A 63,124-nucleotide genomic window follows, 5' to 3' on the forward strand; every position below is an offset into this window, starting at 1 on the left:
TTCCCCAAACCTGATGATCATATCCAATTATGATGCTTTTTGTGGAATATACTATAACGTGTTTCATGGCACCTATTGTATTACCCCATACCAGCAATCCCTATGTTCAATTATGTCAAATGAACCTCAAGTTTCCTTTCAAACGCAACAGTCAACAATACTACAAAAACTCTAAAAAGATAGTTCAAACGAACAAATGCAAAGGGTTGCATTTAAGATTGGAGAAAGGCTGCTTACATTTTTTTTCTTTTTTACCCATTAGGCTATTTCATCATCAAAGAACACAGGAAAAAGGAACTATAATTCAGTAATCTAGTCATCCCAAATTAAGCCTAAAACACTACTTTCATAAAGCTTTTATGAAGGCAACTCAATATATATACCATGAAAAACACATTTAGTAGAAATTAGGGATTTGAGTTTTTGGGATTTGGGGATTTTGTTTCAGGAGTTTGTAGCGAGTGAAAAAAACCCGAAATTGATCACATTTCAAAACCACAGTGAGAGAAGATGGGAAACACCGGAACTAATGTTGTTTGGGCTCGAACCCACAACCTGGCGTGAAAAAACCTATAGAATTCAAATGGGAGCCGTTCCGTCAATGTCAGTTTTGCACAAAATCATTTGAACTCTAGATCTTCCCTCAGCAGCCGTTAGATCTTACTCAAAATGATCTGGACCGTCCTTTGTGTGTTATTTTGTCTTGTAGTGGAAAAAAAAAACCTAGTTTATTAGATAGATATATGTTGCTGGTTAGTCATATTTGTAAAGGTAGTTAAAACTAACTGTTGTAATAACTACACTCTGGTAGTCTGACACACACTCTCAAGCTGAAGGGTTAGATGTTGGAACCACTAGCAGGCTTGCTTGATCAAGAAACCTTTGAGATGATAAGCCCTTTCGTACACTGAAGTCCACTTTTCATAGTACCCTTAAGAAAGTGTTGAATTGTTTTACTGCACTTGTAGAGATGAGGCATCCTCGGATCATGCATATATGGACATCCCCGATGGACAGAGAATGCTTTGTCAGGTAGTCCATGCCAAAAACTGTAGGCTGCTCCCACAATCAATCTATATTGTATGATGTCCGAGATGGAACCCCCAGACGTATCAAATTGAGAGTAAATCTGACAAGAAGAGCCCTTGCTTGTGATGTTCTGTGAGAGTGTTGTATAAATAAATGCATTAAAAGAGCTACTTAAAATAAAACATGTCAAATTAAGCTATTCAAAGACGAGGATGAAAGGGGTGTGGTACTGTGGTGGCAGGTCGATCAGTTCATGGATTATGGAGGACTGCAACTTTGCCAAAACTCGCAAGTACAAATTGGCGCAAATATAAAAGTGGGAAAGTGCTGAATGATGGGAGCCAATAAAGTGACACGTACAGTAGATAAACACGTGAAGATCATCGTGCGCTCCAAATCTACTCGTCATCGTACCCAACTAAACAACAACAACTAACAAACAAACAAACCGGTCCCACCTAGTCTAGCCACTTATTTTATTATTTATTATTTTATCTCGAAACTTGTCAGTAATTATTGGAGGGAGCTGAACTAATGGCTCCTGCTCCTGCTTCGTTGATGTTGCTGTTTATCTTCATCTTTGTTACTTCACTCCCTTTCTCATCTTCTCTTCCATTCATCGTACTACATGGTAATAATTCCTTTCTTGTTCCATAGCTTATTGTCATCTTAATAACACATGTGTTTTTTTTTTTACTGCTAAAACTATGATTGAATTAGTTTATATCAAAGCCTCGGCGTTACACTTGTACTCAATAGTGTAACTTTGGTCCTAAATTTATACTGGGATTAATTGCCCTGTTTTTCTTGAAACCGTTTGACTTTCTTTAGGCATCAATGGCTCTATCATAATGATTTACAAGCCATTTGTATTGAAGGTGTGTTTGATTCGTGCAAGTTGTCCCTTGGAAAACACAAGAACCAATTTCACTAATTACCACTCCAACGCTTCTCACACCCTAAATGATAACTTGATTTATGATCATCTCTAGCTCTAATGTATATTTCTTGTCGTAGGCATTGGAGATCAGTGCTCCAATCGAGGAGTTTCACACTTCACAGAGCTTCTAAGCGACTGGTCAGGTTCTCAAGGATATTGCATGTGAGTGTCTTTAAACTTTTCTTGTTGCATCCTATCTAGAACTAACCCTGACGCATAAGTGCTACGCCATTGCTCTCATGAGAAACATTCGTGAGATAAGTGAGCTTACTGAGAATCTTCTGTTACCTACTGAGAAAGTAACGGAAAACATAAGTCTATATATGTGTGTGTGTGTGTCCAGCGTAGTTGTTTCAAATTGGTATTCGGCTCAGTGGAAAAGGCCAGGTGCAAGTTTCAAAGAGCCTAGTCAGTAACTCAGGTACTGTGGTATTTGAGTATTTCTGTTTCAAATAAACGAGTTGTAAGCCTCGGATGAAAGGTCTTGCATATCCTGCATGTTCTGTGGTATTGTGAGCGCTGGGGAGATTATCACAAGATTCTTGCCTCGTGAAAATGTTAACTAGTATCCTGCTGTTAGAATAAAATATTTATCCAAATTCTTTATACAGGGAACATAAACATTTAAAGAGGGATTGTACAACTTAGCCTTTTAACTTCAATTTGGCCTTTTCTAACTATGAAAAGGAATAAGATATTACCATAGTTATCAGATGTGTATGATTGATGAAAATATTTTTTAGAAAATAACCTTCGACTAGCACATGGTGTTATTGAAGTTTTCCAAGAACATTTAGTAAAATTACATTATTGTTAATGGAAAAGAAAGTTCAGAGAGAAAATATTGAAAAAAGAGGATACGGCCTTAGTTAGTTTCGGCCTTGTATCACTTCAATATATATATAAGAAAATAACAGGGTTTTACATAATAGAACCTTCCCAAAAATTTCGGGAGATTTCCATTTTCCTATACACATATTTACCAGGAAAATTTTCCATCAGTCAAAATTACCATTAGCTGTCTCTGTTGAAGAATCCTAATGGTTTCTTTATAGGAAAAACTGGACCACTGTTATTTTTCTTCTTTTCTAATTTTATCTTTAATTTTTATAATATTTTTTTTCTTTGGTTGTAGCGAAATTGGAAGTGGTGCATCTGACTCGTGGTTTATGCCCCTTCAAGAGCAGGTGAGACCTGCAAGATATACACTGTTGGACTATAATATTTGCCTTCTTTGGATGTTGCTTCATATTTTAATTTAAACCATCTTACATGTTTGCAGGCAGAAACTGTTTGTGATAAGGTGATTAAGTTAGCTGACAAAGTTTATGGGTCTCATTTGAAGGTAGACACATGTTCATCACAAGGTTGTTACTGGACTTACAGGTGAAGGAAATGAAAGAACTTAGCAAGGGTTTCAACATAGTTGGACTTTCGCAGGTGAGTAGCGAAGATTCTGCCTTATGCTTAGCTGTTTGGGTGATGTCATTTCCCTTTGTGTATTTATTGGGTTTTATCGTCTATAGCATATCACCAAGTTTGAAAGGTAGCACTTAATTCTAATTCAAGAGTTTGCAGAGTTATGCTCCTTTAGGGAAAAATAACTTTTATAAGCAACCCCTTACGATCCTTTGCATTTGGATAACCAACAAAATGTAACATAAACGATGTAAAACTATTTTCTCTGTGTGCACCCTCTTTTCGTCCATTAAGACCAACTGCAAAAGACCCATTGAAAACTATAAAATAAATTAATAAATTATAGTGCCAAAGTTCCAATTTTTAGGATATTCTATGTGGAAGGGCAATCATGCTATCTTCTATATTAAAGAATTAGGGTTCTTTTTCCCTCGTCAGTCTTCACCATAATTCAAAGTTCTCTGTATAAACCCAATTTTAAAAGTGTAGTAGGATATATTTGATCATATTCGAAGTCACACCTTCTCCATGCAAGTATTATCTTCTATTTGTTATCCTGTGCTTTATCTTGTTGATTGAACTCCTTGTGCTTGAATTTCAGGCAGGCATCAGTTTTAATTCAAACAGATGTCCCTGATGTGGTCCCATTATCTCTCTACCAAATTAGGACTCATAGAGCGGCGTTATGCTGGCATTATCAAAGTGCCCATCACTTATTATTCTGATCAACTAATCCCTTAACCAAGATTAGGAACATAAGTTACCACTTTCCCTCATTATCATCAATATGTTTTTCTTTTTTATCGTTAATAATTGTTCTTGCATTACAATAAATATTCATGGTGTATTATAGTACTGAAATAGTTCACATACTGTTTTATATATATACATTCTAGACTAACTGGTAATATGGCGAGTTGCTCCTGGTACTTACCATCAGCTTCTTTTCAAGTGGTAAAAACTAAAAACAAATAATTACCTTTTATTCTTGAGTGGGAGACTCTTTATTTTTGGGTTCTGTAATTTCTCTCATAACTTGTCATATTTTTTTGGCTATTTTCCATCATCAAGGTTTGGTCAATGCACATTAGAGTATAAAAACGTTAGGAAGGGTTCAGGAGCTCTACTGCCGCTTGTGAACTAGCATTGAAATTTCGAAAGTTTTCATTTTCACTTGCAAATGAATTAGCACTAAAAAAATACCAATCCAAATGTCAAAGCATGCACTAAAAAACACTAATCTTCAGTTGAAATTGAATTCTGCATTGAAAAATGATCATTTTCCTAGTAAGTTTGTAGTGGTAAATTCAATTAGCATTGAGCATGTGTCTGGTAAATTCTAAATAAACTCGGCATTGAAAGAAAAATTCAGATATCAAAGTAGAGAGCAATCTGGTAAATTCAAAAAAAGAGTTCACGAGTCCAATGCGCTAGGTGATTACGCATTCAGGGATGTTAGACATAAACTGCCATTCTAATAAGCATCAGTTTTAGTGTCTAAACACGTACTGAATGTATGCCACTCTTATGTCTAAGCTATAACGTTTGCCGCGTGCATACCGGTATATAACGACATCTCGTAAACCAATGCTGCAGCCGTGTGAAATGATGGTGAAAGAATGTAAATAGTGCCAGAGGCACTTAGCATATTAAGATTGAAATCTGAAATCACATGGACACGGGTCAAAGGCTTGGCAAGTTGGCATGTGCAGTGCCACCTGAGTGGCAGGTTTCCTAGGCCGCTGCCTGGGGCCCCTACAGCATCGACCAATCACAGGTCCCCCACTCAAGTGACCAGTACTAGGCTTGGTTTGTGTTTAATATGTTTGGCACCACAGAATCGAACTTGGGCTGGATCTAAGAAATGTAAGGTCATCACCGCTGGACCATGTACATTTTAATGCTAATAAAGCATGTAAACAAACTATTAGTTGAATTTTTTTTGCATGTATATGCTCTTTTAATTTTGGCTTCTCAAGGGCCTCATTTAAGAGCTGGCGTAGGACCCCCACAATCTCAGGGCTGGCCCTGGGCATGTGTTAAAGTAAGGCAAATTATGTCTAGTATTCATTCTGTGTCAGAGACTTGAGGGGAGTGGCATAGACATGGGTAATCAAGTGTTTGTCTTTGCGTATGACTGACACCTTGCATTATATTAATGTGTTTGACAAATTGCTTTCTGCCTCAAATATTTTTTTAGCGTTCACATACATCTCTTAATTTATTTCTCTAAACACAATCGGGTTGAGTGGTACTTGTAAGCAACTTATTACTATTCTGACTTCAGAAAGTTATGATTCATTGTAATATCTTAATTCATAAGGGCTTCTAATTCTTATATTAAATATTTTGCCAATTTCTAATTCCCATTATTTTTTTTTGAGATCAGGGAAACTTGATAGGTTAGTTCAATACATTTGGCTGTCATTGAGTACTGTGATGGAGTACCTCCTGTAAGAACCTTTTACATGATGTATTCTCTTGTTCTAGGATGTTACTTTGACACCTTGATATTTGTATACTTTGCATATTTTTCCTGTTTTAAAATCTGTTAGTTTGATGTATTTGTATCCAAGTTTTGATTTTCTTTTTTTTTTTTATTATTTAATGGATCAATATTCTCGATTTTCTCGTGTTTTTTGCATCCAGCCTTCCGTTTATTCAATATTATATATATTTTAAAATATTTGTGCATTATTTTTTTTGCTTTTATTTTTTTTTTTAAGATTATTTTATTTCATTTTCTATTATGAAAAGTTTTTAACTATACCAGTTACATCATAGATACTAAAATTGTATGATTTGTAATAGGAAATTAGTTTATACAAATCACAGATTTGATCAAATATAAATTAGTTTTTACTAATCACCTATTTTTTTAGTTTTTTATTTGATCAAATATATAAAAATTGGAACACTAAAAGTGTTTGATTCATTTCTACAAATCACCTATTTTTTTTTAGTAATTTTTTTTTTTATTTGATCAAAAACAAATCATAAGAAATTCTTATAAAAAAAACTGTAGACCACTATATATAGATAGTAGATAACTCACTCCTTTCCATGTCACTATCTGTAACCTCCTAGCACTGGACCATGTGAGTCCCTCACAGTACCACCATCGCCTTACTTGTCCCTTTGTCTTCAGAGTTTGGACAACATTTTTTTCATCATCAACATTGCTTGGGTACAGTAAAATTATGTTTTAACTATTGAATAAGAGAAGGAGGAGAAGAAGATAGAAAAATCTATACGGCCTTAACTAGTTTCAGGCTTCTCTCACACAACTATGCCTAAGAAAATATGTTATATCGGGAAAAAAGACTAGGGTTTACATATCCTAAACTTCCTAAAAAAACTGGGGTGGGGGGTCGAAGAATAACTCTAAGAGGTACCACCACTAATATAATATATGAAGATGCATTGGGGAAGAACATAATCTTGAATCCACTCTCCAATAAAGCTAAATGGCTTGCCCATCATTATTAACGCCTTTGTATGGACACTATGGAATGAAAGAAACCTGATTGGTATGGACACTCGAACACAAGGAAAATAGGGGCTTAAGGTTGTAAAAGGAAGTCCCAGAGTGCCTTTTTGATTGGCCATATGCTAGTCCATTGTGTAGGGGTGTAAAATTTGGGGATTTTATGTGCAATTGGGATGAGCTTGTAAGATGAGGGATTTATTGTAACTTGGGGAGCTTGAGTGTGGTCAAGTAGTTTCTTGCTACTTATAATCTCTACGATTGTAATCTTTTAACTTTTTTTCTATTTTGAATACATAGTGAATTTTACTGATAGAAAAGAAAAAGTAAAGTGCCACCATCGCCTTCTTCGCCACTCCATAAACTTCCATGTTCTTTGAGCTTTACTATACGTGGATCTGGATGCTTTTCGGTTGTACTTAAAAAGTAGTGCTTGGACTTCTTAATGAGTTATGTTTTTTTAAAATAAGAGGTCCTAACATTTTTGTTCTCGTCCTATTTTCTAAATCAGACAACTTTGCTTTAAATTATTTCTTGTCCATTCATATTTCCCTAAATATTAACCGAAGGAATTCCTTGCTAAAGTTGCACTCACACAAAAAGAAAGGTAATAATTAAAATGGTCATGCTCAGTTACTTTACCGAAAAGCATTTGCTTAAATGTGTTTTTGCACTTTCACTAACCACCGTCTTGGCCACAATATTTGATAGGATCTTACGGATCGTAAGAAAAAGGGTGAACTAGTGTTACCCCCCACACACACACACTAGATGAGCCAATTAGGATTTCCCCCCCACTAGATGGGAAATTATGGTCTCCCCCCCAAATACACACAAAAAAAATTCGGTCAACCCAATTTGACCTTTTTTTTGTGTGTATTTAGGGGGGAGACCCTAATTTCCCATCTAGTGGGGGGGAAATCCTAATTGGCTCATCTAGTGGGGGGTTAATATTGGTTAACCCTAAGAAAAATGAATAACTTGAAGAGTGCAACTAGCTTAGGTTGGTATTTGGTAAATTTTGTGTGATCTGTTACTACAGACCTGAGTTCACCTGAACTAGAATAATTTTGGTGTGGAGTGGGTTTCCTTGCGCCACCTGTTTTGGTTCTAGCACAGTGTTTGATGAACCAAGAGCGGCCTTCGTGGCACCACGTGAAACATATTGAGGAGCACCTGTTAGCAACCTTCATCAATGGCACATAGGATTTTATTACATGCTTAGTTGTTGAAAACTCAGTTCTTTTTCTTGTTCATTTAGAATGGGAAATGCTAGAGTTCAGCAGGAGGTCGTTAGGTTGAATTTTGTGATATTTTGATTATAACTGTAAAATTGTTCTTCTTTGTGTTTCACTTTGTAGTTTGTACTAATGTAACTCAGATCTTTTTTCAGTTCTCATTTTCTTATAAAATGTATGTGCAGATTAATAATTTTATCTCGCTCGGAGGTCCTCATGCTGGAACTGCTTCTGTACCACTTTGTGGTGTAAGTTATCTTTGCCCTTGTCCTTGAATTTAAAGAAGGAGAAATAGTGGTCGTTGCTGCAGTAGTGAAGAGGCAACTTAGTACTAGAAATAAGGATTTCTAACATCACAACTCACAATAGTGTTGCTGCTTATGAATGGTGCTAATAGCATACAGTTTTACTTAAACCATAAAATAGGTTTTGAGATTATGTGATAGGCTCTAGTTTTTGGCCCGGGGTGTCTCTTGTGGATTGCCTCATTTGGTTGGTGGATTTGTAATGATAAACTCCATCGATGGTGAAGGAATAAGATTATTTCGAGTTACTTTCATGTAAACCAAAAGTTATTGGTAAGATTGCTAAAACTGAATTCTCTTCTTGCAGTCCGGCATCTTTTGCATTATAGCAGACATGCTAATCAAGTCGGAGATCTACTCCAAATATGTCCAGGTTTCTTTTTTTTTGGATCAAGCTTCCTATATTCAGATAGAGTTTGTACTTGGACTGCTTTTTTATTTATCATTTGTTTCTCATGAGGTTACCATTTCAAATCCTTAGTTTGACTTTACAAAATTGCAGGCTCACTTAGCTCCCAGTGGCTTTCTCAAAATCCCAACTGTAAGTAACTAACTAGCCACTTTTACAAGATTTTCTGACTATCTATGTAAAGTCCTGGAAGCATAAATTCACGGAACAAAAAGGATTAGATGTTTATGGATATTTTACTGTTTTTCGTGAATTACATTAACTCCCTGATGACTTTAAGATGTTACAGTTCCTATTGCATTTGCAATTGCAAAGACGAAAATTCCACGAATTCTCTACCAAAAATCAATTTCAATTCAATTGAATCTAATTTGGCCAAAGGCCTACAACATTCTATATAGTAACACTACTTCTAAACTTTACACAACTTTAATATTCAATTAAAACTCACTAAATTCGAAATGAAATTAACCTTAATATAATCCCCAACTAAACAACCTCAAAATAATAACTAAACCTGATTCTAGTAGCTCCCAGTACTATATAAACACATATGTGACTCAATTTAGGTGTGGAGGGTTCAAACCCTACATCACGTCATACTCCCTCACTTGAAGAACTCGACTCGGACGATTTAAAAATCTTATTGGATCTCCAATCAGTGCTACGGTGAGGTGGCAAATAAGCATTCTTCCCAGCTTTTGCAACCACAATTTGGTGAGACGGCATCCTACACAATGGCTGATTACATAGTGTGATGCTACATCGACCCTGAGGAATACGATAAGTCTACTCCCATGTACAATAAGAAACTTGGACATTGTACTGCCAAGTGGTGCCTAAATCCAGGTCACATGCATTAAGACTAGTCACATGACAAAGAACCCACTGAACTCTCCAAGACGGACACCAACTTGAACTGTCAGCTCTTGAAAATCTTCAACTCTGAAACAATGCACTTTCTTCAGTCCATGGTGTGCCATAGTAGTCACACAAATTATGTCAACCATGGACTCAAAATCAGAGAGATGCTACTACCATTATCCAAAACCACATTAGTGGGGAAGTCTTAGAAACTAGTAGTAGCACTCTGTCGGAAAACATTACCATGTGCAGACTCTGTAGTAGGCGAAACATGTGACATAGGAATAGGGAATCGTTTATCTGTTGGAGTAAGAGTTTCTTCAGATATATCATTTGGGTCTAGACTCATCCTCTTTCCTCTTCTTCTCAAGCTGAGGTGTCTCCTTATCAATAGTCAGAACCGGCTTCTTGGGACAGATAAGCTCTAATAGGAAGGCTTCTTGGGACAGATAAGCTCCAATAGGAAACAAGGCTATTAGAGTTTACCAAGAAAAAGATTGTGCTGACAGCTGCTGACGATGAATAGCAGTTGGTTGGTAGTGTTGATTCCAGATTCTCTTGCTTTATTTTTTATTTTATTTTTTCAACTTGATGATGACGAATTTCGATGAGAGTTGCGGAAGCGATTCTTTTTCTTCTCAATACTAGAGTAGAAGCCTTGAACCTGGGTCTTGATACAAATTGATGCAATCCCAATCGCAAAGACTAAAATTCCACGAGTTCTCTACTAAAAAATTGTTCTCAAATCAATTAAATCTATTTTGGCCAAAGGCCTACAACTTTTTAAATAGTAGAACAATTTCTAAACTTGACACAACTTCTCATTTGATTAAAACTCTCTAAATCCTAGAGTAAAAATAACCCTCAACGAAACAACCTCAAAATAGTAATTAAACCTAATTTTACTAACACCCAATAATATATGAACTAATGTGTGACTCAATTAAGAGTGTGGAACCCTATATCACATCAGTTCCTCTTTTACTAATTTATATTGATATTTTTTGTTGGCCAAATAAGTCTTTGCTGTATTTTGTAGCTTACTTAGTTGGACAAAGAAAACATTCTTTTCATGATAAATAAACTTGGTTCTCAATTTTTAGGACATCCCTGCCTATTTAAATGGATGCAAGTTTCTCCCAAAGCTTAACAACGAACTCCCTGATGAGAAGAACTCAACATATAAGGAGCGTTTCTCTAGCTTGCAAAATTTGGTGCTTATCATGGTAAACATCTTGCAGCATGCTTCATATGCTATAAGATACAGATATCCAGTTGTTGAATAATTAGATACTTTTACTCATTGTTAAAAGTTTTTTTTTCCCAATATTTGGATGTCTCCTTAGTTTGAGCATGACACCGTGTTGATACCCAAAGAAACCGCCTGGTTCGGATACTATCCAGATGGGGCCTTCAATCCAGTTCTGCCTCCTCAAGAGGTATGTTTTCTCTTATTGATGCTAATGTTAAGTTAGATGCTGAAAGTTCTATTATCTTGTTGTTTGAACTTCACCCATTCTTTTCTATTCCTTATTTCCATTATTTCAAGATAGGAAAAGGCTTTCTATTTCTGATTCTTCATTGCTAAGCTGACTATTGCAATCGTGAGAATTTCTGTTCATCAAAGATTTCCTTCTTTTGTCTTGTTATAACTTTTATCAAGATAAATTATAAGCATAGACTTGGTAACCAAGAAAAACACTTTTATGCCACTAGGATCGTACTGGCACGTGCAGGGGAAGGCTGGATATCAAGTTTTCAAATTCTAAAGCATAATAACATGGAAAAGGCACACTTGCGGACTTCCGGTTAAGACCACTATATTATATCTGAGACTAGCACATAATTTCTCCTGAGAAGTCCTTTATTTTATTTTTTATTTTTTTTTCTGTAAATATAATCCATTTTTAGAAAGACAGATTTTGATCATAATTGGTTCGTGCAGACTACATTGTACATTGAAGACTGGATTGGTCTGAGAACTTTGGATGAAACTGGAAAAGTGAAATTTCTTAGTGTATCTGGAAATCATCTTGGAATATCACAAAGTGACATGAAAACGTATGTTGTGCCATACTTGAAGGATCAAACATCAACAAAGACTGAGAGCAGAGAATTGCCAGCTAATAATCGATGGCCTTTGTCTGTCTGGACAGTCATTGCAGAACTGATTGGACTAAATGATAGACCTCTGCTTCTCAAGTGATTGGGTTGTAATACAAGTACAGTATATCTATACGCTCAAGGCATATTTTCCTATTCGCTGCACATTGATTTCTCCAAACCACTCCTTGGAGTTTGTGCAACATTCACAGCCGGGAACTGGGATTGTCTCATCTTATCCCAGAGTTGGTGTCTGCATCATGAAGCGTTGAGCTCATGCATCTAGTCAAGCATATATTTTATTGTTACTCATCGAAATATTGGACTTAGTGGTCCTGTTTCAGATTTTGGATGTTTACAAGAAGTTTATTTCAGCAAAACTGTGCAGTGTATTAATGTGTATTAAGTTCCCAGGAAGGGAAATTATATTGAACTGATCATTCTCTAGTATTGTTCAGGACCAAATTCGTAGGAATCCCGACTTGGCCTTGGTATAGTGCAGAGATTGTTTACTTATTTGTGCACTAGTAAAACTTGGCATTGAGGAGCAGAACTTCATCACTTGCTTCAGACACATAAATAGCAGTTGCAATATTTTTTTTTGCATTTTCTAGTTTAGTTGAATCTTGTTTTGAATATTATTTGTTTAGGGCCTGGTTATTGGTGGATCCTTGTTTCGCTTATTTTTTATTCTGTACTTCTCTTGATCTACCCTTTTCGAGTTTTGGTCAATAAAACCTTCACTGGCACTTGACTCTTTTGGCAATCCATGAGGTTAAAAGTTTATGCCGGATGTTTCTTCATTGTCTAACTGAATTCAAAACAGAAAACTGTAGTTTGCTTTGAACTCTGAAGTCGTCTAATATACCCCCTCAAGTATTTTAGAAACAAGTTCATAAGCCTTTTGTCGAGAATGTCATGTTGATCTTGGCTGCGGACATATTTTATTTGAATTGTAATGTCACTGATGTTATCACACCACAAGAGTGGTTGAGTATAAATAGGAATGTGAAGATCTCTGAATAAGTTTTAAGCCACCGAAAGTTACTGGCTGGTGTGAGCAAAAATCAAAATCCAAATATACTGGGTGAAAACTTTTATAAAAAAATAGCTAAGTTGGTTATGGATGAATTAGCTTGATTGGGAAGATCTCTAGTATGCAGCATAAACCGCTAGAAATGTCCAAGTCTTATGAATTTGATGTGTACCTGAGGGTTCTAAAGAGAATGAGAGGAAGACAAAAATTTGCAGAATGGGCTGAAAAATGTTTTCTCTTAGCACATTGCTAACATCATATCATTTGGAGATAAAACCTCTTATTGTAGCTTTGCTGTGGATGTAATTGAATTTTTGAGGAAGATCTAGATTTTTACTTCTTGCCCCACATTTTGGGAACCAAGGTCCAAGTGAAGCCATATTTTTGTTCTTATTGGCTCATGTTGGAAGTTTCATTAAAGGAGTAGAAGTGACAGTGACTTATTGTTCGTGTCTTATTTACCGCGTTTAAGTTGAATTCAGCCTAAAGGGGAAAGGAATTTACACTGAAAGTGAACATTTGCGTTGGCTGACACAGACACAATGACATATGATTTTTTTTTCCAGTTGAAACCAGTCATTATGTTCTAACTGAATTTTTCTATAAAAAACAATATTAAACTTTTGGTCATGCCAGGCGAATAGTCGTTGGATATGACCCACAGATCATGGACTTCAAAAACATTGCTTGTAAACTCACCACCATTGTCTGATCTAAATTTTTTGATTTTGGTGTTTAAGAGATTTTCAACTTGAAGTTTGAAAATTTGAAATACTTTACAGAAATCAGATTTGACACATAGTGGAAAAATCCAACAGTAATTTGAGAAATCATCTATTATTGATGCATAGTATTTGAATCCTTTTACAGAGAGTACAGGTGAAGGACCCCATAGGTCTACATGTAAAAGCTGTAAAGGTTTATTACACTTGGAAGTAGACAAAACAAAAGGAAGCTGAGAACTTTTGCCAAATTGACATGAAGTGCAGAAAGTATGCTTGCTAGCTGTGTTCAAGGGCAAGTCATACTGATGAACAACTTTATGCAGAATAGAACTAGCTGGATGTCCTAATCTTTGGTGCCAAGTACTGGAACTTGATCTTTCACCAATGAATGCTGTATGCAAATGTGAGTCTTGACCAGTGGATGATAATGAAATGGGATAGAGGCCATGCTTAGTTTGTCCCTGAAAACGGATCTTCTGTGTTTTGTTGTCCTTGACAAAGAAATGAGATGATGTAAATATAATAGTGCAGTCATTGTCACTAGTAAATTTGTGTACAGAGAGAAGGTTTTGTGAAATCTTAGGAATATGTAAGATGTTGTTTAACTGGAAAGTAGATTGAGTAGGAGTTTTTAGAAGTGCTTTACCAGTGTTTGCAATGTTAAGATTGAGACCATCTCCAACCTGAACTTGATCTCCACCACAGTAAGGTTGATGATAATTCAGATTTCCAACATCAGAAGTCATGTGGTTGGTTGCACCACTATCCATATACCAGCTTGAACTTGCAGTAGGATCATATTGTCCATCATGTTGAGAACTGTATTGAGTGTTTCCATAACCTGATGTTGATGTTTCATTGCTCCTGTGGGCTACCATAGCCTTTAAAGTTTTTGGTGGAATCTTACCTTGAAAGGCAAAATTCATACGGTCATAACAATCAATAAGTAATGTCCAAAAATCAAAATCCAAATATACTGGGTGAAAACTTTTATAAAAAAATAGCTAAGTTGGTTATGGATGAATTAGCTATTGGGAAGATCTCTAGTATGCAGCATAAACCGCTAGAAATCCAAGTCTTAAGGGATGTGTACCTGAGGGTTCTAAGAGAATGAGAGGAAGACAAAAAGCAGAATGGGCTGAAAAAGTTTAGCACACTACTCATATCATTTGGAGATAAAAGCTACTTCTGTGGATGTAATTGAATTGAGGAAGAGATTTCTTCTGCCCCACATTTTGGAGTGAAGCCATATTTTTGTTCTTATTGGCTCAGTTTCATTACAGTAGAAGTGACAGCGACTTATTGTTCGTGTCTTATTTACCGCGTTTAAGTTGAATTCAGCCTAAGGGGGGAAAGGAATTTACACTGAAAGTGAACATTTGCGTTGGCTGACACAGACACAATGACATATGATTTTTTTCCAGTCATTATGTTCTAACTGAATTTTTCTATAACTAACAATATTCTTTTGGTCATGCCAGGCGAATAGTCGTTGGATATGACCCACAGATTGCTTGTGCAGCGCTTGGAGACATAAAGGAAATAAAAGTTGCCAATAAGTCCCTATACAGTATCTATACAAAATTTGGTGTGGTAAGAGAACAAATACAAGTACTCGTATGTTTAGTAGTAATTGTTGTTCTCTAGAGTCTAGAGAGCCCTTTAATTTGATTATAATGAGCGACTTCTTCCTATTTTACAGAATGCCTACATGAGTAAACAGGCTTGCGCCAACCATTACATCCGCAAGGGTAGCATTAGTCACGTTGGGAATCTGGGACCGGCAGACAAACCTTTTGAAAAGGGAAGTGTCATAGTAACTAGGTGAGTATACCTACTGTCACTGCAACTAGAATTATCTTCTCAGACAAAAAATCGTAGACTGAGCTCTTACAATGTGTCCCTTGCCCCAGAGAAATGCACAACGGGTTTTTCCTGCATAGAATCGGCCTTCTAGAGATTGTAAGTATCATTTATCATTCTTTTATTGGTAGGATTATCATTATTAAAACTCAGACTAAAGTACATATATCTAAGTTCACGCATCTTCTAAAATGGCAGGTATCCTACTTCAATTCATTAATTCTGCAAGTGTAGTAGTGTCGAGGTCTATACTACAACAACGGGGTAAAGAGTTCATGTAATCAGTGAATCAGTGATTTCCATATATAGAAGCCAGTTCTGCTAAAATATTATTTGTTTTCATTTTCTTCAATATCTGTGGCGTTGTCCCTTCATTTACTGCTATCTCATTTTTTATGGTTGTACATTTGTACTTTGTAGGATTCACAGTTCCTTTAGTCTATCAAGATATGATGATTCACTCTTAAATCTGTGATGATATTTTTGACACTCAGATGTTGAGGTTGGTCTCATTTTTAAGTCTTGGCAAGATAACTCTGAGGGCTCTGAGGGTATGTGAAGTGAGGGTTTATATGCCTTACTCTTCACAGGCAACAGTTGTTGCAGCCATGACTAAGATCTTTCTTTTGTCTGAAATGGAGAGAAAATCTGAGCCTCATTATTCTCATGCTTTATTCTACATTTCTACTTGTTATAGTTTGTTGCGAGTTTTAAGCAGTTTGGTAGTAAATATTGGTTTTGGTATTTATGGTGAACAGAAAGTGCCGAGGCGGGGTTTTAGGATTTGGTATAAAATGTAGTTTAAGTATTTATTTGTAAAACATTTTGCTTTTGTAGCATGGGGATATAGTTGTATGGTCTTAATCTTGAGCATTATAGAGGATTAGTTTCACGTTTTGTAGCAAGTCATTTGTAAGCCGGGGTCTCTGTATTAATAAAAAAGAAATGGAGTATTATTTGTGTTCTTAAGGATTGGGACAGATTTATGAACATGGAAAGTTTTCAATCATACAAGTACTGAGTGATGGCCAATACCTTGGTGATGCATCTTATTTTCAATGCTTGTCAATTTTTGTCATGGACCTCATTCAGCTAATTAGTTGCAACTGGATTAATTGGTATAGGATTTCCATGAGTCATCACTGATTGCATTTCTCTTTATAGGCAGTGATGATTCATTATCAGATATCTAAGTCAGATTTTGAGATTGATCTCATTTCTGGTCTTGGCAAGGCAACTCTGAGTGCATGTTAAGTGTGGTTTCATTTGCCTTATTCACAGGATCACAATTCACAAGCAACTTTTGTTGCAGGCTTGCAGCCATGACTGAGATCTCTCTTTTGTCTGAGATGGTCAAATGGAGTGAGAAGCCATTTTCACACTTCACCCTATTACATTTAATCATCTGTTGAGGCTATGAAATTTCAGACTTTTATACTGTGTTTGTTAACTACTGGCAAATCCCAGTTTAGGCGGGTTTGCATTAAAGGTAAATATCTTTACATTTCCAGTTGTCCATATTGCATAGGTTGGGCATTTGGTCTAGTGGTATGATTCTTGCTTTGGGTGCAAGAGGTCCCGAGTTCGATTCTCGGAATGCCCCTTTATTGTAAGTGATTTTTGTTTCTTAATTAATGGCCCTTCGAAGTCTGAAGAAAGTTCATGAGAAATCGTCTGTTGAATGTGTGATTTTATCCATTTATTTATATTATTTTAGACTTAACCTTCCCGAAATAAGTCTAAAAGCCTTACTTGGTGAATGTTTTACACTTTGAATCAAACAATGAAAAATAAATAAATTATAAACCAAGAAGGCAAGAAGAACGTCCAAAAGAATAAGTTGTCAATAATGTGGGTTATGAATACCCTGTTTTCTCAGAATGGATTTACATAGTGAAAACTATCAAAGTGTAGAAAATCCTTTGCAACTTGAAGCAAAGGATTAAGCATCAGTCTAAAAATGCATGGGAAAATTTTAGGGGTTAGCTCTTTCAGGGGTAGGCAGAACCAAAAAATCCTGAGTTCTGTATCCTTGTATAAGGAGTCAAAATCACCTTGCCTACAAAACTCTTGTTTGTGCTTCATGGATGGTGGATGCAACTATGCAAGTTCATAATGTCCATATCATCCGAGATATCTAACCCTAAACTTTTCATATAATATTAACAATTCAACATTTGAACGCCATGTATGTCGCTATATAGATGGACATGGTCACATGGTCATGCCGTCACTGCCGTTGTGAAATTAGCGGAAGTATTGTGCTTTTCATTCTTGATTACTATGCTCGTCCATCTTGAAGATATTAATCTGCACTAAGCTTCTGCCCAGGATCTTAGTTACCAAGTTTTCTTAGTATCCTGTAAAACACTTCAGTGTTGAACAGAATAATAAGACCATTTGTGCAGGTCGTCTGCTTGAATCCAAAGGTTATATCAACCAAATATATCCCCATACACACACGTTTAAAACTTCGAAGACAAGTGTTGAGCTCAATTGAATAAATATCTGTCGTGACGTAAAGCTTGTGTTCAGATAGACAATAATAGTTTGATCAGTTTGTTAAACGTAGCGGTCATAAATTATCGTGATTATGATAATCAATCAGTTTGTTGAATACTTGAATGTAATCATGATAAACATATACATGAGTTACTGTTGCATTATGTAGAGAAAAAACGAGTTTTTCTCTGTTTTTCACATTCAGAGTGCGCCCGCCCTCAGGTCATTTTTTTTTGTGGGCTTTCACGATAAGAATCAAGATTTTTTGGTTTTGGTATAAAACAAAATCAGTTTTTGAAAAACCTAACTTTTTCCAAAACCAAGAAAAGAGAGAGATTATAAGAGAGCAATTCTTTGTGAGTTGAATGTTCATTCTTTGTGAGTGAATTGAGAGACTTGTGTCTGTTACTTTCGGGACATCCAAAGTAAAGCTTGGAACTCGCTTGATGTGGAAGTAGGCAAATTCGCCGAACCACGATATATCTCGCCTTGTGGTTTGTTCTTCCTTTATATTAATTGTTTTACTTTATATGCTTGTTATTTGATATTGGAAGTGTTGGGATATTGCTTGGAGGGTGTTGAAATCTTGTCTAGTGTGAAGGATCGATCTTTGTGTAGGATTGATCCGCTTTGTTGTTGGTAACGTTGTTTTTCGACTTATATATTCACAACAATTTGTATCGAGCTTAGGTATCTGACTGGGATTTTGAGTTTAGTGCTCAAAATTTGTGTAGACAAAGTGTTCGATTAAATTCGAGGTGAAAAACCGCTTTTGGGTTATTGTGTGTAACTTGAAAGATGGCTCCCAAGATGTCAAACGCAAGGTTTGAAGTAGAGAAGTTTAATGGGAAGAATAACTTTGGGATTTGGCAAGTCCAAGTAAAGGACATCCTCATCCAACAAGGTTTGCATAAGGCTTTAAAGGGGATTAAATCTAAGGTGGCGAGTATGAGTAATGATGATTGGGAAGAGTTCGATCTTCAAGCTTGTTCATCAATCCGGTTATGTATTGCTAATGAGGTTATGTATAGTGTGATGGGAGAAAATACCGCTGCCGGTATTTGGCTCAAACTAGAGTCTATGTATATGACCAAGAGCATGATAAACAAGATGTACCTTAAGAAGCGTCTTTATCGGTACATGATGGTTGATGGTTCAACGATGCAAAACACGTTAGTGAGTTCCGTCGACGCGTCTAGCGGATTATTTGAATGTTGGTATGAAGATGGATGATGAGGATCAAGCGGCATGTTTAATATTCTCCTTGCTAGAAAGCTATGAGCATCTAATGACTACATTCATGAACAGAGAAGTCGTCGATCTTGACGAAGTTCAAAGTGCACTTCTTTCTTATGAGTTGATGAAGAAGACACGTGTAGAGAATAGCATTGATGCAGGTCAGGGGCTAGTGGCAAGAGGAAATTGGTATGAACAGAATTATTTAAGTAATGAGAATTCTAGGTCCAAGTCAAAGAAGCCTTTAAAATATGTATGCGATTATACAATTGCAATGAAAAGGGACATTATGCAAGTAATTGTCCTCACCAAGAAAGAGAACAAGAGAGATAGTCGGGAAGAAAGGTAAGGCAAAAAAAATGAGGCAAATTATGCTTCAGGCTCTGAAGAGGATGAGTTCAGTCTCTGTGTGTCCACACAAGACTATATGACCGAAAAGTGGATTCTTGATTCCGGATGTTCCTATCATATGTGCCCGAATAGAAAGTGGTTTACTTCTTATGAGAGCATTGATGGTGGTTCCGTTTTAATGGGTAATGACGTTGCTTGTAAGACGGTAGGAATTGGAACTATACGGGTCAAGATGTATGATGGTGTAGTGAGGACTTTAACCGATGTGAGACATGTTCCTGAGCTAAAGAAAAGTCTTATTTCTCTTGGTACCTTGGATTCCAAAGGCCACAAGTTTGTAGGCGAAGGTGGAGTCCTAAATATTGTTAATGGCTCTTTAGTTGTTATGAAGGGTCAAAAATATGGAACCTTGTATACTCTGAAAGGTAGTACGGTGATAGGCGATGTAGCAGTGGGTGCATGTAGAAATGATTCTGAGTGCACTAAGATATGGCATATCGTTTAAGGCATATGAGTGAAAAGGGTTTGTCTAAGTTGTTACAAGCGAGGTTCTTGAAGAACTTGAAGAAGCCAAGTATGGGGTTCCGTGAGCATTAGCGTCTATGGGAAGCGATCTGCAGAGTCAAGTTCAAGTCAAGCAAGCACCACGACAACGGGCATCCTTGATTATGTGCATACGGATGTTTGGGGACCTTCGGTGGTGGCTTCCAAGGGAGGTAACCGCTATTATGTCTCATTCATTGATGATCATACTCGCTATGTGTGGGTGTATATGATGAAATCGAAAAGATGAAGTGTTTGAGACATTTAAGAAGTGGAAGGCAAGGGGTTGAGAATCGCACGGATAGGAAGGTAAAAGACATTACGATCCGAATGATGGTACTGAGTATACCTATGGACCTTTCCAAGAGTTAAATGTATGAAATGGGAATTGCCGCATTAATGGATGATCGAGGGAGCACACCAATGAGAATGGAATGGCGAGAGAGGATGAATAGAACTTTGCTTGAAAGAGCAAGATGTTTATTATCTAATGTCGGTCCCCAGGCAAAGAGTATTGGGCGATGCAAAGTGTCCATGATGTGTTACCCGTCTAATAGGTCACCATTGCTCGGCTATAGATTGCGGGGACACCTTATGAGGTGTGGTCGGGTAACCCAGTGATTATAGTATTTTTGCGAATGTTTGGATCGATAGCTTACTACCATGTGAGGGACAGCAAGCTAGACCCTAGAGCTAAGAAGGCCATATTCTTAGGCTTTGCAAATGGGGTAAAGGGATATCGATTGTGGTGTCTATAAGACCACAAGTTCCTGGTCAGCAGAGATGTTACCTTTGATGAGACTTACGTGTTATCTTTTAGTAAGCGGAAGTAGCCGGGCGTAATGGTGAGTCTATAGAAGTTCAAGCTAATGAGCTTGAGTTATGCGATCGGATGGTTGGTTAGATCATGATGAGGTACCAAATCATGGAACCACACAGAAACAGGAAGAAGAGCAAGAGCATCCGCGAACTTGTAGTGGTGACCACAGGCCACGAGACAAGTTAAAGAAGTGCACAAGTATGGGCACGAGAAGTCGATGAAATACTATGGTCGGTGGATTTAGTGGCATATGCACTGAATTTCGAAGATGATGAGCGGATAGCTTCAAGGAAGCCGCTTAGAGATGCTCATTCTGAGAGATTGGTTGGTAGCTATGCAAGCGAGAGATGGAATCTCTTGATAAAAATCACACATGGGACCTAGTTTTATTGCCAAAGGGCAAAAGGACTATCGGCGAATAAATGGGTGTTCGAAAAGAAAGAGGTCCTTCCCCGAACCGACAATCTTGGGTACAAGGCAAGAGTGGTAGCAAAGGGTTTTCCACGAAAAAAAGAGTTGACTACAATGAGGTATTTTCCCGGTGGTCAAACATACGTCCATTAAGTGTGTTATTAAGTTTAGTTGCTCACTTGACTTGGAGTTAGAAAGCAACTTGATGTAAACTTGCTTTCTTGCATGGGGACTTGGAAGAAGATATCTATATGAGACAACCCGAAAGGGTTTGTCGTTCTTGAAAAGAAGATTATGTATGCAAATTGAATCGGGTCATGCGGGTTAAAGCAATCGCCTGCAATGGTACAAGCGCTTTGACACATTCATGATGCAACATGAGTACACCGAAGTAAGTATGATTCTTGTGTCTACTTTAGAAGGCTTCGTGGTAATGACTTCATCTATCTCTCCCCGCTTTATGTGGATGACATGCTTATTGCTTCCAAAAGCATGGTGGAGATAGACAAGTTGAAATCTCAACTTAGCTCGAGTTTGAGATGAAAGACTTAGGTGGAGCCAAGAAGATCTTGGGCATGGAGATTGACAGAGAGATAGGAAGAAGCGGCGGATAGTTGTATCTCGGAAAAATACATTCAAAAGTAATTTCTCGATTTGGTATGGAGAATGCAAAGTCGGTTTCTACACCTTTAAATTGGGCATTTTAGACTTTCGGCTAAGTTCTCTCCCTAGTTCGATGGAGGAACAAAAGCATATGACAAATGTTCCTTATGCAAGTGGCGTGGGCGGTTTGATGTATGCTATGGTGTGCATGCGCCCGACATTTCCGCAGCGATTAGTGTTGTCGGCCGGGGTATATGGCAAATCACGGGAAGCGGCATTGGGAGGCGATGAAATGGGTACTAAGGTACTTGAAGGGTAATTTGGATGTGGGATTAGCTTATGGTGGAGGCACTTGTTATGTCGATGGGTTTGTGGATTCGATTATGCGGGTGATCTAGATAGACGACGATCGACTCACTTGGTTATGTGTTTATGATGCATGGTGCACCGGTTAGTTGGAGGTCTATGCTCACAAAGCTCTGATTGCTCTATCTACTCTTGAGGCGAGTATATGGCGATGGCGAGGTAGTGAAAGAGGCACTATGGCTTCGGGTCTTCTAGATGATTTGGGTATTGAAAGCGAAACGGTGTTCTTTGTGTATTGTGATAGTCGAAAGTGCTATTCATTTGGCGAAGAACCAAGTTCATCATGGTCGGACCAAGCATATTGATGTCCGTTATCACTTTATCACGGGATGTCGTTGAGGATGGTGATGTAGCACTTGAGAAAGTAGACACCCATGACAACCCTATTTGATATCTTGTGAAAGTTGTCACCGGAGTTAAGTTCCAACACTTGTTTGGACTTGCTCCAAATCCTACATGTTTGAAAAGAGCCACGTGTGGGCATAGCCCCCGGGGTAGTTGTTCGCGAAGTCTTTCTTCTTTGGAGGTGTTCTTCTTGGATGTGATCTTCTTTGGATGTGTTTGGCTTGGTTTTATGTGTTAAAACCTCACCGAGGTGGAGAATGTAGAAAAAAACGAGTTTTCTCTTTTTCACATTCTCGCGCGCAAGACTTCGAGTGGGGTGCGACCAGCTCATATCCGGTCCAAGAGCTTTATACCCCGCTCACCCTTCAGTCATTTTTTGTGGGCTTCACTGATAACCCGCGATTTTGGTTTTGGTATAAAAACAAAATCGGTTTTTGAAAACCTAACTTTTTCCAAAACCAAGAAAGAGAGAGATTATAAGAGAGCAATTCTTTGTGAGTTGAGTGTTCATTCTTTGTGAGTGAATTGAGAGACTTGTAATCATTTATTCGGGACATCCAAGAAAGCTTGGAACTCACGGTGTGGAAGTAGGCAAATTGCGAACCACGATATATCTCGTCTTGTGGTTTGTTCTTCCTTTACATTAATTGTTTTACTTTATATGCTTGTTATTTGATATTGAGAAGTGTTGGGATATTGCTTGGAGGGTGTTGAAGTCTTGTCTAGTGTGAAGGATCGATCTTTGTGTAGGATTGATCCGTTTGTTGTGGGTAACGTTGTTTCCGCACTTATATATTCACAACACATTATATATATATAATGAGATTATTTTTGATAGTCAGTGGATGAAAATAAGGAATCACACCACTACAACCATTCTAATTTCACAACCGGGTTATAACTTCACTATTTTACAAACTCAAATGAGGTAGCGAATAAGCTTTAAAAGGTATATGTAGGCAGTGCCAATCGAATCAATAAACCCCAATGATATGACTGCAGTCCATATGAATCAATGGTAATAACACAGAGAAAGCAAACTAAAGATCATCGTCAAGACTAGAGACAGGCCTAAATTGGCAGTATTTGCTGGCTGACCATTTTGGGCAGGTGCTTTAGCAGGCTCTGTAACAGCTGAATTAGCTGTAGTTTGTAATACTGCGGGTAGGGGTGGATCAGTGACATCTGATGGTTTAAGTGTTGGTGCGGGGGCTTCAGCAGGAGGTTCCACTTCAGCCGCCGCGAGCAAGGCTCGAGGTTCGGCCGGTAAGATGTTGTAAGGGGCATTTTGAGAACGAGTATCGGTGCATGGGCTTCCTGTGGTCAAATCAACAAAATGGTTATAGTACTAAGCAATTTACTATCGTGTCAAGTATTTTATCCATAAGTTAAACACTTATATTGGTATGCTGATTCCATGTTCCAGTAATATATACAAAGTTGCATCAGTGCACGTCGGAGATAGTCTCACTTTGTGAGTTCAATGGTGCACAGGCAGAACTGTCAAGGGAATTGATATATTGTTGCACTTTTGCTATTTTGGATAATGCTTTAGACTTTTCTACCTACATATATGCTATGAGGATAATATAATAACTTTGGAAACTTACTCTTGTATGAAGTTGCAGTGGCAGGGAATTCAGTTACGATCCCGTCGACTTCAAGTCTTTGGACATAAGTAGCTATCTCGATGATTGGATCCGAGAAGAAGTCAAAAGCAATAACTGTGTATTCATTTCTGAGGACTGCCACAAATACGGATATATTGGCAGAATGCATCTTCTGTACGACTTTAGTAAAATTAAGGATAAATCCATCATCAGTACTTTGGATGAGGGAGGGTCTGCGAAGCTCAACAGTGTCAGCGAACTTCTTGATTTCATCCAATGATTGCTTGGGTACATCACCGATTTCCTCTCTGATGGTGAGGATCTTTTTGTAACTACTGACATTTTTGAAGCTGGAAAGCACTGAAGTATCATCTGACTGAATGTACACTTGCTGAGTGACTATTACATCATATGAGGCATTGGCCAATGCTTTGGAAACGGCATCAACTACGCTAAGGCCCTTCTTGGATGCAAGGTAGGGGGCATTCTGAGAAAGAAGATTAATAATCGTTACTGATACTGCACTAGTTCATAGTTACAAAATGAGTGTGTGTATCTCCTCTGTGAAACCTTGGAACTTTGATATTAAGAAATCAACTATTGGCGGTTTTCAGTCTGAAGATCTCCCAGGCGTCATGCAAGCTTCATAGAAGACTGTAGAACTACATGCGCCTCTAAAGTATTTATTTGTTTTTCCGGGTTACTCACTGTACCAGTTATAATTGAACGATGTTTATAGTAGACACCTGAAAAAATAGATAGAAGGAACGCACCTCTATATTGATAAGAATTCCAACTGACTTGGAGGCTTTTGCAAGGTCCAGGAACTCAGCGAGTGTAAGGAGTTTGCCATTGTTCTTGTTAGCTGGGTTTCTTGGCAAGAGAGTTTCTTCCGGGACTGCTATTTGTGCTGGAAAAGCAAATACCGAAGTGTGAGATCATCCTTCCTTAAACATATTAATGGCAAGAGGAGTTCGTGAAGGGACGATCATATATTATATTATGTGTATTTGGTTAGTTATAATCTTTCTCATTTTAGTTACATACACAGGCGCGTGATATGTTTAGGTTGAATCTTTGAAGTACTATTTAACTGAAGCTCTTAATGATTTTCAGATTGGGAAAAAGACAAGTCATTACTTTTCCATCAGCATCAACTTTTCGTTCATTGGCGATATTTTTTTCAAGCACAAGTAATTACGTTTTGGAATCTATAAACATCGAACACAAGTTTGGATGAGATATGAATATATGCATTTAAATACAAAATACCATTGATGAGGATGAACTTACGCTTTAAACTTTGAATTTCGCTTGCTGTTAGGTCAAATGAAAATATTCCAGTCTTTGATTGGATTTCAGGGACCAAAGAACCTCGGGCCATAAAAGTAGTCACCGCAGTTGTGTCACCCGAGAGATCTACTGAAGCCAAACAGAAAGGAATTCCATCTTTTGACATTTGGACTGAGCAATCTATTGCATCAGCACCATCTCGGATTGCTTGCTGATAAGCAAGATCGCTGGAAGCTGCATAGACTCCACTTGCTCCATTGTGGGATATGACCAAGGGGCCTACAAAATCATATAAACATAAGAGTGAGCTCCCTTATCCACTCAATTAGTTTCCTCTAAAAGAGCTGAAAATAAGTATGTCACCTCTTACAGCCAACATTTTCTGGTTATGTGCCAAGCAAGCTGAAAGACAGGAAACATTGTAAACATCCGATGAGATGATATGAGTAACAGTACTTCTAAAAGCTTGTACCGAGTATTTCTGCAGGAAATATAAAGAACAAAACGATAAAAGAGTTTAATAGACAAAACTCACCAATAGCCTCAGATGCCGTCGGAGGGAAGTCTGTAAGCACTCCATCAACAGCAAACTCTGAATTATCGACGAACTGCAAGTACTCTTTCGTGGGGTCATAGCTGTAGTTGAAGCTTCCAGGCATATCATTTGCAAACCCTGCGGCAAATACTTCCAGCCCTAGTTTATGAGCATCAGATACAAGACTAGTAGGAGCCTCTAAATATTTATCGGCATTTGTGGGCCAGATGTATTCTTTGGGGACAAGTATTCCAGAAGCGAATGTCTTGATTGAAGCCAGATCCTTTAGTATTGCACTGTATTCTTGTTTAGTCGTTGGTTCAACTGCATCCCCTTTGAGAAACTGGAAGATGAGCTTTGTCTTGATTTTGTTTATCTTACCACCAATGCTTTTCAGGAAGGCAATCTCAGGCGAGGAGAGGTAGTTTATGATCACTGACTTGGATGTTTCCAGGACAAACTTTTCAGCGTTCACGTTGTGTAGTTTATAGAACATGTTATACTGACAGGGGAAAAAAAAGGAACATTAGCGTCCTGAAAAACTGGCACTCACTCAAGGTAGATACAGTTGATGACCCCCATACACTCACCGGGACACTCAACCAGAAGGAAGGGGGTTTAAGTCCTCGTATATCTTGAACAGTACTAAATGGCAAGACATTATCAAAAATATCTGGACGTGATAGAATTGGCTGAACCACTGTAGGAGAAATGTAAGAGAAACAAATTCAGTTCGAAATACACAAAGCAGAAACACTTGGAATAAAAGCAGAAATACCAAGTAATGATCATAATAAATTTAGTTTTGAAAATTAAGTAAAGTTCATTGTTCCAAACAATCTATGCAAAGCTCATGCACTGGGTTGGGATTAGGTTCGAGCCTAAGCATAACAAAGCTTGCAATAACTAATTTATGTTGAAGAGTCGCAAAACTGGAGAAACTGCATGTAAACAACTTACACGATACTTCGCTTTGAAATAATTCTTTCTCTGTGAAGTCTACTGCAAACCATCCACGGACTTGTTGCCCATTTACGTCGTAGGTTTTCTCCCGTTTGGGATAAACCGTTGCTATATTCGTGGAGTTGTCGAGCCTTATATCAGTTTTACATAAACCTTGACTGTCTTTTGTTAACTGTAACTCACAGTACAAAACTACATCAGGCAAGGCTGTTGTTACAGCAAGATTATATGCAGGCTGGCTTGAATCTGGAAAAAGTCCTGAAAATCCACCACGCGCTACAACCAGAGGTCTATTACCTGCAATAACATATGCAATATGTCTTAATAGAAGTTTATGTTAAATAATTAAATGTCCTAATCTTCAATTCAATTCTAGAAAAGATTTGTCGTATGTGTTAAATGTGTACAATGTTAAGTGACTGTTTGATTTTTAGTGCCAGATTAAATCACTGTTTTTATTTTGTGGAGTACTATTAACCCAAAAAGCGCGCAAGAATACAATGCCGCTTCAAGATGCCATATATAATAGGTGGTTATAAGTTTAAGATTTACGATTCATATTGTAAATTATTTTTACCATAGATGTAAAGAAATGCAAGATTATATACATAAAAGAATAAAATATTTGAAAAGGATATGGACTATAGAGGCACGGCTCCACTGTCTCGTTAAATGGTTCGTTTAGATCTAAGGAAAAATGTATAAGGAAAACTTACAAAAAAGTGGCAACAAAACTATTACCGAAAACATTTACTGAGAAGGAATTAAATGAAACAGAATTAAGAAATGAAAAGAAATATTACCACGAAGCGTAAGCCACTTCGGTACCGAAGGATCATCTGGAGGAGTTAAAACCTGTTGGTGCTTAGCTGCTAGTGCGGAATGAATGAACAAGAATACCAATAACAAGTATCTAGCCATTACTATCTGAAACACACAAAAAATCAATCACTTTTGCTGACATTAAAAATGAAAAGATGTATAGGATTATATTTTATTGACATAATGCAAATTGCATCCCGACTCCCTGACCTCAAATTAATGCTTTGTTATTATTGTTATTGATTGAAAAAAAATGTCATTATTGTTCACATTCTTTCCGTTTGTTTTTTCTTTAAACAAAAATTAGCAATGCCTTAGTTGAATTTATTTTTTCCTTATAAAAAATTTAAACAAATATTTTTCAATGATCTTGATCTGGAACAAAAACTACACAATGTCATTTGATTGTAGAGATGAAATAAAAACTATAAAATGAAGAAAACTTACTTAAAATTCCTGGAGGTGGTGGATGAAGAGGAGTTGCATTCCACAAAAAAAAAAAAAAAAAGAAACAGAAACTCCCAAGGGAAAGGAGTTTCAAAAAATTGATGTAAAACTTAATTAACTCCTAAACAAATTTCCTCATTAATTTCTGGTCATAATTAACTCATATGACTCCGTAATAATTGGGTAAGCATTTGTTTTCTCGGGCAGCTGTCCAACCAATAATCAATAATCAAAGACTGTTAATATTGAACAGTGGAAAAAAGTTTCCCCCCTAAATATTCGGAGAGGTTTAAGGGTACACTGGGCTTTTGAACAAGAAAGTCCAATTCTTCAAACAGAATCTCTCTGTTACAAAACAACTCCCATTTTTCAGGTGTGTTCCATTCGCGATTAGGACATATGTCTCTGGATTTGTAATTGATTGTGTGTGAACCAGTTTTTCCTAAGCACCAAAATAGAGTAGAATCGCCACTTGAGTAGAATCGCAACTTGAGTTTCACACATCCCACTTGAGTAGAATCGCCACTTGGGTCTCTTCGATGACCAAAGAATGTACTTCAAGTTCGGATTGTATAAAGTTTGTCCTTAGGTGGTCTTTTGTATGCAACTCACATATTAATTGTTTAGTAGAATTATTTGACACGGGAAAGACAGTGGGCAATGAATATTTATTTAAGATCTTAATACAGGCAAGGGTCTGCCAAACCCTATTAATTAACTTGTTTCAAAAAAAAAAAAAAAAAAAAAACTTTTCCTGTGCCAATTTTCGTTCTGATACAGTAGATGACTCGTGAGTGTTTATTTACTGCACTCATTTATCGGGTTGCTTATGTTTACACACTTTTCATTGAATGGAATTTTGTGATCAACTACACAATGTGGGAAGAATGATCCTGAACTCAACAATGAGATGGAAAAATAGTTGCTGGATCGTTTGACAGAGGAGTTGAAGCTGCCAGAAGGCCGTTGCTGAAGAACACACCAGGCACATGAACGTGACTTCCAATAGCAGCAAGGAGGCTGGGCTCCCAGTACCAAAGAGAGGCTGAGAAATGCAATGCTGCTACAGAGACATGTGAGGAGGCCAGAGAGCAGGTTGAAGCCTTGTTGATCAAGGAAAGGAAAGTGACGTCAGTCTGGGAGCGACTAGCACGACACTTGGGCTGGGAAGCATCATAGATCAGTTGTACACATTTCTTTTAAGTATATTTCGTTGCCGCGTCGTCAAGTTTATATGTGTAAGCTAATAAGTAGCCAGAAATATGCTTAGAATGAAGTATCTGTATAGCACCTTTATTTCTATAACATTCTGAATCTTTCTCCTGCAATTGGAACTGAAAGATGGCACTTTTAGCATTTTAGGTAATAATTCAACATTTAACTTTTCTGAAAACAAATGGTTCCAAACAGATTCTTGTCGTCCACATTATGTTTTCAGGACTCCTAATCAGAGGATGTGCGATCGCAGCTTGTGATATACAGATCCGTTTCAGTGGTTAAATTGTAGGCGTCACAAAGTTTTGATAATTATTGGGCATTACACTTGTGTGATGATTTTTCTTAATCTAGAAACACAAGTATTTTGTTGATGATCAAAGAACAATGAGAAGTATTGGATCAAAAAGAAGAAAAGATGTAGAAGATGATGAGTTGAACCACATTCTTTAATAGTTGTCTACGTATCCTGTCAATAGGAATCAAACTCAAAACATAGTTCAACTATTCTATTTATAAGAATAGATGAGGTTTCCAAATTAGTGTTTAACTAGGAGACCGTCTCTTGTTAAGTCTCATCTTGACTCTTCTAGAAGTCTCATGTTTCCCAAGTCAAATAAGTCTTCTTTATTGACTTAAACAACAGAAAAATATGTTTAGGTTCGGAATAGTAGTTAGAGCTCCGAGCCTAGTAGTTGAGCTCCGGATTTGGAGTTCATAGTTAAAAATTGGTTATATAAACCTACTACTCCAACTAATTCCAAAGCCCACAAATCTCCTCTTATTGTCTCCCTTCCGAACCTAGGAAGTGAGAGGATTTGGACTTCAAGTGTGTTCTGAAATTTTCTACCCACACCAAGACCATATCCGAGCCTTAAGAAGATGTTGTCACGTGTTATATATCTATTTGCTAAAATATGCACACACAGAGATGCCCCCCTTTTTTATTCATGGGTTGTGAATCAAACCCTTAAAGAAAAAGGCAGGGTAAAAATATATGCGACGTCTTATGCCTCGATTTTCTTTGTGGAATGTATTAGAAAATTTTTGCATTACTTCAGTGCAAGGAACTGTAAATTCGGACCTGCCATGACCATGCCCTGAACCTTGTATATTAGGGCGAACTTGGTGAAAACCGATACTGCCATGCCTTGTGATGATCCGGACTTGGTCAGATCAATCCGACCCATGTTTCACAAAGATCCGGACTTGGGATTACATTCCGGAACTAAACTTCATGAAAGCGGGACCTGTCATGCCTCACGTTTACCCGGACCTAGAATACTAGCTCATATAAGAGACCGAACATGGTCACATGGCCCGGACTTAGGTAGATTTTACTAAGTTACCTTGACTCGAAAGTGTAACCCAGAACTGGGCCTTGCGAAACTGGAACTTGACCCAGAGTTGAGAAATCACTCAAAGCCCAGCACATGTCTTGCTAATCCATCCAAACTTGGTCTTATTTCCTTTTCCTTATACCCTTCGACTTCTTTTATATTTACACCCAATGTTATTCATCCGGAGTTGAATTCACTCCATCAGGAACTAAACTTTTTGAAACCTGGACTTCACAAGTCTCGCCATGAATCGGACTTGGAGTCTTGGACAAATCAGCCCATGTCAAGCCCCGAATCACTCATCTGGAGTTGAGTTATCCATGGACTGCCGACCTTGGAACCGACGAAGGTCCCTTGATATTCCTTGGACTACTAAAAGCTGGACTCCGACTCCCCTTGCCTTCGTTAATGGCAAATGCCCTCGAGTACTTCCAAGTCTCTATCAACAAAGTAATGCCTTGGTTTGTTCGCAACGTCACATACATGCACATATTGGGCCGAAAGCATAATATATTGGTGACTTGAGGAAATTGAAGTTTTGGTAGCCAATAACCACGTTAAGAACTTAAACAATCAGTTCCACTGTTGGTCAGTACTCAGTATCGGCTTTGCTAGTGAACCAGCACGTCCATATTGATCAAGTTAGTACCGCTGCTATCATTGCGTATTCCCAAATCCAATGTCTCACTAATCAATATCGGGATCTTCAATCTACAAATTTTAGTTATGAATCCAGTACTAGGCAATGCTATTGTCGAGGCAGTTCCGGATATGTCAAGTTACAATGTAATTCGGATAGGTCGGGTACTATAGTTAACAATGTAGCTTCGGATTCTTCCATCCACAAAACAATTTTGGGTTTGTTACTCGAGAGAACAGTACCAAACTTGAACTTTCTGTGTTCCTTATTGGCTAGGAAGTGGAGTTCTGAACTTAGACAAGTTTCGAACGTGGAGTTCCAGGCAAGCTAGGAAGTGGTGTTCCGAACTTGGACAAGTTCCGAACGTGGAGTTCCAGACTAGCTAGGAAGTGGAGTTCCAAACGTGGAGTTCCTAACTAGCTAGGAAGTTGAGTTCCGAACTTGGACAAGTTCCGAACGTGGAGTTCCTGACTAGCTAAGAAGTGGAGTTCCGAACTTGGACAAGTTCCGAACGTGGAGTTCCTGACTATCTAGGAAGTGAAATTCCAAACTTGGACAAGTTCCGAACGTGGAGTTCCAGACTAGCTAGGAAGTAGAGTTTCGAATGTGGAGTTCCTAACTAGCTAGGAAGTGGAGTTTCGAACTTGGACAAGTTCCGAACGTGAAGTTCCAGACTAGCGAGGAAGTAATGTTCTTTTCTCCTTATTTGTATAAATATGTATACACAGATGCCTCACTTTTCTCTTAGATGATGGCTGCACATTCGACTGTTGAAGGAAAATGACAAAAGTGTCGAATTATATTTTATACAAATTCGTATTCTGAATCTTAGAAAAACAAGGTTTTGTAGGAAAATAGGGTTTGCCCCTGTGTCAATTCCTATAAATACATTTAGTTTTGTTAAAAAATAAGACTTTATAGGAACGTAGGGTGTGCCCCTGTATTATTTCCTGTAAAGTCCTTAAATGATCTAATATCTAATGCATAAACCGACACTTATAAGCATAAGGCATTAGAATTGCTCTTAGGAGGATAAAACCCAAGCTAAGTTAAACTTTCTCCATCACACGGGGAACAACACATGAGATCTTTCACTCATCATCTCGAGAAAGCTTTCTAAAGGTTCTGATACAACTTTGGCCAATATATGGGATCTTTCACCCAACATCCAAAAAGTATCCCGACAGAAAATTATAAAAGAAACAATGCTCTGAAAAGAGAAATATAACCTTTATTGAGAATTGATTGGCATAGATCATGCCCCCAGTATAGTGGAAGCATATCCAAATTTGTGAAAATTTTGTCTCTTAGAAGCTAAAAGTAGTGTAACATTACTTGGAAACAGTACATGTTAGCATCGAGATTCACCGCTGGAGGATCTTTCATGAACATCTTGTTCGTGGTTAACTTCAAAGATGTCCTCATAAGGATAAGTTAAAGTGGTAAAGTCCCTATCCTGTGGGGATAATTGCTCACTTCCTGACATGTCACCAATCTTCTGCCTCTTGGACTTATCTTTATAGGAATTCCTGTCGGCTGACTTGTGCTCCAACTGTGATTCCTCGGACTTCCTATCATCATAATGACTAGCAGAGCTCCTACCAACAGGAGTGGAGGTGACACTTGTTATCACTCTTTTATGAGAAGATTTCCTATCCAATTGGTCTTCTTCCAGTTCCGCATACTTATCGATCCGAGCCTGCAACTTTGTCATGTTCATATGCTTCTTTTTCTTCAAATACATGTATAGACCAGAAGTGGGATCTAATCCCTTTCTAAAGACCACAATGGCGAGGGTCTCATCGACGTTGTCAACATGCAATTGAACCTCGTTAAATCTTTTGGTGAAATCCATGATATGCTCGTCTTTTCGGATTTTCATGTCAAACAGTGCATCATCAGTTTTAATGTAGGGTCGGTTACAACTGAATTTTGCAATGAAATTAATGGATAGCACCTTAAACTCGTGAATGCTGCCCCTAGGTAGCTTCGTGTACCAGATGAGTGACGAGTCTGTCAAACTTGAAGCAAAATACCGACACAAATAATGATCTTTCTTAGAAAGACCCACCATTGCTTGACGATAACCGAGCACATGAGAGATCGGATCTCCTTTGCCATTAAATTTAGAGAACTTTGGTGGTTTATAATCATGGAGGATGTATCCACTCATAACATGTCGTGAAAAAGGAGTTCCAATGTCTCCCTCGATTGTTGACTAAACAACTGACTCATCCATCTTGGTTGGTTTCGAACCTCGCAGTTCCTCCAGTATTTGCGCCTTGAGCTTTGTGAGAGTAGTCGGTTCATGAATTGGAGTTCTCTCGTTGTTGTACCTCGGACCTGGACTCTCATAGTTCTCATCTCGATGATAATGTGGTTCCGGTTCCCAAGATCGAGTGGAGGAGTTTGCAAAACTGGATCGGGGAACTGAGGGATTCCGAGGCAACAAAGGTTCCCTTGGAACTAAAAGTCTTCTTCGTACCGAGGGTGACCTTAATAGTTGTGGATTCCGGGTAAACACATTCGAACGTCCATCCCTCGTACCTCAAGAACTTGAATACCAAGAGAAGTCAGTTCCGTGTGAACTCGAGTGTCGGGTTGGATCCAATTCCGAATTATAATCCGAATCTGGTTGGTCGCTATGATACCCAACGAAGTAAGGGATATAAGGCGTAGGGACGTAACCCTCGCCATGGTCGAGACTTGGTGGCCGGAACTGCCCGCTCGAGTTTCCATCAGTAGGCAACACTCTTGGAGGTGAACGACCCTCATTCGTGCAGTAGTAGTCTTGGAAAAAACGCAAACGAGCTTCTTGTCGACCACGTTTGGCCATCACAGCATCCATGATGGCTTGGTTGGTTATGGCAGATTGGGGAGTATAATTGTGAGGCTCATCTTCTTCACGCCCCTGTCCAAAACGACGATCTCTTCTACGTTCAGATTGTCTTTGAGAAGTAACATGTGGATTATTGATCTCTTCATTCCCTTCATTACTTTGATTCGTGTTGGCTCTTGTAGTAACCATGATTTTGAATCAAAGTTTATATATATATATATATATATATATATGTTTCGACCCCCACCTACGTGGCAAACATCCATTGGTAGGAGTCTCCACTTTATTCGTTTAATCGACAGGGCTAAAGCCCAATTCGCAATATCATGGATCAATGTACAGGCCCATTAACTCATGTGAACCTTAGCCACATGGCTTGCCACTAATGTACATTGATTTATATCCAGATTCGTTTCTTATCAAAGAGATAATTATCAGTTGAAAGTTATAGTATATCACAATTACTCAAGCTACAAGATTACTTAAGCTACAAGGACTCTTTACTCTACCTATATAAATACCAAACTATTTTTCATTCAGAACTACGTTCTTGAGACTTGATCTCACTGATAATTTGGGTACGTAGGCAACCGCAAGGTACAGTCTCATCATTCCCCCGATCACCATCATTTTTCTAATTACTTTTCTACGTTCTTCGTCTTTTTCCATCAACACTTGGTGTTTTGATCATATTTGGTCAAAAAACATAATTGGCGCCGTCTGGGTTCTTATACTACACCCCTCGATCACGCTCTGCGAAAGTTATGACGATACCGAAGAGCTCAAGGTCCCGATATGTGATTATCGACAATCATCACGAACATGATGGTCAAGGACAACTTGGCGGACAAAAGATAATACCTTCAAATACCGTCGTTCCACCAATCGCCAAATTATTCAATGAGGTTATTGCTTCCGACGATTCTCCAAATTTCGATGGATAATGTAAGTCATATGTCTCGAGAAGCACTTCTTTAAAAGTTAAAGACCGTCCCGCGAAAACGAATAATTACTACAGACGCATCTTAAACGACGCCACCCACTCGTAGATGATGTTGTATCTGTCACACCACAACGCCACACACGCCAACGACATAATAGTGTGTGGGATCGCTTAAGTGGTGAGGATGAGATTCGCGATATTCGCAACAGCCATCAACGAAGTTAAGAGTAATGGGCTTACGAATTCCCGACCTCCGCCGAGAAATCTCCACCCACTTGGTCACGCTCTCTCGGTAGGCAAGGTACTATTAATAATCGTCCGACCGCACCCCACGATCCTACAAATTATCGGCAAAGTCCCGAGGAATTCGAAAGGGCGAATGTAATAATGATCGCACTCATGATCGGAACCATCGGATGGTGAAACACTTCAAAGAACGCCGTTCTTATCATTCAACATTATCGCATCGAAAAGCCCAACGTACCATCCACAATCATCTCGACACGGAAACGATGAATCTTCGCCGTTTTCTTCTCGCTCGTTCGCCCCATAGGCGCCATCTTGACTATGATCACGATCCAACAGATACGGATCTAATGACTCCTCAACGGTCGAGAAATGATTAAAAAGCTCTTTCGACAAATGATCCTTTTGAATCGACACTAGAAAATCTGGCAGTTGAAGATGGTATTTTGGACAAATTTTCTCTCGCCGTCCAAAGGGCTACTCATAACAAAGACTTCAAACAACCAGAGTTTGATCAATATGATGATGTCGAGGGTTGCCCTATGCTTCATGTGATTAATTTCACAAAAACAAACCGGTTTTATCGAGGTGATGATGCTTTAAAATGCAAACTTTTCCCTTCTACATTAAAAGGGGAAGCGTTGGTATGGTTTAGCGAATTACCTCCGCGCTCTATTCGTCGATTCAAGGACTTAACTGAAAAGTTTTCAAGACGTTTTCATCATAATCTCAAACGTCCAAATGGAGTCCGAGTTCTTTTCAACATCAAGCAACAACGCGTGAGGAAACTCTCCGTAGTTTTATCGCTGCGTTCCGCCAAGTAGCTGAGAGATTTCGAAAGCAATCCGATCTAATGGTGGTTTATGCTTTTAAAGAAGCTATCTTGTTTGATAAAGATGAGTTATACAACTCTCTTGTTTGGGATATTCCATCTTCCCGACGTGCGTTATACCAACGCGTTAAACAATTTATCAATGTTGAAGACGACACGGCTGCTCGAACTTCTCGTGACAAAGATAATAAAGGAAAGGATTTCAATGATCAGCGAAATAAACAGAAAGAATCCGACTTTTGATCAACAAAGAACCCAATAAGCCTCCATATATAAGAAAGAAGACTCCACGACCGGGACCGAAAGCCTTTTACGATTTTGAATTAACTCCGCTTAATACCAAATATCGCGGTAGTTTACTTACAAAATCAAGGATAAGAGTCCGCTCACTCCGCCCGTTTCCCTTAGCGCGCGACACTAAAACAACTCGCGATAAATCGTTATGGTACAAATTTCATAATGATTATGGTCATGAGACGAGGAGAATTGTCGGTCTTTTTGGGGGAAGAATTGAAAAGCTTGTGCGAAATGGAAACTTGATCAATATGTGCGTAAGAAAGTAACAACTCAAGCTTTAACTATCACCGATCATAATGTCATTAAGGTTGGACATGCCATCATTGATTCATTGTCCAATACTCACCGAAAAACCGCTTTCGCCGCTCTAAAGTCAAATATCCGCCTAATTTGTACGGTTAACGGGATCAATTTCGTGGAAGGTTTTCGCGACCGAGACTATTGAAGATGAACCATTATGTTTCACTGACCAAGATCTAATGGGCGCATGTTCCTCATTATGATGTTTGTCGTGATAACTGCGCAGATATCACCGTATCGTGTCACAACGATAATGATTGACACCGGTAGTTCAGCTTAGCGTCATGTTTTCGGGTGTTATCGCAAAGATTCCTTTTATTGATAACTTGGTCACCCCGAAAATGCCTATCGTTGGTTTTGATGGTACCGCTACTCATTCGCGTTGGAAAGGTGTCTCTCCCGGTCACTCTTATGCGAGAAGAAGTCAATATTGATTTCTTATTGATGGATTGTAAATCCCCTTTACAATGTCATCCTTGGTAGAGATTGATTCATTATATGGAAGTCATCCGCCTCAACATATCATCAAGCCATCAAGTTCCCATTCAATAAAAAGTATGTAAGGTCGCAATGATCAACCGGCATCTCTAATTTGCCACGACAATGTTCTCGATGATTATAAGAAGTCCGAAGTTGTTGGATCTAACTATTCGAGTTCCAACGCCGTCAAATAGCAATTACAACATCCGGGACCTTCGGTTTACTCCGCCAATAGAAATGTTGAAGGACCCCGACGGTCGATCCACTTTTAGAAGTTCAAATTGGCCAACTCCCCTCAAGAGACTACTTTTATTTCAAAGAACTTCCGTAAGAGAAGAGACAAGAGCTTATTTTGTTATTGCGGAAGAATAATCATGTGTTTGCTTGGCGAATAAAGCAAATGCCTGGTATAGATCCTTCGGTGGCTTGTCATAAACTCGACATTGATCCTAATGCAAAACCAGTTTGACAAAAGCCCCGAAGGATGGCCCCCGATAGAAAGATGAAAGTGAAAGACGAAATCGACCGTCTCTTGTCTGTTAACTTTATAAGGCCTGTGACTTATCCAACATGGATGTCAAATGTTGTCGCAGTGCCTAAAAAGAACGGAAAATTACGTGTTTGTATCGATTTCACAAATCTCAATAAGGCTTGTCCGGTTCATCCATATCCATTGCCTCGTTATATCCGAAAATGGTCGATGCAACATCCGGTTTTCGGCGTTTGTCTTTTTGGATGCTTATTCGGTTTATCATCGATTCCGCTTATTCATTGAGGACCAAGAGTTCATCAGATTCATTACGCACCAAGGCATTTCATCGCTACCGGTAATGCCTTTCGGTCCGAAAAATGCCGGAGCCACATATCAAAAGCTAGTCAACACTATTTTTTTCGACATACTTGGAAAGACGAATAACCATACATCGACGACATGGTTGTCAAATCTACGTAAGCACCGATCATCTTATCGATTTGCAAGCTGTTTTTGACGACTCTCCAATTTCAACATCGTTTGAATCCGCTAAGTGTTCTTTCGGTTTATCATCCGTAAATTCTTAGGATACATGATGACTAGACGCTGAATTGAAGCAAATCCGATCAGATTCGAAAGCTATCCTTGAAATGCCTTCTCCGGCGTCAAAGAAAGAAATTCAACGACTTACGGACGCTTTGGCGCCCTAAATCGCTTTATCTCTCGGTATTCGATCGATGTCGTCCTTTTTCCAAACATTGAAAGATGCATCAATTTGATCGGAGGATCGCGAACTTGCATTTCGCCATTTGAAAGCATACTTAGTCCAACCTCCGGTTCTTGCCCCAGCCCAAAACGGCGGGCAGCCTATAGGTTCAGATTTAGCCGCCAATCGATCATGCCGTAAAGTGCGAGCCGCCTTATTTGTCAACGGTGGTGATGGTCGCCCCATATTCTTTGTTAGCAAGACTCTTACAACTTCTGAAACAAGATATTCTCGAGTGGAGAAAATTGCATTGGCTTTGGTTCATGCCGCCCGACGCCTTAAACCTTATTTCCGTGGACGAAGTCGTCAAAGTTTATATCGAATATCCATCTGCGAAAGCTTTTCGCAATGCCCGTGAATCAAGTCGCCTCGCAGAATGGGAAAGTTACCTTAGCGCTTTATAGCATTGTGTTTGAAACTTCGCATACCGAGAAAGGACAAGCTTTTGGCTTCGCTAATGGCTGATTTTCCAATTTAGGATATTCTTATGTCCGACGATTACTAGACGAAGAGAATGTCGCCGACAACACGCCATTACCTCTCGTGGACGATGATTTTGCCAAACTTATCGATGTATCTGGCGATTGTTGGATTGTTTACACCGATGGTTCGCATAATAAGTATGGCTCCGTATTGGGTGTGTAATCTTGCAACCCGAATGGAGAAAAATTGAGAAGTCGGTCGTTTGGGTTTTGACGCTTCAAATAATGAGGCCGAAAAGCACGAAGGTTGTCATTTGGCGGCTTCAGCATCGCTTCTTCACTTGGGGCTTACTAAACTACAATTATTCACGATTCTAAGTTAGTCGCTAGCCAGTTTGGTGGATCGTGATGCAGCTTCGTGGACGATAGAATGGCAGCTTTATGTGGACTTAATTCATCGGATTGCTCGAAATTTTGATTCTATCAAGATTGCGCGGCGTTCGCGTCATGGCGACGCGACATCGGGATCTCTTGCTTATTTATCCGCCGCGTTAAGTCGATAAGCCTCGCCCGGATAACCATTGAATTTCAAAAGGAACCGAGTATCGACCGTCCATCGAGGATGTGCGCGATATGTACATCACTCAGAGTTGTTTTTTTCATCAAGACATTTTCTGAGGAATCACGTTATGCCAATTTGATATCTCCTGTGCTGACTCGGAAGCGCAAGCGTGATCTTGATAATCAAGCTATCATTGCAGAGAAAACGCTTGATCCACAACTTATGCTATCAGATGACCACAATGATCCTGTCAATGATATTGTCTCGGTCCATACCGACGACGATCATGAAGCTGACAATGCTCCAGAGGTTCCTGATATAGAGCTAAGTTTTCCACTTACACCTTGTGACGAAGATGATTGGCGTCTTCCTTATATCACATATTTACATGATCACATCTTGCCTCCCGATCATAAAGTGGGTGATCGTGTCAAACGCGATGCTTGGAAATATTGTCTCATATCGACTTCGAACGGTCTGTTGCAACTTTATCGCAAAGGCACAAGTCTTAACCCTATGCTCGTTGTCTCCGCAGAGTGAAGGTTTGCTCGTCTCCCGGCGGAAATTCATTCAGGCCTATGTGGGAACCACTCCCGGAGAAGTCTCGCTCATAGAGCAATGACACAAGGATACTGGTGGCAGTACATGCAAAAGGATGCTAAGCGTTTGTCTGAGAAGTGCGTTCCTTGTCAGAAATATGCTAACATGGGAAATCTTCCAGCATCGGAACTTCATCCAATCTTGAGCCCTTGGCCGCTTTGCAAAGTGGGGTCTTGACATCGCCGGTCCTCTTCCGGAAGCTCCCGGCGGTGTTTGTTTCTTACTCGTCGCGAATCGATTATTTTACCAAGTGGGTCAAGCTATGCCCTTAGCCCGCATCCATGCTTCGATGTTAAAAATTCTTATGGCGAGACATTGTTTGTCGCTTCGGTATTCCAACATCATTGACTTCCGACAATGGCAAACAATTTGATCTTTCAAGAAATTCGACAATTTTTGTTCTCGACTTAAAAGATTAATCACAATTTCTCGGCACCATACCATCCTCAAGCTAATGGACAAACTAAAGCTACTAACAAATCCATTCTTGCAATGCTCAAGCGACGACTTCAACAGGCCAAAGGAAATTGGGTTAAGGAACTTCCTGCGGTTATGTGGGCTTATCGAACCACACCTAAGCATTCAACTGGATTTTCTCCGTTTAATCTTGCTTACGGTATGGAAGCGGTCTTGCCTACAGAGTTGATGACACCAACCACACGAACTTCTAACGTGGAATTGGAGTCGAATGATCAAGCACTTGCTCAAGCCAAAGCCTTGATAGATGAGACAAGAGATGTTGGTCTTCAACAGTTAATTCGTTATCAAGCTGATATGAAACGAAAATATGATAAGAAAGTTCGACTTAAAGTATTTGAGAAAGATGACTGGGTACTCTGTCGAAAGACGAGGTTGATAGATTCCAATAAATTTGAGAAAAACCGACAGTCCATACATCATAGATCGCCCTGCCACCAAAGGATCTTATTTTCTCCGAGATTTAGATGGGAATGTTCTCGATAAGCCGTGGAATGCGTTTCATCTGCACAAGTTCTATAAGTAGATTTTAGTTGTGTTTTTCCGTTATCCCGAGAAAATAAAATAATACAATATTTAGTTTGTTTCCGCCTCGGGCATGTATTTTCCGTTGTTATCTTTGCATTTTTAAGACTCGGTAATCAATAAAGAAGCGCTTATTTCACTTCGCCTCAATGGTATGATTTTGGTTTTAGCGAACCTTATAATCGCTACAACAAAATCTGTGAAATTACCACGCTTAATTTCGTCGATCTAAGGTGAACGCTTTTACGCCGCTTTAGTCGTTACTATATCGCTATAACAAAATCGGCGAAATTACCACGTTTAATTTCGTCGATCTAAGTTGAACGCTTTTACGCCGCTTAGTCGTTACTATCACTACAACATAATCCGCGAAATTACCACGCTTTAATTTCGCCTAAGTTGAACGCTTTTACGCCGCTTAGTCATTACTATCACTACAACATAATCCGCGAAAATTACCACGTTTAATTTCGGTCCTCTAAGTTGAACGCTTTTACGCCGCTTAGTCGCTACTATCGCTATAACAAAAATCCGAAATTACCCACGTTTAATTTAAATGGATCTAAGATGAATGCTTTTACGCCGCTTTTTAGTCGCTTACTATCGCTACAACAAAATCCGGAGAAATTACCACGCTTAATTTCGTCAATCCAAGTTGAACGCTTTTACGCCGCTTTTAGTCGTATTATCGCTACAACAAACTCGCGAAATTACCACGCTTAATTTCGTGGGGTCTAAGTCGAACGCTTTTACGCTTAGCTGTCGTTAATATCGCCCGACAAAATATGGCTAAATTACCACGTTTAATTTCGTCAATCTAAATTGAACGATTTTTTACGCCGCTTAGTCGGTTATCACGCTATGTCATCATCATCGATGACGCTACCCGCTTTTAAATTCACGTTCTGCGTCGGAGCATTTTTTAGCTCAATCTAATTTTGCAAGCTTAAAGTTAGCATTGGGGGCGTTTCATTCTATTTCGTGTCATCTATATAATTCAACAATATTGTCGGTTTCCCACAAATAATTTTTCCAATTATTTCTTTTCGCATCGACACTTCGTTATACATTCCGCTCATTTTTTTTCTTCTTTGCCATATGAACTTTGTTCGCATGCCAAAGAGGGGCGATTTTCGACCCCACCTACGTGGCAAACATCCATTGGTAGGAGTCTCCACTTTATTCATTTACCGACAATTATAAAGCCCATTCGCAATATCATGGATCAATGGGCCCATTAACTCATGTGACTAAGGTATGAAACCTTAGCCACATGGCTTGCCACTAATATACGTTGATTTATGTCCGATTCGCTTCTTATCAAATAGATAATTATCGGTTGAAAGTTATAGTATATCACAATTACTCAAGCTACAAGATTACTTGAGCTACAAGGACTCTCTACTCTACCTATATAAATACCAAACTATTTTTCATTCAAACTACGTTCTTGAGACTTGATCTCACCGATAATTTGGGTAATGAGGCAACCGCAAGGTATCATTCCCGATCACCATCATCATTCCCCGATCACCATCATTTTTCTAATTACTTTTCTATATATATATATATATATATATATATATATATATATAATTTTCACGTTCTTCGCCTTTTTTCCATCAACACTTGGTGTTTTGATCATATTTGGTCGAAACAATATATATATATATATATATATATATATATATATATATATCCTATATTAAAGAACAACAAACCCAAGAAAAATTGGTGGTTAGGAGAACTTAGAACCAAAAAAAATTCGACCAAGAAATCAAATCAATTATGTATGGTTTCGTTCTCCACAAACCGCGCCAGTTGTGTGATGATTTTTCCTAATCTAGAAACACAAATATTTTGTTGATGATCAAAGAACAATGAGAAGTATTGGATCAAGAAGAAGAAGAGATGTAGAAGATGATGAGTTGAATCACGTTCTTTAATGGCTGCCTATGTATCCTGTCAATAGGAATCAAACTCAAAGCGTAGTTCAACTATTATATTTATAAGAATAGATAAGGTTTCCAAATTATTGTTTAACTAGGAGACCGTCTCTTGTTAAGTCTCATCTTAACTTTTCTAGAAGCCCCATGTTTCCCAAGTCAAATAGGTCTCCTTTATTGATTTAAACAACAGAAAAACATGTTAAAAGTTAGAGCTCCGAGCCTAGTAGTTGAGCTCCGGATTTGGAGTTCATAGTTAAAAGTTGGTTATACGAACCTACTATACAAACTAATTCCAAAGCACACGAACATCTTCTTCTTATCTCACTTTCGAACCTAGGAAGTGAGAGGATTTGGACTTGAAATGTGTTCTTGTATTTTCTACCCACACCAAAACCATATCCAAGCCTTAAGAAGATGCTGCCATGTATTACATATCTATTTGCTAAAATATGCACACACAACACTTATACCTATACTAAAGAGCTGAAGATATCTACTGTACTAGATTGAGTCATTTACTGGAGATGGTCTCGAATCCTTGATACTTGTTATGAATCATATTCAAGTGTCATATCCAACACGTATCTGGTTGGCCTTTACGAGTCAGATATGGATACCAAAAGGTTATGATCCTCATTTGTAGAACAGCTCCCAAATTGCTCCGTCAGTACAGATCAAAATATTGAGGGCCGAATCATGGAGGGAAAGTTTGTTTTCAGCAGTTACAAGTGCACTTCCACTTGTTTTGCGTGTTTCTTTCTCAGCTATGCAGTTGCGTACGCCGTACCCACGTTACTCTTCAACTTCAGACGGAAAGTTATCTTCGTATCAAGAATTGTTTGAGAGTTAGAAGGGCTGAGTTATACTAAAATTCTGCATAACCATTGTTTAATTTTTTTTCATTATTTTAGGACAAAGAAACCCATTTAAACCCGTTCCACGAGTCCAGTTACACTAATATATCCACCAATCTCAAGAGAGAAACTGGTGCTTCAGTTGCTTCTAAATCAATCAAATTTGCTATGTTGTCTATAAATAGTTGCTCTTTTATTCCCGGGTTTTCCTTATCTCTTCTCTCCTTTTCCATGGAATATGGATTCAGTGTCCACACACAGCAATAATGAAATTTGAAAATTATAAGAGGGTTAAAAGTACCAAGAAGATTTTATATCCGTGCTGAGGAGCCTACACATGGCAAAATGTACCTCACATGGTTATCCTGATCAAATGATAATTTACTCGACGGGGCAAGAAGATCCATTTTAGAAGATATATATACTTTGAAGATCAGCGGAAATAGATGACATCAAAGCTTTTGGTTTGATACATAAAAGTGCACTGATAAAACAAAGTGCACTATTTACAGGTCAAATAATAAATAATCAACAAAATTTTCTCTTGAAAATTCTTCTTCTCCGGTGCAGCCAGCTAAAAATGTAGCTTCAACGGTTTTGAGGTGAAACCATACAGAGCAACTTGGAGAAAGTAGTAACATCTGATCGATCTCAACATCTTTGAAAACATTTTTAGGCAAGGAAATGGTCAATAATGTGTCCAATTACATCTGCACCTTCTGAGTGCACGAAGTGATCTTTGACCTGTACAAAGATTTTGCACCATCAAATTAAGGCAGAAAAGCACTATGCGAGGAATGTCAACCAGAAGAACGACTACACCATTTTAATCTTCAAAACAACGAAACAAGTTCCATCCATACAAAATAAAAAGAAAGGTAAATAGAAACAGTGATAGATCAATTTCAAGGGCTAATCCAAAACAATGTGTGGGAGTGTGAACAGAACTAATATGTCTACCACTCTATTAGAAGAATGAAAGATGCATATGAGCTCATTTATTAATATTTTCTTTTTTGGCTACATCATACATTGATACTGGTCATGCGACAATTTTTTAGTTATATGAGAGAGAGAGAGTAACCAACCTGAATGACACTATGTGCAGCAAATCTCTGCCGGCTGGTGTGAAAGCTAACATCTACCTTCTCCCATGTCACACGAGAGAGTCCTGCCATCATCTCCTCTGCAAACAAAAACATATGAATATACTATTTGAAACTTAATATTACTGTTATTATTATTGATAGTATTATTCTTTACAAGGAAATTAACAGGATCATAGTGCATAGACCAACAGACAGACATAAAAGGTATCAAACGGATTTTAATTACTTCAAAGGCTAATGAAATTCAATTAAAAACTTTGATCCTACCAATACAATGTGTAAGTATCTAATGTTTTCAGTTATTCCAGTTCCATGAACAAAAGAAGTAATAATTCTAGTTTGACTCCAAGGTTAAACTCACAAATCATCCACATGCGCCATCTTTTGTTCATTTTCTTTATTACTTCTATTATTCTATTTTCTTCACACTCCCATCTAACCCTACAATCAGTAAGTGTTCTTCAGTTATTCCAGTTTCATGAACAAACAAAGTAATCATAGCTGGATTCTGATATTAAAATCCTTCCAGTCACTAAATCTGTTTTCCCATTTCTGCAAGTTGTTCTTTTGACAATGTTAGAAATGAGTTCTTTAATGGTGGATAGATGCTCTTCACCGAAAATAGAACTTGATCCTTTTGTAGGATAACCGGTTGGCCATGTGCGAACCATGTCTACACTTGGTCCGTCTCTAATGGTCTAGTAATACCTACGAAAATTTTCTGACAAATTCAAACAAACTTAGTTAAGTGGAAAAAATGGTGAAAATTTATCGAGTCACTGAAAAGGAAAAGTTATATCCTCAACTATTACAATTCTTTTTTTTTTTTTTTTTTGCTCGGTATAGAGATATTACAATTCTTCTTTTATGTTACAACTCTGTATAAACAAACCAAAATTTTCTTCATATTGTGTTTTAGTAGTATATCATGGACTGTCCAGACTCCAGACTGTAATCTTGACATCAATTGTAACCTGGCGGGGTTCGAACCCCAGACCTCTGGTATCATCACCCAAAGGTTACCAACTAAGCTAGCTGGCACTTGCATTTTTGATACCATGATAATTAAATTTTTAGTGGTATTTGACCTTGAAATCAAAAAACCATTTTGACACGACACATATTGGACGTCACCATACAAACAAGAAAAAGTAATCACAACCATCTTGTCTTAGTTTTATATGACGCGACACGCGAGAATCATACTGCTTAGTAGATTTATCCCCTGTAAACCAAAATTCGAGATGCAGAAAAAGAAATTAACATATTATGGAGCTACACTTTATTTAATCAGTTAAAAACTAGGTTACATGGACACGCCATATTTTGAAAAAAATCTGTTTCGGATACGTATCCACGTGTTCGTGTTCGTGTTCGTGTCCGTATCCGTGCCGGACACACACGGACACATACTGTGTTTAATTTATCTCGAATTTCTGATTTACCATCTAATTTAATAAATTTATAATTATTAAAAAATTAATTAATTATTCCTATTCATGTCTCCATGTCGATCTTCAACTGCTCGCCGTATCCGACACCCCGTATCCGTGTCGGACACCGACACGCGTGCCCGTGTCAATGTAACCTAGGTTAAAAACTATGGAACTCAAAAATCAAAATAGTATACTATTTTAGAAAAGGAAAGGTATCGCTCAGATGTTATATTAGAACTGTAAGAGTTCTAAAGGACATTTCTGAGGGGGCACGTTGCATCTATGATGTCTGAGAGGACTAGAGTAGGAATAATATAATTTTACTAGAACCATATTTAAAAGAGTCATGTAGTTGATTGAGAAAAGTACATACCTTCTAAAGCTTCAAAGCTTCCTTTTTCTGCTGAGATGGGCACGCAATTCTCGTCATTAAGTGCCTTGCATCGTTCTTCATATACAATATGAGGATACTTCTCGCTAACAGAATCCTCCCACTAGTAAAAAGAAGACAAGTATAAGGTATTGTCAGAAGAGTACTAAAGCAATTGTGGATGGAGCATGCAAGCATAGCTAGGTTACATGGACACGCCATATTTTGAAAAAAATCCGTGTCGGATACGTATCCACGTGTCCGTGTTGGACACATATTGTGTGTAATTTACCTCGAATTTTGATATTTTGCCGTGTCCGACAATTCGTATCCGTGTCCGATACGGACACACCTACCCGTGTCAATGTAACCTAGAAGCATAGTAGTTCGTGGATGTTTGCCTGTGCGTGAGAAAAAAAGAGACGGAAACAACAGGAAAGACAGAAGAAAGAATTTACCTTTGGAAGTTCACTATCACGTCGAATTGATGCTGTTCTCCAGCCTACAATATCTTAATTTTATTTAATTAAGAAAAACAAAAACAAGCAAAGGATTTTCATGACACGCTGAATTCCTGGGAAGGTACACGTAAATACATAATTGAACAATGGAAGTATGAAAGGATACGATCATAGCCAACATTTGAATATGTAACGCGGCGTCTGAATGCTCTTAAAGCGGACCTACATAGCCGCAATTCAGAATCATGAACAAAAAATTCAATAGCTGAATATTGCATCTGAGAAAATCCCATAACCACCAAAAAAAAAACTAGAAAAACAATCAACTCTCACATACATGAAGTGTAGGTCACCATGATCATCTACCATACGTCTAAGCAGTGGAGGCTCCCCTTTCTCTGCATCTGTTAGAAAAAGATGCCGGCCAGTTCTTCTAAATATCCAATGAATAACACTCGTTGCAGCTTTTTCAAATACAGTTACCCCAAAAAGGAAGGGAACCTGAAAACCACAAACAGGTCCTACACTTATTGAATTAAGAAAAATAATATAAAGAACAAAAACCATAGCAGCTAATGGCGGAAAGATGGCTTCTTATAAGCTTATTAATATTAACAAAGCCGAACTCTTAAATCTACTCAAAAGTCAAAACTAATAACTTTTACCACCTACTGATCACTGCTACAGTTCTAAGGTATAATACAATGAGTAAATTAATAAAGATTCAAGTATTCAACAATGACCATTGAGTCATATATTGATTACAGGAAACGTTTTGTGAAAAGGAAGAGTGTGAGAAAAGATTTTGCACTACATCCCACAAAACAAAGTAGATCGAACAGCTGAAGAAACTTGCAATCTTCCACCCAAAGAAAAGCTCATCAAATTTCAAGTCCCTTACAGTCATATCCATGAAGACAAAATCCCAGACGGACGATATGACCAGTTCCATAGTTGCATTGGTGGGTAAAAAGATTCTGCAGTTCACTTATTTGATTGGTTGTAGACTTGCATCAGTTAAGACTTCCTCAAATCGTCCAATAACACCAACAGAAATGGAATTCTATAACTAGTCATAAATAATTCTCCATGGCTATATGGAAGGGGCAGTCGACAAGAAGATGAGTAGCTATTTTCATTTGCCCTCCACACATGATGCATCTACTAATCATTGTTTTGGCCCTTATCCAAAGGTCGTATGGGGTGGAGTAACCCCCAAGCTCACTATCCCTAGGAGGAACTTATCTTATAAGACACTTTTTAATACATCCCTTTGAAGTTAAACATTTGATTCCCTAATTAAAGATCAGAAATTTGCTTAGAATCAAACATAATATAATTCTGTGACAGCTATGTAAACCACATCTATCCGTCGCTGTCCAGAAGAAGTACAAAGCTTCCGATACTGACCAAAAAATGTAATAGACAAGGACTTTCAAATGTGTCTGAAACACCCCGTACGACATGGTATCAAACATCCCGCAAGTTCCTAAATAATAAAGTGTCCTTGCAACATAAAGATTAGTCTGAATAGCGTTTGCATATACACATTGAGGTCGCAACAGGTAGACGACGGATTGTAAGTGTTTGTATTTTGTACACTTGAATAGCCAGCTAGAGAAAAAAATGGATTCCAAGGCAAGACAACTTCTAATCCTCCGCCCCACTTTGGCATACAATCATGAGAATAACCTTGCAAAGGCTAATCTCATTTTTGAAACTCCACGGCCATTTTCTCAAGCGCAATCTAGTTTCATTAATTCTCCATGTCTAACGCCTCAATCTTCTTAGCAGGCTATTGACTAAAATTAATAAATAGAAAATTAAAATAGAGCTGCTGAATCACCAATATTCCTCCAGTCTCATCAAGCTTTAAAAGAATGTCTATGTATGATTGTCTAGGAACAGTTATCATCCTAATCCTTTAGGCTGAGCACAGAGTTTATGGGTGGAGGTTTAGAAAGGCATTATGAGAGAGGTTTTTAACTCTAGGAGTGACTTTTCCTCCAAGGTCAGAGAGGGGATAAGATTAGGTTTTGGAGAATGTCTATACTGGGATAAAACACTTTATGCAGACTTTGAACACACTTGGACTGTATGTCGGCCAGGATTTGTTTCCAAGGGGAATAGGTACCCATCAGTTAATTGCTAAGTTACATTGACACGGACACGGACACGTATCCGACACGGATTATTTTTGAAATGTGGTGTGTCCATGTAACATAGGTTAATTGAAATGATATCTCATACAGTTGACGGTCTAGTCAACAAAGTAATAAACTCAAACTCACAACCAAATAAAGTATGAAGACTGGACCCCAGTAATAGTCAATCACACATCACAATAACAACAATAAAAATTAGTTTCAAGTTCTAGCAAGCTATAAATAAAAAAAAACACAATGCAAAACCTGCAAAAAAAAAGAAGGAAAGGGGGTTGGGAGGGAGAACATCAGGATTACTCCTGTTAATGACTGATCAAAGAGAAGAAGAATAGCTAAACAGGACGAGTGAGGAAGTGTCATCCGGGTCGTGGGCTCCCTTAATCCCTAGAACCCAGAGTTTTTTTGAGGTTTTTCATACTGTAAACGAGACAATTTTCCTATATAAGAAGTGTGATAGAAGGCCGAAACTAATTAAACCGTACTCTCTTCTCTCTCTAAACATTCTTCTTCATCAGCAATAATATAAATTTACTTGCCAAAAAGTATCCCATTAAAACAAAAAAGAAAATGTATTTATAATAGGTCCAGGTGTATGAACTAATACATGTATTTCCAAGCAAGATACATGATAATTAGAATAAGATGTTGATGAGTAGCAATAGAAAAAAATAAACCTGATTGTTACCCCTGGAACCGAGGTGAGGAGTAGCAACAGTGACAAAATTGAGTGGGTCCAGGCCACATATTGTAACTTGGGAATCTCCATCAGTAGTAGGTGGTCTATACAGTTTCCCAATTGCATATCTTGCTACTAGCCCTCCCATTGAATGTGCAACAAAAGAAATTTTCCGTACGCCAGGTTTTCCTTGTATTACTTCAACCACCTCCTCAGCCAATCGCTCACCCATAACATCTATACCATCTAGAGTCAGCTTCGATACATTGCGCTCACTACCTGTCATCAAAATATCCATTAATTCAATTATAATAATAAATAACATTATTCTTATAGTATAAAACTCACAGTGAACAATAACTTTATCACCCAATGATTTCACAAATTGGTCAGCACCAAACTTCCAGTCTGAAGAACTGCCCAGAATACCATTAACCATAATAACGAGATGGTCAGCTGAATAATCTTTACAATCCATTTCTCAGAGAGAGAGAAAAAAATAACTTAACTGAATTTTTTTTTTTTTTGACAGAGTTAGTTGGGAATTGTGATGAGACAGGGACAGATATATTTAAACACGTGGCTTTAATTATTGGTTTTTTTTTTTTTTAAGTTTGGAGGCGTCGGTTACTCCGTTATAGAGACGGTGATTTAACTAGTCAAGTGGGGACCTCATTTGTTTGGCACGTGGCGACTTGGCGTAGTTTCTGTCGACCTTCGTTGCTAAAAACTTTATCCACTCTCCACAATTCTTTTTGCCATGTCATTTTTAAGCATGGATTCCAATTGAGCTACCCAGATTTTTTAGGGTACTCGCTATTTTGTGTTGGGCAGAACTCAAAAAAAAAAAATTAATTTACAAATTTACAATTTACACAAAAAATTGTAATTTGTGTTGGGCACCCCTCCAACTAAATACAAGTAACCTGAAAACCTGTTTAGTTTTTTTTTTTCTTTTTCTTCCTCATTTCTAATCCCTAATTCCTAAACTATACTAGTGGAGGAACTTCGAAACAGTAAAATGGAAGACCATAACTTTTTAGAACACGAAAATAAACAATTTAATGAACACATGAGAGAAAATAAAGAAGAGAGAGAAATGGAAGATGACCAAATGAAAGAAAATATTCAAACTGAAGAAGTTTGCAATGGGAAGTGAAACCGAAGATGATACGGAGATGGGAAGAAATCCTCAAGGATACAAAGTAAACCTAGCTAGTTTTTTAGAATCTACGCACTAGTTTTTTTTAGAAATTCTCGAGTCCCCAACGACCCAACCACATCGAAATTGGGTATCTCAAACGACTCAGTCACATCGATAGCTATGAGTTCCAAACAACCCAGCTACATCGATTAACTTCAGTCTAAAAGATATGACCACATCAAATTGGGTAGTCCCAAACGACCTAGTCACATCGAATGAGAAAAAATTATTAAAATGAAATGAAATTTCACCAAATCGATGAAGTACGTAATTACAATTCTAATAAAATTGTATCAAAAACCATTTGTATAATATATCACTTAACAATTGTTCTTCATGCAGGATCCTATGTGGGATTCCGAGAACTCTAAAAACTCAAATGACGTAGATGATGTTCAACCGCTTTCAATTGATACAACATAAATATTTACTACATATGAGATAGAGATTAGGCATTAATTTTATTTGTTTTTATTTTCTAAATGAAATTATATTAGTGTATTGATTGTTGTTTTCTTTCATATCTTTAGGTATTTCATACACGTAATGAGGTAATTGGTTGGGCAACTGCTCAGGGAAAACAATGTAATGTGGTTGTTGTAATTGGGAAGTCGCATTATGCTAACGGGAATCTAGTACCAAGGCTGGATTTAACTTGTGAGAGTTCGGGTATATTTCGTTCACACAAAAAGGTGGGTCAAGATAAGGCTACTAAGAAAAATACGAGAACAGTAAAATGTGGATGTCCATTTAAGTTAAGATGTTGTTTCCAACGCGACACTGTGGATAGTTGGAAAATTGTTGTTGTTAATGGTATTCACAACCATCCACTGGCGAATACCCTCGAAGGACATGCATTTGCTACTCGGCTGACCGTTCCACAATTCGAGTACTTGTCATAGATGACTCAAAATTCAGTTAAGCCTAAAGAAGTTTTGAAGTCCATCAGAAATAGGTATCCTGAAAACCTATCTAGCATAAATCAAGTCTATAATGCAAGGCACAAGGTGAGGACGTTGGATATGAACGGTCGCACGCAAATGCAAAGATTGCATGAGATGTTAGCAAAAAACCATTATTTCGAGGAGGTGAGAAAGGATACGAATACAGATGAGATAACGAGGTTGTTATGGGCCAATCTAGAGGGTGTTAAGCTGGCTCGGACTTTTCCAAAAATTATCATCATAGACGCCACCTACAAAACCAATAGGTATCGATGGCCTTTTGTACAGTTTGTGGGGGTGACTTCAACATGGAAGTCTTTCACGGTCTATCAAGTGTTGCTTCGGTCTAAAACAACGGTAGACTATGAGTGGGCTTTGCATCAGTTTAACGGCTAGTTGGGTGACGAAAGGCCATCTGTGATCGTGTCTGATAGTGAGTTGGCCTTGATGTGTGTCGTTGATATTGTGTTCCCTGATGCACACAAGCATCTCTGTAGATGGCATATCGCTATGTGTGTCCTTCAGAAATGTCTTGATTTTTTTCCAACCACAGAACTTGTAGAGAAAGGCCAGTTCTCGTGGAACACTGTAGTCAAATCGAAGACAGAGGTTATTTTCCAGTGTAGATGGGATGGTTTGGAAAAATATTACAGGGTTAAGTACTCCAATTTTGTTAGTTATTTGCGAGAGACTTGGTTGTCTTACAAAGATCGATTCGTATGTTGTTGGACAGACCAACACATTCACTTTGGGAGTACAACGACCAATAGAGTCGAAGGGTCTCATGCTCAGGTGAAAAGGGTTTTAGGAAACACAAACAGATATGATTTTCTAGGTATGTATTACTTGATTCACCCGATTTTAGAGATTCAGATGTCCGAGATTAGAGGGACTTTTAAGAGGAGTCTGATTCTAACTCAGCACCGCCACAAAATTCTATTAAACATAGACAAATACGAAGACGTCCGTTTCGAACTTAAAAATACATCAATTCTCATAATACATTAAACACCGAATACATGCCAACACAACCAATTTTCTATCTAAGATGTATCAATCAGCGCGATATCGTCCACCAAAGAACTTGTACTGGGTCAAATTATATGCATTCATGAACTCGTCCCGTGCTTCCTCTGGAATCACAGTCCCACTCAATTGCAAGCCTCTCTGGAGCAAGCGAGTAGTTTCATCGATAATGGGGTGCTGCCAAAATTAAAATGTAAAACTACATTAGTATATACATTTCCAAAAGATCAAAAGAAAAAAAAAAAACTAAACTAAAGTTCGAATATTAACTCACCAGATTATGATATGGACGACTCTGTAGAGAGAAATGAATAGGAAGATCACGGTTAATCATTCGAATATGAGTTTTCTTTTCGTACCAATACATGTACCTATTCTCACACTCCCATGAATAAGTAGCAGTAGGTCCTTGGTTTTGGGGTTGTATCATGTGATTTTGCCATCTACCCCAGTAGGCATGCACAATACTATATTTCATGTCATAGCCGCGTCCAGAAAGGGTTCTCGTCGAGGTCTTTGGTCTTGGGGATCTGAGGGTACAAACTAAACATGTCCCAACTAACGCATAACCCTAGAAATATTGTAATGCTCCATAACATCAAGAAAACATATAAATCCCTCGAAAAAAGTTATTTCATCCACCAGGCGTGTGGCTCGGACATTATCATAGGGATACCATTCAACCTGTCAAATAACATATGATTGAGAAAATCAATCACTAACCAGTTACTCCAATAATCAATTAATAAATATAATTATTTACAAACCCAAATACTTACATCGGAATAAGTCAAATCATCAAGTATCGCTCGAGTATAGTTCAATGCTTCTGTTGTGTTAGCATAACTCAACTGAGTAACTGAGTGCCTATGAGTACGCGACATGCTCAAGTTATAGACACCCAGTTAACATTCTAATAGATAAATAAAATTAACATTGAAAAGAAAAACGAAAATACTCATACATGTAGGAGAGTTAAATAGCCTGAAACACCCTTCACCTTAGCACTTGTCGCAGTCCCAAGACCCCTGTACAAGTATGCCAGTAAGGCTGCACCCCACGCGTAGTCTCTGATCTCGTTAAATTTCAATAGCAGCTTCAGATAACAAATGGGAACTGCAGTTCCAGACGTGTCGGTGAATGCGGTACATCCAAAGAAAAATAAGAGATAAGCTCTCACTGCAAACTACAACTCTTTTTGGGTTGGCGCCTTCTTCACAACAACCCCATTTTCATCTCCTAAATCTTCATCCGCCACTTTCCCAGCAAATGTCTTCAACAAGAAGTCCATCCTAACTTTGGAAGTGAACTTATTGGCTTTCATCTCTATATTTATCTTGTCCATGGGTATGTCAAGACCTTTATGGAGGAGTTTCTTTGTCTGTTTCAGACTCAAATCAGTGTCCCCAGTCACTACTTTGCCTCTGATCGAAACTCCAAGTAGTTGGGAAACATCGTCCAACGTGATTGTCATCTCGCCCCACAACATATGAAAGGTGTTGGTCTTTGGATGCCACCTGTCTACAAACGCAGAGACCAACACAGGATCCTGATGCCTGTATACACCGAATATTAGAGCACATAAGCCTGTCCTTTGAAGCTCCTCATGAAAATGTGAGCAGTCTGAACACTCTCCGACGATATCCCATTGTACCAACTTGGATAAGTGCCCATTGCATTTCAACGCTCCTCGATCCGCCTAAAACAACAAAAACTCAGTATTAATGTATGCACAAGATTTCATAATAAAAAATTTAAATACTAATAGATACTATATGATATTACCTGTCCCTCCCAAAGATCGCGAGCCACGTGCACCGTATAGTCATACAAAAGATTTGTCCCATAAGGGCCACCTCCATAATTTCTTCTCTAGAACTCCAAGTCATTCTTAGACTTTCTCACAATAGCCTGTGGAGGTACAGGGGCTACCTCAACATTGTCCTCCTCCTCCTCTTCATCCTCACCCTCCTCTTCATCCTCACTCTCCTCTTCTCCATCATCAACCATTTCTTTGTCATCTTCTTCACCGTCATCTTCTTCACTATCCTCTTCTTCACCACCACCACCACCATCATCATCATCTACAACTACACTCTTCCCACAATCTATATTTACATCTTCTAAATCTACATATTCATCTAAATCTACATCTTCATCACTATCCGTATCACTATCGCTTACATCACTCGGAACACTTTTCTTTCTTCTCTTTTTCTTTTCTAACTCTACACCACTTACAACTACATTACTGGGATCATCCGCTTTTCGATCCCCTCTACGGACTGATACCGAGGTGTTATCTCCCCTTTCTCTCTTTTTCTCAGGTGCCTCATCGCGACCTAAAGTACTACTCCTCCAACCTAACAACTTTTTAGCACCCATGTAGTTCTTACTCTACATGAAGCATTGCTCTTACTCTATTTGTAGTTCTAAACTTTTATGTTATTGAGGCCATCTACGAATATAGAGACCAATTATGTAAAACACCTGTGTAAACAATACTGTACACTATGTCCCATTTGTAACCAACAGCTTTGGGGCCGGGGGAGCCTTAATTCTTAAAAGAGTTCATGTGCTTAAATTTGCAAACAGACTGCCTCTTTGAGATCAAAGTCAGGGATCCGAACACTAAGTGTCCAACATGGTTATCACATATAGATCCATCCCTCAATAACAAAGCATTTCACCATAGAAGTTAATAATCAAGTAAGGTTGTTCAAAAGAATCAACTAACAGTTAAAGTGCTAGCACAAATATACTGCAAATTATATTAATTAACCACCATCTATCATTCCTAGTTCTTAATCAAATCTTTTAAGTCAACCTTAAGCCCTTTATTCAACGCAGTCAGTAACAAGTCCAAGCAAGTAGGATAAAGTTCATATTTATCAATCTAAAAGTTGCTTCTTTGAATCAACTAAGATTCAACTACTCAAAAAAAAAGTAAAAATAAACAATCTTTCCAATCTAGACTACACTAAAAAAGATTTCAAAACATGCCCAAAAACACTAAAGCTAACAACAAAGCAATACATTGTCGTCAATGACAAGCCAACTGTCACACCCCGAATTTCGACAGAATTCGAAAAAACAATATTTGTTCCCGACTCTTCGATCTTCGAGGTGTGACGCACTCTCAACTCCCAAAAACCCATAAACAGTTTAAATATGCGGATAATTAAAAACCAATAAGAATTTTAATTTAAACAAAAGTCTTCTTCATTACAAAAATTTACAAATAAGATTAGGTTACAAATCTTTTTTCAATAACTCTTTATTTAAATTTACAAATGAAAATACTAATAACATTGTCTCAACTGAAAATTTATATCACCTCAAAGGAAAACAAAGCCTATCTTGAAATGCGACGCTAACGCAAACCACAAACAGCAACCAACCTTCTTCAACACTAAACATGTCAAGACTTATCAACTATGTTTATTTAATGAACACACCCGATAAGCAAACATGCAAATCGGGTCAGCATTATAAAATGCTTGGTGTGAGTAGCTCTAGAATACAACATATACTTATACATATACATACACAATCCATAAGGCGCTTAGTTCCTCCACCGGTAGCTTAACTCCCAACAACTAATACGACATTCTTAACTACAATAAGTAAGGCAGGTAGTTCCTCCACTGAGGCGCCTTAACTTCCTACTAACCACATAACAAACCATACGCATAATAAAAAGGCATTTAGTGCAACGCCCTGATTTTCCAAACAATTGAATATTCAGATAAAAGAGCTTGATCCAAATATTCAACCGTCTAATAAACCAAGACGTGAGCAGGTTTGACTCACACGAGTCCAAACTAGAACTAAAGTATAAAACCCCCCTTTGAACATCGCGTTCAAAGAAATTTCGACAGAGTTTCCTCTGTATTTCTAACATTTCATAAATTTACAACCTGTCCTAGCATGAAAATCAAATAATACACTTCCATTTATCATATTAAAACCTCAACCGTAAACCCAACTATTAAAGATATTGATTCGCGGCACCGGCTACTTAACCATCTCGACAAATGCCAGTTAAATCAAAGTAGTCTGCAAAAGCCCAAACAAATCTCATACCCCGGATCGGTCTTTCACAAGTGAACGCTAATCTATGTCATAGTTTCTAACTAATGGATGCCTCCTAATATGGATTCATTATTTAAGACAATAAATAAATACTAAATTATTACAAAACAACTTAAATGACTAAATTTAGGAATAAGAACAACTAAAAGAACCGTCTTAGCTGATCAGAGTACGCTTCACGTTCAATTTTTCCTTAGTGACCACATACGCCATTTTCCTGTTTTCTGGGAGCCTGTTTGTCCCTGTGAAGATACTCCAACGCTCAACATTGGATACATAGTCAATATATAATAATACACTTGAAATAAAATTGAAAACAAAAGACAAGGTTACACATACCTTTAGCTGCTTATTACCACTTACTGTTTCCTTATTAAATCCTCGTAAGTGCATCGATTAACATACTCTCAAGAAAAACGTTAGCATTCAATATAATTCCATATATCCATGCATAACACGTCCAATATAATTTAGCCATAATTTATCAATAATAAAACAGATTAAACACTCGACTTCTTTGTACAAGGGGTAGGGTTTTCCTATGGAAGCCGGCGAGCCGGTGGCTGCCATTACCACTTTTAAGGGATCAAGTCAATCGTAGTTTTCCTAATGAGGTGTAAGGTTCTATGGGAATGGATTAAGCCATTTCCGATGAGGAAGGCGGTATGGGTTCCTCACTCATGTTCTAATTAGGTAACGTCCCCTAATTAACCGATTCTCAACCTTGAATCAGTATTCTACAGGGTATGTCCCTTCACTTCTACTCATTCAAGTTTTTCCCAAACCCTCAGTTACCCGAACAAAATCTCAATACCAATAAAAGAATATTAATCCATACTATCCTAACTAAATATAGTTACGTGAGTAAATCAAACAATACATTATGCGTGGCCTAGCCTTGGCCCTAGCGATATAGCATATAAGGGACTTGGATGCTGCCTAAAACGGACTAACACGGCCTGGTGATGGCCTAGTGCTGCTCGGTGATATGGCTCGACGCGATCTTGTTTGCGCCTTGTTATGCGGTCCGACAACGGCACCGGCACGGCGACAGGTTTGTTCGATCTTAATAACTTATATATCTAAACTATATAAAATCTTAATCTGCTACAAACACCGGATACCGCAAGTGTCGTGCTACTTATCGAACTTCACATAAACTCGAAATTTAGACAAAATAATGAATCGTGCCTCAAACTACCAACCCCCAGTTTCAAGGTTTGGACAAACAATCTTTCCAAATAAATTTCAGTAATAAAAGATGAATCCACTCACTTAGTTTACTATTAAACAATGACTTCCATTGCTAAAACGATTTAAATGAATCCACATCACATTCTCATAATTGATCTGAATAGTAGTAATCTAACAGCCTAAGAATCGACAATTCAGTAATAATTTTCCAGATCAAAACACGAAATTCTACTGAATAGAATCAGCTCTACCTCAATCACATTGAGATCGATCTCATGACAACTAATCAAATCAAAGATCAATCTAAACACAATTCAAATAAACAGATCTAAATTATAGTTTTAAAACATCGAACTTGAGTTGAAGAAATGAGAAAATTGAATCGATGAAGAAGAAGTTTGCTTCCTTCACTTAGTTTATCAAAAAACTCGACGCCTCACAGAATTCCCAAGTTGCCGCCGTTAGCACCTCCAGATCCTCATCTTTTTTTTCTTCTTTTAGCCTTTCTCCCCCTTTTTCTAGAAGCCATACGTGGCTTACTTATCCAACAGACCCCTCCCCTCACACTTATAAAAAGAGGCCCCAAAAAAAATAAAAAGCAACTCCAACTTGGTTTAATAGAACAAGCCCAAATAATATAACAGACCCGATATATAACAACATTTAAGAAGTGGCCCAATAAATAAAAGGTGCAACAAGCCCAATATAATAGAAAAGGCCAAAAAAAAAAAAAAAAAAAAAAAAAAAAATCAATGAACAGCCCATAATCCTCCAAGTCCGTGAATAATATACGTTATTACCCCACCAATGATAAACTTAACCCCACCAATGACCTAGTAATTAACCGGTTCCATTTTAACGGTAACAACCAATAAATTTGCATTAACTTTGAAATTTACCGCGTCAAACACCCATACCAAAAATTGTAATTACTAGAATATTTAAATAAAACAGATACCAACACTCATCACCCATATCAGTCTACACCAATTATTCTATAGTAGCACTGAACTAACACGTGAAATGATCAGATTGTCCTTAGGTAAAATTCCGGGTCATTACATTTAGTTCCTCCATGAGGCGCCTTAGGTTCTAACTAAACTAATAACCAGCCAAGCATATTCTATACTTACCGCATTTTATGCTCAATTACAGAGTGGGTTGTCTCTGCACAAGTAATTAGTTTGACCCACCCTTCTGCAAAACCATATACGATAATCTATTTAAAGATATATCATTAAACAACATATTACCATAATTATATTAATTAAGGCTTTCTTTGTGTGTCCCTAAAATCACGTCGTATCTATGTCTTACCTAGTTTCCCTGGCTACCACAATCGCTTTCCAACGCCGAACATGTACATCCACATGCCTCCCCTTACATAATGAACCACTCCGTGCGTAACTACCCTAAGCGAGATGTCGCACACCAGGTAACCCTCACACGAAAGTCATTATGTGAGTACTGTCATTATAAGGCATAAAATATCGCGCATCTCGTTCTAATTTTGCGAACGGAATAATCAAGCCACTATTCGGCTACGCCAGAAGGGCCATTCAGATTCACTGAAATGCCAGAATGGCCAATCATATCACATACGCCCATCACTAAGGCAAATCTCATGAGTTGTGGTAGCTAGGTTCTAGGATTTTCGTTACATAATTTATTCAGGTGTCATACCTTTATATCTCATAATAATTCTTATTCTATCTCATACCAGTATATTTAATTGTACTGAAGCTCAACGTTTCTCGTTATAATACAATCCACATTATCACGTGTCAATACTATTCATTGCATGATATCCAAATATCTCTATATCAAATCTTGAAACTTATTATTTCACATGCCAATCATATATTGCACTACACCATATGAAATATCTCAAGCCTTCATACATACTACCATTCATTTAAGTAGCAACTCATAATAGTAATCAATCATGTAATGTATTCGTTCAATATATTTATGTGAACTCAATTCACCATCAAAGCCTAATACTAAAGTCCATGAATCTGAGTCCATATACGATTTAATTCTCATAAAAACGTATATATCTAAGTCTTATAAGAATTCTTCTCTTGTTACGTGTCAATATTTATATTATTTACACACTACTCACGTCAAATCTTAATTAGATACTGACAAACAAAGTTATACAATTTTCGGCAATATTTTATTACTACATTTGTCCATATTCTTAAATATGTGAAAAACTGGAAAAAGTCAACATTCCACAGTCAACGGTCAATGGTCAAAGTCAAAATCAACACGTCATTTCCATGTTCAACAAGTTCATGGTCATAGCCATGGTTCACGGCTAAGGTCAAAGGTGCATGGCTTATGGGATCATGACTAAAGAAAATGGCTCGGACCCAACTAGCCAAGCCCAAACCCAAACCTTAGAACCCGCCCCCAAAAGTCTAACTATTTAAAGGCTCACCTTGACCCATTTTAAGTCAAATGGGTCATCCCAAAATAAAAATAGAATCTAGCCCAAACCAAAGAAAATAGAAACTGGCCCAACACTCTACTTAGTTTGGCCCAAAATAAAAGAAATAGAAAAATGACCCAAAGCAACTATGTGGTCCGGCCCAACCAAAAAATAGAAATCTCGGCCCCGCAACTAAACCACCTAAGGCCCAAACAACTAAAACAAAATCGGGCCCAAACAAAACAACCAAGGCCCAAAAACTGAAACTGGCCCAAGGCCCAACCGGTCATCTTCTCCATCAGCTACCACCAGCTCCCTCCACCAGCCACCAAATCGAGTTCTCCTCCTCCTCCCACTTCATCATATCGATTTTTACCCTTGGCAAAAACCAAACAACTTTAATAAAAGCAAAAAGCCCAAATCATTCAATCCCTATACTTCATCAAAACTAGATCTATAATTTTCGACCTCCATTAATGGTTCTTCAAGATTTAACAGTTGCCCCCCTCACTCTACAACACTCAATCACTCGCTACCACCAACTATACCACAACAAAACGAGTTCAAACAATAATCCAAACTCCTCACTCCTAACCCAACTGTCTCGACGCCATTAACGCCTCCAAGCTTTGACATAGCTTCAACATCCCCGACATCAAACCCTTGACTCCGACATCAGCCAACCAATACAAAACCTCCACAACAATTTAACCACCCATCCGAAACTGTATACCAGTTCAACCTATTTACTGGCCGATATTTTTCTTTGGGCTTTAGCCTCCATGAACGGGCCCAAACAAGGTTCGCCAGTTCAAACCTCCATTTTTCCGAATTTCAATGGAGTTTTAACAACACGACAGACACGACATCAAATAAAACAGGATAACGAGCAGTATCAATAGGCAGAAACCTTAGACAGTATACACCGATACACGAAAAACCATAAATTTGATGAAATAGCAAAAATAGCTACTCACCTTAATTAACAGCTCGACGAATTCCTCCTAGTCCGAGTCGTCGCGCTCCAACGCTCAAGCAAACAAGTCGCCTCCATTTTTATTTTATTTTTTTCTCAGTACCCTATTCTTCAGAACAATACGAATATATACTTGGGTTTGAAACTCAAGCCCAACACAGACTCGGGCCCAGAAACCAGACCCACATATCCCAAATCCAAATCCAGGAAATTTTAAATAAATAATTAAATTAATTAATTAGTAAGTACGTATTTTAAATACGGGCGTTACACCAACAGCCTTTAGAGTTGTGTAACTTCAATGAACACGAAAACCCAAGCTTCTACAACTACACACATACATATAGAAACCAGAGGACCCAAACACAGACTTACATTCAAAACCAACCATACATTAACATACACACAAAGGCAAATTCTCACCAGAAAGCGGTGCAACTAATTCAGTAACAACAATTCGGGCACCTCATAAGTCCATTTTCATTACTAGTGCTAACAGACATGATTTACAAGAACAACCAAGCTTTCATATATACACAAAGTTTAACAAACTGTATAACTTGCTTCGACAACTACACACATACATATAGAAACATGCATTATAACTTGTTTCAACAACTACACACCTCCACTCCACCTCATAAACTGTTAAGAGAGACAATGAACACAAAAACCCAAGTTTCGACAACTACACACATACATATAGAAACAAATGAGAAATTAGAAATTGCTTACATGAGATTGACGGTGGCAGTTGAAGTGAGATGAGAGTTCGAGATATCAGGAGCCAAGGCGGAGAAATTGACACAATTTGGTGGAGTGGAGGAGACGGTTATGAAATCAGTTTGTAATTGAGTTTGTTTGCACGTAATTTGTGATTTAGGGTTGGTTAAGAAAGGAGAGTAGGAGATGAATTTAATTGGTATAATTTGTCACCATTTTTTATTTTGGTTTTTGGTTTTGGTGAATTCGACGAAGGGTGGGTGGTAACTGGTTATCTTGGTTTC

At 38.1% G+C, this 63,124-nt stretch overlaps 3 protein-coding genes, 1 long non-coding RNA gene and 1 other non-coding gene across 7 annotated transcripts; 3 read left to right on the forward strand and 2 right to left on the reverse strand.

Annotated features, from left to right (window-relative positions):
* Nucleotides 1-1,503: 1,503 nt before the first annotated feature.
* Nucleotides 1,504-12,259, forward strand: LOC147494210 (alpha/beta-Hydrolases superfamily protein). Its single transcript, XM_086566703.1, has 12 exons — nucleotides 1,504-1,660; nucleotides 2,047-2,131; nucleotides 3,105-3,156; nucleotides 3,252-3,272; nucleotides 3,356-3,409; nucleotides 5,791-5,841; nucleotides 8,299-8,361; nucleotides 8,726-8,791; nucleotides 8,921-8,959; nucleotides 10,795-10,917; nucleotides 11,038-11,130; nucleotides 11,637-12,259. The coding sequence occupies exons 1-12, from the start codon at nucleotides 1,564-1,566 to the stop codon at nucleotides 11,895-11,897; spliced, it is 1,005 nt and encodes a 334-aa protein (XP_086422829.1). The 5' UTR covers nucleotides 1,504-1,563; the 3' UTR covers nucleotides 11,898-12,259.
* A 2,922-nt stretch (nucleotides 12,260-15,181) lies between these two features.
* On the forward strand, nucleotides 15,182-16,432 carry LOC147494211 (uncharacterized). Its single transcript, XR_015199193.1, has 3 exons — nucleotides 15,182-15,379; nucleotides 15,469-15,517; nucleotides 15,617-16,432. It is a non-coding gene; the product is annotated as an uncharacterized LOC147494211 (long non-coding RNA).
* Nucleotides 16,433-16,949: 517 nt separating this feature from the next.
* On the forward strand, nucleotides 16,950-17,021 carry TRNAP-UGG (transfer RNA proline (anticodon UGG)). The gene has a single exon. It is a non-coding gene; the product is annotated as a tRNA-Pro (tRNA).
* A 6,367-nt stretch (nucleotides 17,022-23,388) lies between these two features.
* Nucleotides 23,389-28,482, reverse strand: LOC147494213 (glycerophosphodiester phosphodiesterase GDPDL6-like). Its single transcript, XM_086566975.1, has 10 exons — nucleotides 28,266-28,482; nucleotides 27,800-27,923; nucleotides 26,994-27,293; nucleotides 26,624-26,733; nucleotides 26,034-26,535; nucleotides 25,862-25,900; nucleotides 25,499-25,777; nucleotides 24,979-25,115; nucleotides 24,206-24,692; nucleotides 23,389-23,912 (listed from the first exon to the last, which is right to left on the reverse strand). The coding sequence occupies exons 2-10, from the start codon at nucleotides 27,915-27,917 to the stop codon at nucleotides 23,608-23,610; spliced, it is 2,277 nt and encodes a 758-aa protein (XP_086423101.1). The 5' UTR covers nucleotides 27,918-27,923; nucleotides 28,266-28,482; the 3' UTR covers nucleotides 23,389-23,607.
* A 15,948-nt stretch (nucleotides 28,483-44,430) lies between these two features.
* On the reverse strand, nucleotides 44,431-50,861 carry LOC147494214 (alpha/beta-Hydrolases superfamily protein). Of its 3 annotated transcripts, none has more exons than XM_086566722.1 (8): nucleotides 50,590-50,861; nucleotides 50,240-50,520; nucleotides 47,738-47,901; nucleotides 47,567-47,622; nucleotides 47,398-47,450; nucleotides 46,943-47,063; nucleotides 45,113-45,210; nucleotides 44,431-44,768 (listed from the first exon to the last, which is right to left on the reverse strand). In XM_086566722.1, exons 1-8 carry the CDS (start codon nucleotides 50,717-50,719, stop codon nucleotides 44,697-44,699), a joined length of 975 nt encoding a protein of 324 aa, XP_086422848.1. In that variant the 5' UTR covers nucleotides 50,720-50,861; the 3' UTR covers nucleotides 44,431-44,696. The 3 variants fall into 3 exon arrangements, with proteins under 3 accessions (XP_086422848.1, XP_086422849.1, XP_086422850.1); XM_086566723.1 differs by having other exon boundaries at nucleotides 50,611-50,855; XM_086566724.1 differs by having other exon boundaries at nucleotides 50,240-50,516; nucleotides 50,590-50,719.
* Between the last annotated feature and the right edge of the window lie 12,263 nt (nucleotides 50,862-63,124).

Source organism: Coptis chinensis, chromosome 6 (genome assembly GCF_015680905.1).
Source record: "Coptis chinensis isolate HL-2020 chromosome 6, ASM1568090v1, whole genome shotgun sequence".
NCBI classification, from domain to species: Eukaryota; Viridiplantae; Streptophyta; class Magnoliopsida; order Ranunculales; family Ranunculaceae; genus Coptis; species Coptis chinensis.

Coding starts and splice junctions, on each gene's coding strand:
- LOC147494210 (XM_086566703.1), top strand. CDS start 1,564: ATGGCTCCTGCTCCTGCTTCGTTGATGTTGCTGTTTATCTTCATCTTT. Junction 1,661..2,046: donor TCCATTCATCGTACTACATG/GTAATAATTCCT, acceptor TTCTTGTCGTAG/GCATTGGAGATCAGTGCTCC. Junction 8,792..8,920: donor TCTACTCCAAATATGTCCAG/GTTTCTTTTTTT, acceptor ACAAAATTGCAG/GCTCACTTAGCTCCCAGTGG.
- LOC147494213 (XM_086566975.1), bottom strand. CDS start 27,917: ATGGCTAGATACTTGTTATTGGTATTCTTGTTCATTCATTCCGCACTA. Junction 27,294..27,799: donor GAAGTGGCTTACGCTTCGTG/GTAATATTTCTT, acceptor ATGTTATTGCAG/GTAATAGACCTCTGGTTGTA. Junction 24,693..24,978: donor GAATTCTTATCAATATAGAG/GTGCGTTCCTTC, acceptor CTTCTTTCTCAG/AATGCCCCCTACCTTGCATC.
- LOC147494214 (XM_086566722.1), bottom strand. CDS start 50,719: ATGGATTGTAAAGATTATTCAGCTGACCATCTCGTTATTATGGTTAAT. Junction 47,902..50,239: donor GTTCCAGGGGTAACAATCAG/GTTTATTTTTTT, acceptor TGTGGTTTTCAG/GTTCCCTTCCTTTTTGGGGT. Junction 47,451..47,566: donor TTCAAATGTTGGCTATGATC/GTATCCTTTCAT, acceptor AATAAAATTAAG/ATATTGTAGGCTGGAGAACA.